The following is a 72,089-nucleotide window of genomic DNA, read 5'->3' as shown; positions in this document are numbered from 1 at the left end:
GACATTTGCTAGTTCTGGAAGGTTGATTATCCAGCATAATGTTCTTTAGTATATTTTGGCCTGCAGTTGTAGTATTTATAGTGCATTTTGCACGGCTGTAACTCAAACACTTCTATGAATGCTCAGTCTAAGTTTGGTTTCACAACAACTGTTGTATGACTTTGTTAGCCTAGTTTCTGCTCAGAATTAATATTAGTGTGTTGACTTGAATTATGTCCCCATATAATCACAATATGGCATGCAATATTGAATGTCATGTTTGTTTGACTCATGAGAAAGGGAAATAAAAAATTGCCTGGAGCATTATGAATGCAAATACATACTACCTCTTTGGCAGTGGTCATTTTATATTACATTATGACTATTTTATTGAAGGCATATTAAAACTGTTTTTCATAGAATTCCATGTTCTGAGACAAATGCTATTATTTTAAGTGGGTATTTTACTTGGGATAGCTGACAGACTTTTGGCGAGTGATGATGACAGAGAAAACTGATTGTGCAAACAAGCTTCAAAAAATCATTAGGCAAGAAAGTAATGAAACAAATTATAAAATGACAACTACGTCTTTGCTTTTGACCAGTGTCAAATATAATTTCTAATAGGGATTCTACTATTCCTTGAAATTCAGTTTTCAGATATTCAGTTTTGCAGCTCCATTTATTTAACCAAAGTTGTAAAGATTAAACCATATTTTGAAAATTGATAGATATTTTTGAATAAGTGATACTTTCAGCTACATAAGTTGAAAGATTTCATGATTGATTTTAAGGATATTAAAATGAATAAATCATGTAATATTTTGTTAACTTTATTCATTTTTGTTCATATTTTAAGTTAACATAAGAAATTCTATTTCTATTATTTCATAAATTTACACTGTTCAGGTATACTGTATACATTGAATACATATTTCTGAGTGTAGGTAGCTAATGTTGCTGTCAAATAATACAATTAAATTGCCCAGGCTTTTATGCAAAATTAATTTTTGTAATTTTTAAAAATACATTCAAATCACAAAAACAGTATTTATGTTGTTGTGATCAGTGTTGTTGTTCTGAAACCTTGCTAGGTTTCCTGGAAAATTGTGCTGCTGGTATGCCTGCCTAGTTATTAAAATCTTTATGAAATTACTAAGGTATTTCTAAATTGACAATCAGAATATATAGAAACAACAGATAATTTTTGAGTATATGTGGTGGTTTTACCGTGCTGGGCAGCTAAACCCCACAACCGCTCTCTCACTCCCCCTCCTTTAGATGAGGAGGGGGAGAAGTAAAGCAAAGAACAACTCATGGATTGAGATAAGGATAATTTAATTAAAGGGAAATATTAACAATTAAATAAAGACTACCATGAACTAAACAGTTTAACTAAGGGGAAATAAAAAGGGAAAGGGGAAAAGGGAGGGGAAAAGGAAAAATAAAAAAGAAGGGAGGGAAACAAACAAACAAAATAAATGAAGGCTATATGGAAGTGCAGAGGAAAGAAATTACTCTCTACTTCCCACAAATGAGCGATGATTGACCACGTCCTTGAAGCAAGGCCTCAACGCACGCAGCCGGTATTCGAGAGGAGGACTGACGTTTTCCCAATGAGAGCCCACCCCTCCCCTCTTCTTCCTGTTTCCACCTGTTAGTGCTGAGTGTGACACCACATGGTATGGAATATCCCTTTGGTTGGTTTAGGTCAGCTGCCCTGGTGATGTTTCTCTCCTCACTTTTTGCCCACCCCCTAGGAGGGTTAGGGAGAGGCCTGATGCTGTGCCAGCACTGCTCAGCAGCAGACACAACGCTGGTGTGATAACACTGCTGTTCCAGCTACAAGTGCAGAATACGGCACTGTATGGGCTGCTGCCGGGAAAGTTAACATTCCAGCCAGACCCAGTACAGTATATAACAATTCTAAGAGTATATGTCGTTTCCACAAGTCATGTCACAGGCAAGGTTATAATTGTAAGTATGATTGGGTGGAAAATAACAAACTACCTGGCCCAATTTTATCTATGTAACCCAAAGTATAGATTTCTTTAAGTTGTAGTTAAAAATTTTCAGTCAAAAACACCCATAGTTTCTGGGAGTCCTGTAACAGTATTTAATCTCTTAAAGAGTTGGGTAATTCTTAAGTTTTAAGCTGAATCTGTTTTGTAGATTAAGCTTCTATTTTTCTTACTTTCTTTTAATTATTTTTTTCTCCAACAGAAAATAATTGAGCACTCTACCTTTGGGATAATTTTCTCTGTAGTGCATTATCACAGCACACTAAACCTTGGAATTCTCAGTCATCAGCACAAATAAATGATGAAGAATAGCCATCAACTTTTCCTCAAAATATATATTTCCTAAACCTACACTTTAATCTCTCCAGTTTGTTTACCTCTTTCATATATAACAGTGTTTCAACGAGAACAAGCTCTCAAGCTGAGACCTCAAAGCATCTACTGTCTATGTCCTGTATAAAAGTTGGTAGTGCATCACGGAAATATGAGGAGCGGGGGAGTTGTGTATGCTGGTCCCTCTAGATCTTTTTCTATAGAACTACTAAATATTCTATGACTCCAGTTCTCTCTATGTACCAGCACTGACTCAATTTTAGAAAGTCTGTTATTTAATCCTTTTCTGTCTTCTCTTTTCTGAGCAAAATAATTCCAGTTCCGTAAGCCTTTACCCCTACACCTAGAGCTTCCTATCACCACTATTATCAGGGCCCTCCATAGGGTTCATCAGGGCTCTCCACTCTGCTGATCTTTATTTTTCATCAGAGAATGCACAAACGGAAACAGCTCCCCAGCTGTGGCATAGCAACTGCTGGATAGGGGAGCTTAACTCATTTGTTTCACCCGCTGGTTATATTGTAAAATAAATATTACACATCTGCTTAGCAATGGAAGGAGTAAAACCAGAAAAATAATACTAATTAGTTGGCAACATGACACTATTTTCAGAAGTTGAAACAGCAGTCGAGTAGGCAATGGAAACCATAGGCACACAGGAGATCATAAAGTAAAGCTCCAAAACTCCTCTTCATCAGCAATCTCAAAAAGGAAGATTATCTTAATTAAACAACAAAGAATAGGTACAGATACTAAATGCAGGATGATTTCACTTGCTTTCTAATATACAAAAAAAAAAAAAAAAAAGAAAAGAAAAAGAAAAAAGAGAGAGAGAAAGGGAAGGAGAGGGGAAGAGAGAGAGACTGGGAAAGAGAGAGGAAGAAAGGAAGGAAGAATAGAGGGAAAGAAGGAGGAAAGAGAGAGAGAGAAAGATAGAAAAAGAGAGAAAGGAAAGAAGAGAGAAAGGAAGGAAGAAATAGAGAAGGAGGAAGAGGAAAAGGAAAAGGAACGGGAAAGGGAAAGGGAAGGGGAAAGGGAGGGGAAGGGGAAGGGGAAGGAGAAGAGGAAGAGGAGGAAGAGGAAGAGGAAGAGGAAGAGGAAGAGGAAGAGGAAGAGGAAGAGGAAGAGGAAGAGGAAGAGGAAGAGGAAGAGGAAGAGGAAGAGGAAGAGGAAGAGGAAGAGGAAGAGGAAGAGGAAGAGGAAGAGGAGGAGGAGGAGGAGGAGGAAGAGGAAGAGGGGGAGAGAATGGGGAGAAAGAGGGAGAGAGAGGTAGAGAGGGAGAGAGGTGGAGATGAGAAGAGGAAGGGGGGAGAGGGAGGAAAAGGGGAGAGGTGGAAAGGGGGAGGGGAAGAGATGGAGAGGGGGAGGAAGGGAGGAGAGGGGTGAGATGGAGGGGTGAGGCTGAGGGGGGAAATGGGTGGGAGGGGGAAGGGGGAGAGGGAAAAGGAAAGGGAGAAATAAAAAAAGATAAAAGTTGTAGTTCTGAGCTCTGTGAAATTATTCTGTCTGACAGCACAGGAATGTTGTTCTGTGGCAACTTTAAACAATGCATCTGGCAACTTATAGCCCGTAATTCTCCCACTCTTGACAAGATACAGAAATATTTCGTACAACTTCTGGACAAGACACCTGCAAGCCCAGATTCAGGCTTTAGAGATCTAGTTGAAAAGTCAACTGGCTATCTGAGGCTCTTCAAGGAGCTTTTTGACTATACAGGGAAGTGCTACCAATAAAACAAAAACCAACAGTTTTTCATAGAAAATGGAAAAAAAATGTTATTCAACTTTTTAGAATTTCCGACTGATTTACAGTTCAATGTCTGTTTTGCTTCTAGTGTTTTGCAAACTATAAAAAAGTAAATACATTCAAAAGAATGGTATAAGGAAATTCAGTCTTGGAGCTAATACTACACAGTTGTCAAATAACTACCAGTGGAAAATAAAGTCAGACACTCCAAGCTTCTTCCGTCTGTTTTACCATAAATAATCTTGGCTGGACCCATCTTTTTCAAATGATGTGCATGAAACTCATGTTGACATACAGAACATCCATCAACTGAGTTTTTTCAACAATACAATTAGTTCTAAAAGCAGCAGTCACTTAGAGAATATGGTAGATCTGTCCTTTCATTATACATCTATACCATGACTTATTTAGACACTCTACTTACTATATGAAGGAGCAGTATATAAGATCTGTAATAGTGACACACTCTCAAATCTGTATCGCAACTTCAGAAACTATTGTAGCATGTTGCTAATTTTCTAAACATTCATGGTAATTGTTGAGTGAATCTCTAATTCATTTTTTAAAATAGGAGTAAATAAAACTAAAAAAAAAAAAATAAGTTTCAGAAATGATTTTTAAAGTATAATTTCTGTCTCACTTTGCCACTTTCTAGGAGCTGATTGATTCTAGAATGATTGCTCATAGTTCTTCTCTTCAAAAATATTTTTGTCTTCTCAAGTTTGAACAATTTCAGTCATTATTGCTTCTGAACTTGAACAGATTCCAAAGATATAATACTTTATACCTGAATAGTTAATTAAGACTGTTATTATTATTTCACTTTTCTTCTCAAATTGATAGTTACCTGCTTACTAAGATACTTAATGTCTAGTAAATATTAGCATTATTACAAAACAAAACAAAAAAGACTTTTTGAAAAGGTGAGACATTTACTGTTCTAAGGGAGTGATTTTTTTTTTCCTTTTTTTTCTGTTTGATATGTTCCTTTCTAGTCTAGAATTAGGATGAGAGAATTAGGAAGCCAAAAGTAATCAACATCCCAAAACAAAACAAAAACATAACCAAAACAGTTGTACCCCCAAAGCATTAACAAATATAGCTTTATTAGTGCATAATTAAGAGAATTAAGAACAAATGTTATCATAGGCAAACAAATGTCTACTTTTCATTTATATATAAGCTTACATAAGTACACTCCAAATCTTCAATTTAAAATTCCAAAAGAATATTTCCTCAGTTGATTTATTACATGCAGACACACAACTACACCAGTCTAGAAAACTACTGACAATGAAGTGGTCTGTCCCCCTTCAGGGGAAGCATAGCAGAAATAATTGTACTTAATCTAGTACAGTGTAATAAGAAGTTAAAATATCACACAAACAGCTTACTAGAGGGAAAAGAGTCCATTCATCTCCAGCCTGGGAAATGTCCTGTCTAGTGTATGTTTCTAAAAGCTCCGTCTCAATGTAGAGAGGATTATTGCTGATGACTAAGCAGTTGGGAAAGAGAAAACTTTCACATATCTGAAACATAAAAATAAAACCCTTGACTCTGAATTGCTATTGCTGTAAGGAAATTGATCTTTAAGAAGCACAATTCTTCCTACAAGTCTCATATCAGGCTGGAAACAAAATGATCTTCCTTCCCAGCTGCTATTTGTAGAGCACACTCCTCTGCCAATCTGGAACAAACTCCTGCAACTTTCTTTAATGTTTCCTTATGCTGAAAAACTGCCAAAAGATCATTTAAAAAAAAAAAAAAAAAAAAAAAAGTTTCAAAGTTTCATTCAAATTCTGGATCATTTTAATAGGTATTCAGGCTTGAAACCACCTAAAAGACAACAACTAGAAAAAGTAGTTGGGTGCTATTGGATAAGGAGAACCACAGACATTGTGCAGAAGCACTTTTTGTCTGAAAACAAATTAAAAAGCTAACACCCTGGACCTACTCTAATTTATGGACTAATATGTTTGCTAACTCCTTTGCTATTATTCCCCTCCAACATAGGTAATTTCCTCCTGTTATGTCCGTGTAACCATGCTTAGCTCCAGAGTGACTGTTAAAGCTCACTGTCTCTTTACAAGCCTTACCTTCTTTGCACTATTTCCATAGACATAATCTCGGCTGCAACCCTTGCCTCTCTTGTAAATTATCACTTCATCTTGACTACAGCCCTTTAGTTATAATCTTTTTGCAGAACCACACCTTGAGAACTCCAAAATGCTGAATGAGAGTGATTTAATGTTTCTGTTCTTAAAAACAAGCAAAGCAAAACCACCACCCCCAAAACAAGAACAACAAACTTTCTTATAGCTTGTGTCTACATAGAAAAGACTGTAGGATTTTCCTTCAATGTTCTTATGATACTGGTCTACCCTGCCAAGAGTGAAGTCTTACAGCCATGATGTAACTCCGTATGAAACTCTCCAGCATTGTACAGGCTGCAATGCAAGCGTTAGCAGGCAGCAAACCTGCTGCAAACTTTTGTTGTGAAAATATGGAAAGTTTGCACTGGTGTAGGTAATACTAATTGCAAGTGCAGACTTTCTGAGTACCTATCTTCCTGTCACACCTGAAAAGTCAATGATAAGTATCTCTAAGTTCTTTCTTTTTAGATACCTTAGACACCATATGAATTTATTTTCAATCCATTTTAATGTGAAAGAACGAGAACCAGAAACGATATACAGTTGTTTAAACTGACAAAAAATGAAATGGTATGTGACAGTAATAAGACAATTAAAACTTGTATCTGTTCATGTAGAATTCTAGGAAAGAGCAGAGAGAACACCTAATCTAGAAGGAGGTAATTGTTTAAATGTTCTTATTTTCAGGATCAATTTCTGAATAAAGACCAGTTTGGTTCATAAAATGAATTTTAGTAATTTATTACTCCTCAGATTGCAAATTTCTCCAAGACTAAAATATAACTGCTAATTACCATGGGGATAAATTTTATCAATTTGTTTACAAATTCAATAACATAAAATTAAGACCTTATAAAATATTCTTCCTCTTCCCCAGCAAAAATTAGTTCAACTTTCTCAATCTTTTGTTATATCATGAACCAAAGGAGGGATGATGACATGACAGATAAATGTATTCTTTGTGAGAAGCAGTGTACAGAGCTCTTTGTAGTATTTATTTTTTTTTTGGACCTCTACTTTTGTATATTCTCCAAGCAATATTCCTGGCTGTTTTCTTCATTGCAGCTGACAGTTTAATATCTTTTAATACAGCATTTTCCTCTACTTTCATTAAGATCTATTTCCTTATTGGTTTATTACCATATGTTACTATTTATTTCATATCTTGTAGTTCTTTACTACGGAATTTACTAATGTATTTCTATCTGCAGTGAACTCCATTTGCACTCTATTAGGCAGGTACCTAAATGACTTTAGTCATTATGAATCTGATTACATTTTACATTGTCCTTTATTATTTAATGAGACTTCCAGTTCGGTATCATCAAAAACCTTGCCTTTGACATTAGCTGCTGGAGCTTTGCTCTATTCTGCCTTTTTTGAGCAAATTGCTCAAACTAAATGTATTGTCAGGTTGAAAAACCTCCTGTCTTCCCAGAAACACTCTTTAGAAAAATAAATAAACAAAACAAGTAGAATCCAACCCTAAACTCAGAGACAAGTTTGCTTGATCCAACTTTCAAATGCTGGAAATTTTATATATTACAAAATATCCCGGAGTATTACAAAGGTTAATGTATCTTGGAAATGAGAAAACTGAATTCTGAAAATATAGGACCAGGTCAGATATTTCTAAAAAAACACTGTAAGTATACCCTTCTTTTTGCAGATATATAGAAGACCTAGAATTAAGAAGTATAGACCTGTCCACTTTATTTATAGCTGCCTTATCATTCGTCTGGTGATACTCATTGTCCTTATCCTCAGGGCTACTATCTTCATCTAAAATTTTGAGGTGGCAGGAAGATGAGAATGACAGAAATATAGAAAGGTATGTAGAGAAAAATGTGTTAGTCTTGAGGTATCAGGAATTTAAATAAAATTCAAATTCTAGCTATGTATTAAACATTTATGGAAATTACAATTTGATTGCATTTAAAAGGAAAACTGCCCCTATATTATTCAACAGTTTTGCAGTTCCTTCTTAACTTATCCAAAAAAAAGGTTTAGCTAGTTGGTGGGGTGAAATATCTAAAAAACTGTAGCAACAACAAGCCCCAATATAAGAGACATATTTGATCATGACATTGTCCATTGGCTCTGCAAAACGCTGATGCAATGCTGCATTTTATCAAATAGAACTGGGGAGCTCAATGCATGTAGGATAAATGAGTAATATACTGATTATCTAAATTGCTGAAACATGGTATATTTCATTTTTCCAATAATGACTGGGAAAAAAAAGTTTCCTGACCCCATTCTCGAACTTCCTCCCCCAGTAAAATATTGAAAAGAACCAGAAGTCATCACAACTAGAGTTAGAGAGATTCCTTCCATACTCTGCCAAAGGCAGCAGGAGCCCACCTGTATAAATAGTGAATGTATTCATTGGACTGCAGCAACTTTTTTTCTGAGAAACTCTTCTTGTGAGATTCCTGAGATAAATACATTTTGGGGGCAGTAGCACCCGATGGTAGTCACTGTGTTTTTTGTTTGTTTTTTTTTCATAACGTTTCCTGACTTGAAAATGAGAAATCCTAAAGGCAAGAATATTTGCACCTTCAAAAACAAAGTTCAGAGGAGAGGGGTATTGTTGGCTTCATACCCTGCTAGCCTGGATTTTTTTCTGGGAACTGGAATTGCTTTAATCGTATGAGCCAACACAAAACATGTCTGCCTCCCTCTTATTTCCTCTGTTCTTTTCAGTTGTTGAGTTCATCTGTGTGTGAATTGTAATTTTTTAAACTTTCCCTTCATCTCAAAATTACTGACATATGGAAAATTCTGCACTAGTGCATTTATAAATTAAAATGCATAACTTTAAATATAACATAACCAGGTGCAATATAGCACTACAAAGAAGGAGAACCCATGGCAAAGCTTTCTTAGTTTTCTTAGCTTTCTAAGCTTTCTTAGAGGTTGTTTATTATTATTATTATTATTATTATTATTATTATTATTATTATTATTATGTAGAAGACCTGGGTTCCAGTTTCTGTCTTCAAGAGGTTTAAACCAGCACTCTTTAGTAAATTGAAACTATGAGAAAGTATCTGGTTTGAGGAACTTTTTTTGAACTTTTTTTTTTCCCTCTTCACTTACAAATGGTCAAATGGCTAAGTGTCAAATGACTTAAGTGAGGAATATTAATTAACAAAGTTAAACACCTGCTCACATCCTATGGGCCTTAATGAAATTTAATTCTATGATTTAAGATAGGTATACTGTTGTTTTCATAAATATGTATGAAGTGAGCTATACTATTATTCTTACTGCTAAATTAAGAATATTCACAGCTCAAGGGAGAAAGGTCAGTCTGGATTTAACATCTTGTAACACTATTTTATTCTGGCAGCAGCAGAAACCCATAAACCCTTTTGAGGATGGACAGATAATTTTGCTAATATCATTGAAATCTAAATGCAGCTGCTATTATTTTTCTTGCATTTCCTCAAATCTATCATAATAGTATGAATTTTGAAATATTGTATATTTGAAAGTTGAAAAAAATCCTAAAATATTTTTTTAATTTATCCACTGAAATTATGGGAAGAATAAGTTGAATAGGTTGTATTTATTAATGTATCCTTGAAAAAATATAGGTACTGAAATATTAGTTATGTGATGAGTTAATTTCACACAGAAACTATCAAGTGATGCTTGAAAGTGAATTTTAACTACTTTACAAAGTTAAAACATAATTTTCTGAATTCTTAAATCAAAAGCATACAAGAGTAATAGTAGTCATAGAGTGCTGTCTTCTCATTCTCTTCTAGCAGGCATCTTAATTGAGCCAGCTGAATTATCTATAATTGTATTATTAGGCTAAAAAAACATACATAATTGTGGCCAATTCACACCTGTTCTAAAACTTACTTGTTTTGGTGTCAACTTGATCTGTGGGGAAAAGACACATGATTAGCACAAAACTATCTCTTGCTTAATCTAATTTTTACTTGATGGTTAACATCCCTCCATCTTTAATGTGTATAACATGCATAGTAATTTTTGTATTCATACATAATGCTGTAATGGCTGAACCAGAGGACGTGAATGCAGGTAGGTATCTGAGGCTGCTTCACCCATGTTCTGAGAGGGATCTTGTACATTTTCATTACAAATCAGAAGTGTAATACACAATAAACGTTTGTTCATTGTCTTTTGTATTATAAAAACAAGGAGTTCTGTTTGAGGAACGGGAGTTGTGAAAACTCCCTGCTGAAGTAAGGAGCTGTATAATGCTTGGCTAGACACTATGAAAATTCTTTTGCTTAATGTAACAAAAAAGAGAACCCCCCCCTCTTCTCTCCTTCTGCATCTCAGTTGCCTCTTTTGTTTAAAGACACTGCTGCAAAGCTCATGTAACCATCTCCTGATAAGTTGCTAACCTAGTGTATCAACATCCTGCCTTCCTGTCTCACGCTGCGCCAACATGATCAAATAAAAAAAAAGAAGTTGAACCACAACGCCGAGGAAGACTACGGCCTTCATCTTCACGACCACCAGAGGGACAGAGACGACCTCCTAGCAACAGCGCGCGCAGTCGCAGAATATACCAGGATGTGCTGCGTAATCCCGGAATTACCAAGATATAAAAAGGGACCCTGGGGGGGGTGAGGTGCGCGCCGTTGGTGGAGCCGAGACTCCCCGGCCACCCAGCGCTGTTTTGCTTGCTGTTGCTTACTCAATAAATTCCTTTCTATTATTAATGCAATGCTCTCTGAAAATTAATTAAGGGGGCAACTTATAACAAGAAGTAGGTGTCATCTGCCAACTGGACCAGCATACACACACTGCCTGCGCTGGCCAAGGAGCAGAAATAACCAGCTTCAGGTAATGACTTCTGGAGACAACCACAACACTGGTGTCAGTGGAAAGAGAAATAAAGAGGAACATTAATTCGCTTAATAATTGAAGATGATCAAACTGATGGTAAGCAAACGGAAGATAAGCTTGTGCTAACTGAGAGGAATTTCTGTCACCAAACATCTTGCCATCTGGGGTCTTCATGTGACAGTCAAGGTATAAGAGCACACCACGTCCTCTCCTCTGATGCGCTCCCTCATGTTTCAGGGAGACCCATGCCAAGCACAGTGACTATATTAAAATGAAATGGCAAAGATCTCAAACATGTTAAATGTGCAGTTAAGCAATGTGGCTAATGACATTTTCCTTTTTGCAGTTTCATCATACTTGAACTTTCCCCAAGTGCCCGGTGGAAAATAAATAAACAAATAAATATCAGAACTTTCTGGTTTCCGATGGGCAAGTTTCAGAGTCTTGGGGCAGTCACAATGAAATTTCTTGCAAACTATTCCTTATCTTTTTGCAGCAAGTAGCTTGCTAACTGTGACAACATTCTTTGCATCAAGAGCAGACAGAGGGAGGGATATGAACCTTGGATTCCCCTTAAAAACTGATACTGCTTAAGCAAATTGGAAATTTTCACATAAAGCCCATGTATGGCTTCAAAATAATTTTAAAATTTTAACTTTAATTTATGGTATCAAAACTTGAACAGGGGTTTCTCAAGTTCATTAGAAATAGGTATTGTTTCATATCTTGAAAGCAAATTAAGTTATCAAATCTTAGCGCCATTTAAAATATGTTTTAGCAAGAAATGGCTAAAGAACAATTCAATGAAATCTCCCAACAACTGCCTTCCTGTGGACAGGACCATACAAATAAATAAATCAATCAATAAATATTGAGTAAACAACACTTTCAAGTATCTAGATGAGAATTTATGCTGAACTATATAATGCACAAGGATATTGTCTGTGATATATGTTGGTAGTGGTACTGTTATCAAGCCTTCTGTCATTTTTCTTTCATTGTATTGACATGCTAATGTGATTTCAGTGGTGTTTTTGTTTGTTTGTTTGTTTGTTTGTATGCTTTTCCATCAAAACTATGGCTGGTTAAGGAAAGTGAATGCCAATATTCCTTTTCATTATGCACTTAGACATATAACATTTTTATGAACGTGTCCTCCAAGAAAATAGATCAGCTCTTTTTTGTACATTTGATAACCTGTTAGGTATTTTAACCATGAAATTTATGTGGGATAGACAAAGGTATTGCCAATGACAACTTATTTTGTAAAGAAGATTCCATAGAATACCTTTGAATAAAGAGCACTCACTTCTCTTGGTACAACATATTTATGTTTTACTGACTTTGATGTTCAACAACTCGCTAATGTCTTAAGGATATCCATACTGGCAGGGAACTTGGGTTTTGATTTCATTAGTAACCTGAAGTAACAGAAATCAATTATAGCCAACGTACATGCAATTAAATCGATTGCATTAGATGATAGCTTAAGCAACTGTCACTGTACCAAGATTTAAATCAAACTATATTGTAGCATTCATAGGTGCTATTTGTTTAAAGAAGAATCTTCTACATGCAGTAACATTTTGCATATTTGTATTTATTTATTTATTTTTCCAGTAGAGCTGTAAACTTGACTATAACAAAGTAAAGAATGGATGACAATGACCTTGAAATAGTATATGGACTCTAACAGCTCCCAGTATGTGATTTTTTGTTAAAATTTATGTAAGTCATTTGTAAGAGAGTTTAGCAACAGAGAAATCTCACAGAAACTTATAACAACTGTTATAAGCCTGTAAGTCAGCTGTTTATATAGTTTGCCATATGTACATGGTAAAAGAAACATGAATTCTTTCCATGTACAGTCCCTCCTATTTGTGCACTGGACCTCAGGCATGACAGGAATTGTTAAGTTGATGCTTACTACATGTATATTGCTGTCTCCAACCCCCACCCCACCCTGCTCCACTCCCTTGCTTATGATATTTTTTAATGTTGTGTGCCATCAGAGATGCTTGGCTGGTATTTAGAATCTGCACCTTGACCATGTGAGCTGAAAGCTGATAACAGAGACCATTAAGCACAGCCTCACAGAGCTCATACTGCTGCAGAACACAACTTTATGTGTGATTGGCATAGAGGTACATCTCATCCCACTTGACTTGTAATTACAGAAACAAGAAATTGCTTCTCATTAAAATTTTAAGGTTAACAATAAAAGAACATCAAGAAAACACAGCAAAATGAAACAAAACACATTTAATGGAATCTCACTGCTGGAGTTGAATAAAGCCTCATACAAGTCAACTCTATACTTAGGCATACTCTTCTTCACATGGTGTAGGTCTGTAATGCATTATCAATCTCCTTTTATCTGTTTTGATGTTTATGAAAAATGTTACCAATTTGTAACTGCCCAACAATGTGGCACTTTTCCAGAATCTTTTCTCAAATCATACTATACCATATTTTTTCCTTCTGTCAAAACAACAACAAAACCCATGAACTTCTCCCTTGCACAAACAGATGAGTTTCCTAATTTACTAATTACTAACTTATATTTTCTAATTTATTCAAACTTACTAATCCATGGCATTCTTATTCCTATATTCAAATAAAAATAACAAACTGTTCTATATATTGTTTTCCTTTCAAAAGGATCCCAAAACACGTTGCTTGATAAGATAATCAGATACTTCTTGCCAAGGTATTTCCGTTATAGAAGCTTTAAAAAGAGCACAAAAAAAGGAATGAACATTTATTTCCAGAAATGGAAAACAATATGATGTCAAATTGGCATAAGTGTAACAGAAGTTTATGTTTCAGTTTTGATTCTAAAGTAAAGACCAGTTGTTTCCTCTAGTACTGTAAATAAATATATATATAATAATAAAAATTAAAAAATAAAAAAGACAATGTGAGATTTTGAAGCTGAAATATTTTATCTAAAACATTCTGCATATGTTTGTAAGTTTGTTTGTTTATTTGTTTTAAAATGTTAACAAAGCAGTGAATGATAAATCTAAAAATTACTTGTCAATATATACTTCAGTTTTTAATGTAGTAACAAAAGATCAAATTGGATGAAGTTATGGAAGACAACAATAAAGAAAAAATGATGAGAACCTGAAGAATAATAATGTCTTCTTTTATTTTATACAATACTGAAGAAGCTACTCTTTTCTTTTTCCTTTCCTTAGTCACCATGCAGAGATCTACAAGAAAGCAAGGCACAATTATGCTATGCACACACCCTAACTGAGGAAGACTAATTTTTTTTCTTTCAAGAAATATATTTTCATTATACCATTCTATGTTGTGCTTTCTGGGGCTATGCAAAATGGAATTGTTCATGTGTTTATGGCCTCCTTAATGATTAATAACATTGGCTAAGCAGTCATTTAGGCACTACAGCTAACAGCAACAGTAGATGTCCAGATTTAGGGATTTAATTTATCAGTGTGAACAAGGTTTATATCAGCTCCTCCAAAAATGCTTTCTCTCTCTTGGAAAGTAGATGGTGGGATGAGAGAAGAAACATCTGCTGCATTTAAAAACAGCTTGTTGGCTGATGCCATCAGTGAAGCCAGCCCTGCAGTTAATCAGCTCTGCCCTCACCAACAGATGTCACTGCAAGCAAAAGGAATTAATTTGTGAGGTTATTGGGCTCAAGGAGTGACAGAACTCTCTGAAATTCAAACGTGAAAGAACCTCTCTTTCAGAGCATATGTTCATGTCTCAGTTCCTCTACCACAAGCTGAGAATTAGCAGCAGGCAGATTGGTAAAAATAACAAAATAAAAAAAAAAAATAAAAAAAGTGTTCAAACTTAAAGCCATATGAAACAACTGAAATACATCAAAGGAAAATGCAATACTCTGCTTTTAATTTTATGAATGATTTAACTGAGAAAACAAAATCTGTTCATTCATTGTGAGTATTTCCTCAAGGCACATTCAGGAAAGTAGACATTCCCAGCCACCTGATTCTGTTGGTAAAGATGGGAAATCAAAATTATTTCTGTAGCTGTTAATAATCAACTCTTTATTTTTTTCTGCTTGCGAATATAGTAAGACACACAAAACAGCACAAAAATAATTAAAACTGCAAAGTAAAGAAATTAAAAGATAAAGACTCTCACATTTAAGATTATTCATGTACAATCTTCATTTTCCATTTTGGGGATTTGTATGCATCTTTTTGTATAATCTTTAATTACACAATCATATTGATCTTATTATCGGTTTGTGTTTCAAAGACAGCCTTAGATAAGCATTTAGATTTTTAAAGAAATACAGACTGATGGGGTGGGGGGAGAGGAGAAGAAATAATGTCATCAGGAAGAATTATTTTGACTTCTGTGTCAGCAGTCTAAAATCCTTTAGATTAGATGCAAATCACAACTCCCTCTTCTGTTTGCACTAACACCAGTACTGGCAGCAAGTGTAACCTAGATCCCTGGAGGTTTGATACACATTTTCCATAACTACTTGAGAGCAGTACAAAAATAAATTTGTGGATTTTGGGAGCTTATCCAAAGCTTTAAGGATAGAAACCTCTGTTTGCACAAATTCTGCTCCAGCTCCTCACAGCTTGTTACCCTTGTCCTCCCCTTGCCTCCCTGCAATACCTCTTCTCAGGTCTCCAATTTCTTCCTCAGTCTGCTTTCATGTCATCCCATTTGTAGGATTTGCTTTCTCACTCTGTCCCGATTTGTGGTTTACCACTTATCTCTCCCACTCATTAGGAAGGAGGACCATGAACAATTTTTTCCTGCTCAGAATTAGCCAGTCTTGGCTGCCAGTTGGATGAATTGCAAAGTTGCCTTGCTAAGCCCTCAGTGCCCTACATTGGCACAGTTTTGCTGCAGGAGGAATCTGACAAATTTAGCTGCCAACATCTAACAAACCTCTGTTGAGCACTAGCAATTTGAGGTTTGTTATTTGCAAAGCCTTGCAACTCAGCTGACATTTAGCTTTTTTTTTTTTTTTTTTTCTTTCCCTCCCTCCTGTCTCCCCCCCCCCAAGAATAAAAAGCCACAAAATGTCCTTTTCTGATTTTTGTGATTTTTCATGAAAACAATAAAATAGTGAAGATTCACAGACAATTTTTTTACCTCTCATGTGATCTGATATTTGCTTCTTTATGGTGAAGGCTTTCAAAATACAAGAGTCTTCCATTATGGAAGACTTTGGTCCATGCTAAATAAAAAACATATAGAATATAGTATATATTATTATTATTACATATAGTATATTATATAGTGTGAAAATTATGTCAGTATGCATGCTAAATAGAATGTGCTAAAAAGGTCATTCTTAAAACTGGTAACCAAAATGCTTAGCGAACAGCTGGCTTTCAGAAATAAAAAAGGTTATATGAGCTCCCATTGCATTTATGACACTTTTTAAAACTTCTGTAGTTTTGAAAATATGATTACTACCAACAAATATTTAAGCACATTTCACTCAGAGGAACATTTTGTTTTAATGGGACTACCTATACACACAGACTAGTGTGTGAAGTTCTGCACCAGGTCCAGAGGCCATTTTTAAAAAATCTGACCTACCTACACAAACCACTTTCTTATGTGAATTTTCATGCACATTTTCTGTAATAATTGTTTTATATGGGATACAATAAAAGATCTTTTATTATTTACCAAATGGGTGTTTTGCATGTTGTGATATGAAAAAATAATTCAAAGGGAAGTGTATATATATATCATATATATATATATCAAAGAGTCTCTCCTCCCCCTTATAGAATAAGGAAGTGCATCTACAAGTAGTAGATGGAAATCAGTAATACAAACAAGCTTGTAGTTTTCCTAGAGTTCAAAGGAAATGATCATAATAAATATTCCAGCCACTTTGAAAGACCCATAAAAATATATAAGCAGTCAGGCACCAGCAGAGCTGTCGTCAATATCTTTGTTCTCCCATGGAGGTGGGGAAATTCTGCATTTGTTTCAACATTTTTGTTTTCCATTTACTGTGGGAAATCTGGCTGTTTTCCACAGAGGCAGGCATTTTCAAAGGTTTGGGGCTGACGCTAGTACTTTGGGTGGCTACGCATCTTTCGTCTTTGGTGATTGAATTTTTAGCCCTCTGGGTTGAGTACATTTTCAATGTGGCATGTTAGTGGTTGAAACTTATTTCCATTGCCTAATAAGACTGAGCTTCACTGGGTCAAAAAACCTCTCTTACTACTCTTCAGATCCTGTGCAGGTGCAACGAAGTGAGGAAGGGTATACTGCCTCAGCTCAGCATTAAACCACTATGCGCTTAAAAAAGAGATTAGACACTGTGGGGAAAATACAGCCCTAACGTTTATGGGTAGTATGGAAAAGAATGCAGTTGCTCAGAGTTCAAAACAGTATCAGTAATCCTAATAGAAACTATTTAACAGGCAGAGGGAAGGTAAAGTGATAAAAGTTATGTTCCACATACTACATTATTAATGAAGTTTTGCTATTCCAAACATTTACTTACATCCTTCATTTTAAGCAGTCACTCTGAAGTCAGATAGGACAGACCATTAAAGGTACAACTTGAAGAGTATGGGAGTTAACCAAGAACACTGATTTTCATTTTAATTTCACACAGCCATCAGTTTTTGTCTCATCAGGAGCACATATTAGCCAAGCACATATTGGCTTTGAATGCTGGTTTAGGCACTATTAGTACATATCACATGTGTTATTGGTTTTATATTTGGGGCACATTACATAAGTGCTATACAGTTTTTAAAAATAAAAGAATCTGAACTGGCAAGAAAGGTCATTTATTTTTACCAAATATATACCTTACCATAACTTAGATGGATTTTTTTTTTCTCTTTTCAGCACTAGGAAATTGATATACATGTATACTCTACGAGATTCACACAAATCCCTAAATCATAGTTATAACATTTAGATGACTGAAATGATCACATCAGACTTTTTTTTTTTTTTTTGGTTTGTTTTACTAAATAACATCTCACAACACATTATAGTTTACCAGAAAAGAAAAACAATACAGAATATATTAACCTTTATTCATATGAGAAACAGAGTTGAGTTTTCTGACCTCCATGAACAGAAAGAATTGCAAATGTCCATTTCCTTTATGTGAATTTACCATATCTAGTAACACCAGATGTTTGTGTCACTCTTTACATATCCAATACGTAGTGAAGGCTCCCTCCAAAAAAATCAATAACCATTATCATTGTTATTTACCATCATCATAATCCATCATCTGCTGTTGTTTCACACCACATTTTCCATGCCAAGTGTGGGTGTGCATTACCAGGTTGATGAATAGCTGAAAATTCCCATGACAGGATTGCTGAGTTTCAGCTGGCTGGCACAGTAAAATCTAGGATGATTTTTTACAGCAAGATGCATTAATAAGTACTGCAAAACTCAGCTCTTAATCAAGAGTTTCCAAATTTTGATGTGTTCTTGATGTACAACACCAGTATATATAGCCTGCAGATACAGTAAAAGAAGAGTTTATACTACTAATAACATTTTGGAATTGAGTAGCAACATCTTCCTGTGAGAAGGACAATGGTATTTATACTTTGGTTTGTTGACTACAACAAAAGACAGTAAGACAGAAAGATTATAAAAGGAAGTACCTCTAGACTGATTAAGGAGTGTACTGGGTCTGGCTGGAATGTTAACTTTCCCGGCAGCAGCCCATACAGTGCCGTATTCTGCACTTGTAGCTGGAACAGCAGTGTTATCACACCAGCGTTGTGTCTACTGCTGAGCAGTGCTGGCACAGCATCAGGCCTCTCCCTAACCCTCCTAGGGGGTGGGCAAAAAGTGAGGAGAGAAACATCACCAGGGCAGCTGACCTAAACCAACCAAAGGGATATTCCATACCATGTGGTGTCACACTCAGCACTAACAGGTGGAAACAGGAAGAAGAGGGGAGGGGTGGGCTCTCATTGGGAAAACGTCAGTCCTCCTCTCGAACACCGGCTGCGTGCGTTGAGGCCTTGCTTCAAGGACGTGGTCAATCATCGCTCATTTGTGGGAAGTAGAGAGTAATTTCTTTCCTCTGCACTTCCATATAGCCTTCATTTATTTTGTTTGTTTGTTTCCCTCCCTTCTTTTTTATTTTTCCTTTTCCCCTCCCTTTTCCCCTTTCCCTTTTTATTTCCCCTTAGTTAAACTGTTTAGTTCATGGTAGTCTTTATTTAATTGTTAATATTTCCCTTTAATTAAATTATCCTTATCTCAATCCATGAGTTGTTCTTTGCTTTACTTCTCCCCCTCCTCATCTAAAGGAGGGGGAGTGAGAGAGCGGTTGTGGGGTTTAGCTGCCCAGCACGGTTAAACCACCACAAGGAGGTCTTATCTTAACCATTCATTTGCATGGCTGCCATCTGGAATGATGTAGAATAATTCTACCAGCGTATGCCTATAACCAGGCCATCACTATGTTCCTTGCAAACCTCTTCTGTATGAAGGATCTTTCAGAGGTTTCTTATAGCTTGCTATTTCCTGATAGCTTGCTTTATGGGCTAGATGTGAAGGAAACTCATAAGAAAAACAACAGACATAATTTTTGTTGTTGTCTTATCTGATACTATTATATAAAATACATGTATTTAAGTTGTTTTTACGTATGTGTACTCAAAACTGGCATCTGAAAACCACCCAGGCAGACCTGCATTCCCCATTACCCAGGCTATCCTGAAAATGTTTGCTCATAGAAAATTAAAGTTGTTTAAACATTAATAGTTTCACCACTTGGCCTTCTACTTTTTTTTTACTTTTTTAAATATTTTTTTTCCCCACTAGCTTCAACAATTAAACACTCAGCCTTGCCTGTGCCTAGTTACAAGGTCTGTACTTGAATACAATTGATTTAGCTACTGCAGAGATCGATCAGACTGCCAAAATGATAAACCAACAAACCAGTCCAATTTTAACATATTCTTCTGGCAGAGGACAATGTCAATGTTTAAAGAAAATATGCCTTAGCGCAGTAGGTGTCTGTGTTCTGAAAATGTTATAATTAAGTTATAGGGTTGTATACCTGAAAAGCTGAGGGTCTGTTACACCTTCTCCTCATCATAAGAAGGTTCAGACTCCGTCTCCCACTTTTTGAGCTCCATCAGCACCATTCAGACTGCTGAAACCTGATCTGAACCCAAACCCTGAGCTGGGTGGAGAAATTGCTGGGGAGTCACTGTGTCAGTCACTGTGACTGCTGGATTGCACCTCCTATTCAGTTACTTACCTCTTCTCGTGCTATTCCCCTTTCTGGCATGTAAAAGTTCACCATAGCACCTCTGAAACTTGTAACTTCTCCATGCGCTATATAGGGCTATGGCACTTAACACTGAGATGTAGAGAAAATTCTGAGGAACACATAGATATTGTGTATACATACAGTGCAGGTGGGACGAGGTTGATAAGGAAGGAAGATTTCAAGTTGTGTAAACGCTGCTTCTGGTAAAAGAATAAATGCCTTAAAGCACACAAACTTATTTCAATTGAATGAGAACTGGAAGAAAATAACTTACTATGTTCTATACTTGTGCTTGAGGTTGCATAGGGGCTTAAATGTTTTCCCGATTAAGGACATAATTTTTACACTTAGATGTATAAAGGTATAAATGGAAAGTTGCAGCAAGAGTCCTAGCTCACCTAAACCTATAAATAAATAAGTAAAAATAAAAAATAAGATTCTAAGAAGAAAAATGTGGAATGATAGGGTAAGGACAATGACAGCAATATTTAGGTTTTAGCATGCTCACATTACAGTAACTATGACATTTTTTTAATACATAAAGCAGGCTACATTCAGGTGTTCAGGATTGTTTTCTGGGACATTCTAACTTTTTCAAAAACATTTGTGACTATGACTGTAGGTCCACAGACTAGCTTGAGTACTTAATATGTACTTTAAGAAAATAGTGTTGAAACTTAAAGTTGATCAGCAATCTTGTCATCATAAAAGGACTACAATAAGGCTAACTGACTAAGTATAAAAAATAAAACACAGTTTAATAACTATGATAATCTAGTCTATGGTAGTCAGTTGCTCACAACAGAGCAAGTACAGTGCAGCCCAAGTACATATTTTCCATCACTAGCAAAAGCATTGAATGAAGATGGGAATTTTTTCTGCTACTTAATATATACCATTAATATAAATTGTAGTAACATATTGAGATGAGAAAATAGATTTTTGTTTGTTGTTTTTAGGTAACAGATGCACTTGTGCTGAAAAATAATACTGTAACACAAGACACCAGGTGACCTATGCATCTCTGTCTCTCATCTTCTTCATTAAGATATCCAGATATGGAATTATAATGAAGTTTCAGTCAGAGGGCATATGAATTGGGAATAATAATTTGGATAATTAATTGAACCATAACCGTGAGTACAAAACCAGGATGCTTAAATCAGATCTGGGCTTTGGTTTGTGTTGTAAGATGGCATCGATTTCCACTAAGCCTCTAAACTCTTGTGCCACCTGCTTGGATTCAAACCCTTTTCCTCAGACCTCAGTGCCTACATGCAATCCCTGCCCATGTTTCTGTTCAAAAGAGATTGAGATAAAGAAAATAACAGATCCCAAAACCTTTGCCTAACAGATTGCCAGTGAGTGCCACCTGAGGCACCCTGAGGCCCGCTACAGCACATGCATGTACTCTGACTCACTGGGTAATATGGAGTCTGAGCAGGCTTGCTCCATGAGCAGTATGGGAGATCCTGATTCCCTTCCTTGTCGCACTTCTATACCAGCTCTGGTAACACCCTTCTCCGAAGATTTTCTCCAGGAATATCTGAGCTGTGCTTAGAACCTATTTGCCTTTTAACAGAAATGCAGGGTGTAACCAGTACTGGTCTTGAAGAGAAGTAGCACGCCACCAGTTGCACACTGCTTCTCTAGTGATTTCATCCAACTTTATTGACCTTTTATTGGTAAGGGCCTAAGTGGACTTCTAGTGTAGCTATTGACACAGGTCTTCTCTGAATAGGTGTCTGCTAGCTGAAACCTATATTCTGCCATTGTAATTTGGATCATGCATTACAAACGTGAACTGGATTCAGGAAAAAAAATAAAAATAATAATAAAAAAAAATCTAACTAGAAGAAAGAATGATACTTAAAGTCTTACCTATGATCAAATAAATACATAAATAAATAAAAATCTACAGTACAGTGATAACTTACAGAAGTATTGTAAATAACAAAAAAATCTGATTATATACTAAGTGGTATTTAGTATCTTAAATATTCTCAGATGTTGTTTATTGATAATTATTTTTCATGCATGGTCATGTAGCTCTTTGAACAAATTAAAATGTAGAAAGGTCTGCTGTATCTCAGACTGAAAGTTGAATGTGAAAAGCTTAAATATTTTTCCTAATCATAACTGACTGCTAGCTTAATGTAGTGAACTATCTCATTAATGGCTGAAAATTCATCAGCCTCTCTAGGGTTACTGTGTTTGTCCAAAGGGATGATTTTAATGCACTCATAGAAAAAGAATGTGCAATGTCTACCTAAATCTTCAGTATTTGTTTTTGAGGCCAGAAAATCTAATTTAGAAAGTGTATTTTACATTATTTTTACTTTTGCAGATTACACATTGTATTCAGTTTACTTACCTGTTTTTATGAAACAAAGTTTGTGAGATAATAGGAGAGGAAACAAAAGAAGACCATTCTGAAGGGAAAACTATACTTGTTAAGTATTCACATATGAAAGTTTAGAGAATATAGCACATTCTTTCTTTCTCTCTCTTTTTTTTTTTTTTTTCAGCTGAACAGCTCATCTTTTATAGACGGACAGAGAAAGGAAATCAGAAGATGCTGGCAACTTGAGAAATTAAGGTAAAGATAGCTTCCCTTGGAAAAGTGGCAGCATGGAGCATGGAAAATTTGCAATTATCAGTTTATCAGTAACTAAAATAATTGAGCTTCCCCTGAATGTTTTCCTTCATTCCTTCTTCAGACCTCCTGAAGCTCATTTTCCTTTCAGTCACAGTGAGAATTTTTAACTTCAGTACCATTGTGTTATGTTTCATAAAGTCTTCTATGCCCTTTATTCCAAACTTTCCACCAAGGTTACTGCATTGGATGTCTTCTTCATCAGTTACTATCAGCTACCTTTTTAAAAAAATTACATTTTTACTGCTTTATTTCTCATTAAAGTGAATATAAGTTTAGGGTTCTGTGTGTCTAGAAAACTCAGTTGCTTATTTCACAGAAAATAGAGGTTGTAAAAAATACTTTGTCCAAAAAATACAAAGGGTAGAGAAAGATAAAAACCAAACCAAAGAATAAATTATAGTTGTGGTTTCATCTGGAAGATAGGTAAGCACCATACAGCCACTTGTTTCCCTATAGCCTTCCCATACCCTGTGGTGGTTTTACCAGTAGGATACTAGTGGTTTTAACAGTAGGATACGGAGAAAATTAGGAAAACAAAAACAAAAAACAAACAAAACAAAAAAAAGTGAAACTTGTGAGTTGGAATAAAGACAGTTTAATAGGACAATAAATGAAGGAAGAATAATTAACTACATCATCATTAGCAACAACAACAACAACAACAATAATAATAATAATAATGAAATACACAAAACATGTGATTTACAATGCAATTGCTCACCATCTGTTCACTGATGTCCAGCCAGTACCTGAGCAGCACCCTCCTCTGGCTAAGTTCCCCCAAATTTCTTGCTGAGCATGATGCCACATGGTAATGGATATCCCTTTGGCCAGTTTGGGTCAACTGTCCCCTCCTAGCTTCTTGTGCAACTCCAGCCTTCTTTCTGGCAGGGCAACATGAGAAGCTTGGGTCTGTGTAAGCATTGTTTTGCAGCAATTACAACATCACTGTGTTATCAACATTATTCTTATCCTCAATATGCAAAAATAAGCATCATATCATCTCCTAGTTAGAAAATTAACTGTATCCCAGCTGAAACCAGGAAAACATCTACCATCTATGTCATGCTCAGGCCCCACACATTCTAATATATCCCAATTAATCTCTACCACCATTCCTGTCTTTACAAACACACACAGACACACACACACACACACACACACACACACACAGATATTATTCCCTTATTCCCTTAGTCTATGGGCCATACCTCTAAAATGTCTGTTAATTTAATCTGCCTTTGGGCTCTATCTGTCATAACAGTCCTACGGTCCTTCAGGGCAGGAGAGATGGTGTGTGGTGCTGGATTGTTGTGTGATGAAGCCAGTCTGGTTCCATCAACATTGTGGATGTCCGGTTCTATAAAAAAAAATAAAAATAAAAATAAAAATCATTAATCTGGGTAATTCATGATGTAGTATGATTGATATGGTATATAACAACCACATTAGTAATGACATACAATATTATATCATAAATAACATCATACAATTTAAATCTTTGGCTATTCTCACACAATATCCAAATTCACAGAGGTTGGAGCATGACAGAGAATGTGATATACCCACTTAATGCCATGCTCTTTGGCCCAGGTATCTATCAGGTTGTTTTGCAAATGCATCCCACTGTCTGACTCAAATCCTTATTGCCATGTCATCACAGGATTTGCTTTCCAAAACCCAGGATAGTGTTCCAGGTGGTGGTATGGGGCACAGGATATGTTTCCAGCCATCCAATTGTTGCTTTCACCACTGTAAGCACATGGCACTTGTTTTGGTGTGTTTGTGGGAGTGTGACATAACCAATCTTCCAGGCCTCCCCGTATTTATATTTCAGCCACAGTCCTCCATACAAAAGAGACTTTAACTGCTTGGATTCTTTAATTGCAGTGCATATTTCACAATCATGGATGACCTGTGCAATAGCATCCATGGTCAAGTCCATCCACTGGTCACAATCACATCTATATGTTGCATCTCTTCCTTGATGGCCTGAGGTGGCATTGGCCAACTGAGCTATAAATAATTCACCATTACGTTGCCAGTCCAGATCCACCTGAGCCACTTCAATCTTAGCATCCTGATCTACCTGATGGCTGTTTTGGTGTTCTTCAGTGGCCTGACTCCTGGGTCAGGCTTGACTCTTGGGTACCTGCATGGCATAATTTTACAATCACATTCTCTACCTGGACAGCAATATCTTGCCACAGTGTGGCAGCACAGATGGGCTTGCCTCTGAACTTCCAGTTCTGCTTCCATTGCTGTACCAACTCCATCCATGATTCAGTATAAAGATGGAACACTGGCAACTTGTACAGCAATTTTTGCATTCTAAGGCCAGCTGGATGGCCTTTACGTTTGAAAATTGGCTCAACTCACCTTCTCCTTCATCAGTTTCTGCAATTTGTTGTGAAGGGCTTCATACAGCAGCCTTCCCTCTGATGCTTTTCCACACTTCGACAGGACCCAGCAGTGAACAAGGCATATTGCTTCTCACTTTGGTAGTCTGTTATACAGAGGGACCTCTTCAACTTGTCAATTCCTCCTCTAGCAATATTCCAAATTTTTTACCTTCTGGCCAGTCCATGATAAAGTCCAAGACTCCTGGGCAACTGAGGTTTCCTATCTGAGCCCATTCTGTGATCAGTGTGACCCACTTACTCCACATAGCATCAACTATATGATGTGTAGATAGGACCCTCCCTTTGAACATCCAGCCTAGCATTGTCAATTGGGATGCCAAGAGAATCTGTACCAACAACTCCCAAACCAACTCAGTCCCCATCATGCGCTGCTGTAATCTCTTTTTTAGTTGGAGTACAGTGGGCCTTAGATCATATTTCCCATTCTAAAACCCTAGGTATCAACCTTGACTCTCCACTGGTGTTTTCTAATAGAGTCTTCAGGTTGGATCATTCTCCCCAGCTGCAGTGTAGAGCATATTTACTTCTTGTCCTCCCCAGATTAGCCCAAGGACTACTGCATGAACTATTTCATGTTTGATTTGCTCTAAGGGTTGCCATTGCTCAGGGCCCCATTTGAATTCCCTCCTCTTCTGGGTCACTTGATAGAGAGGGCTTACAGTCAGGCTGTAATTCCAAATACGCATCCTCCAAAAATCCACAATATCTAAGAAAGCTTGTGTTTTCTTTTTGCTAGTTGGTGGAGACATAGAAGTTATTTTGTTGATCACATCCATTGGGATCTGACAATGTCCATCTTGCCATTTTACCCCCAAGAACTGGATTTCCTGTGCAGGTCCCTCGACCTTATTTTGTTTTATGGCAAAACCAAATTTCAGAATTATTTGGGCAATTTTCTTCCCTTTCTCAAAATTTCTGCTGCTCTATTGCTCCATATGTCATCAATATATTGCAGGTGTTCAGAAGATTCACCCTGTTCTAGTGCAGTCTGGATCAGTCCATGGCAAATGGTAGAGCTGTTTGCAGCCTGGGGGAACTAGACAGCCCTACAAGTGAAAACAAACTGTGGAATTCAGTCTGTTGCCAAAGAGGCTGAGAGAAGTTCATTATCAGTGTAAGTTGCAGCAAACCACTTGGCTGCCTTTAACTCCTTTTCCTACTGAAATTCTAACATGTTCAACATGTTCAACATGGCATCAGTGTTGGCATTGCTTCATTCGGGCCACACCAGTCCATTGCTAGTCTCCATTCACCATTAGAATTTTGCACTGGCCATATATCGTGGTTCCACTCGAGTGGGCAGCTGAGCTCCACCACAGCCACTCTCTTACTCCCCCTCCTCAAAGAGGAATGGGGAGACAATATGATGAAAAGGGCTCAAAGGTTTAGACAAGGATGAGAAGATCACGCAGTAATTATTGTGATGGGTAAAACAGACTGCATAGGGAGATAGTAAGATTTATTGCTCATTACTAACAAGCTAGAGAAGTGAGAAACAAAGGAAAGAAACCAAAAACACCTTCCTCCCCATCTACCGTCTTCTACCTCCTCCCCCCCGAGTGGCGCAGGGGAACGGGGGAATGGGGGTTATGGCCAGTCTACAGCACTTCTTCTCTGCCGCTCCTTCTCGGTCACTCTCACCCCCTGTGCTGTGGGGTCCCACCCACGGGATGCAGTCCTTGATGATCTGATCTGTTGTGGGCTTCCCACAGGCAGCAGCTCTTCCAGAACTGCTCGAGATATGGGTCCATACCACGGGGTCCATCCCTCAGGAGCAAACTGCTCCAACCTGCGTCCCCCACGGGCAGCAGCTCCTGCCAGGTCACCTGCTCCTGCATGGGCTCCTCTCTACGGGCCACAGGTCTGGCTCGGAATCTGCTCCGGCAGGGGTCTTCCACAGGCGGCAGCCTCCGTCAGTGCAGAGCCACCTGCGCATAACTTTGCCACATAAACCCACTACACCTTATGAGACTATTAAAGTGTGAGCAAATCTTACTGATCATTCCTTAGCTCTCCAGCTGATGAATAAGATTGTGGACAGAAATCAGGGAGTGTCAGTGCAATATTGTGACATCTGCATCATCCAACTTTTAACCCTTCAGCTCTGGGGAACTGCCCACTGAAAACTGGAGCAGCCATTTTCCTGTAAGAACCTCCTTTTATGGTTGCTACTCCTTGCAAATCACATACCTGTGCCTCTAGAAATGGAGAAATCCTAGATTGGATCTTTTCTTAACAAAATTTTCAATTTCTGATATTAAAGAGCCACTATTAATTCAATTATTGCATAAAAGAACATTCCCATCTACTATGAATTAGAATATAATATTATATATATACATGTATATATATCTGTAATGAAAGAAATAATTGCAACAGATTTAGATTATGCATATTAATAAATAAACATTACCTTTATACAGTGTTAGCACAGAAATAGCAACTAATGACACAGAAATAGCTGAATTAATTTTTCAAGTTGTATGTAAAGGACTGATATTTTTTTTCTTTTTTTTAGTTTGAATTTGTTTCAAAAACAAATATGTAGATCAATTGAGAAATTGTATCCTACATATGTAACGCCTTGTACTATTAGAAAAGCCACTAATTATGAATGAGAACTGATATTTTTAAGTCCTAAGACCTTAAGATGGCCTACAGAAAAACTGGAGATGGACTCTTTGTGAGGGAGTGAAGTGATGGGAAAAGAAGTAATGGTATTAAACAAACAAACAAAAAGGTAGATATTGATTAGATATTAGGAAGAAATTCTTTACTATGAGGGTGGTGAAGCAGAGGAACAGGTTGCTCAGAGAAGCTGTGGATATCCCATCCCTGGAAGTTATTAAGAGCAGGTTGGGGCTTTGAGTAGCCTGATCTAGTACGAGGTGTCCCTATGCATGATGGGGAGTTTGGAAATAAATGCTCTTTAAGGTCCTTCTTCCAATCCAAACCATTCTATGATTCTATCATTCTAACAGTCTAACATTCTATCATTCTATCTTTAAGTCCACATATTACCAGTGATAGCCATAGTATTATCTGAATTTCTTCTCTCTTAAGGAAAATAGAGCTTAACAACAACTCTTAGAACAGCAACTCTCTTATTTTATTTATGTAACAAGAATAATAAATAATAGGATATGAATCATAGAATAATAGAATATCTGAGTTGTAAGAACCACCAAAAAATAAAAGTAATAATAAAAAAAATCATGTGGCTGAGAGCATTGTCAACGTTGTCAAAATAATTCCTGAACTCTGGCAGGCTTGGTGCCGTGACTGCCTGGGGAGCCTGTTCCAGTGCCCTACCACCCTCTTGGTGAAAAAACATTTCATGATATCCAACCTGAACATCCTGTGTTGCAGCCTCAGACCATTCCCACAGGTCCTATCACTAGCCACCAGAGAGAAGAGCTCAGCACCTGCCACTCTGCTCCCCATTGTGAGGAAGTTGTACACCACAATGAGGCCTCCCCTCAGTCTCCTCTTCTCTAGGCTGAACATTCCAAGTGACCTCAGCCACTCCTCATACATCTTCCCCTCTAGACCATTCATTATCTTTGTTGACCTCCTTTGGACACTCTCTAACAGTTTTATATCTCTCTTATACTGTGGTGCCTAAAACTTCACACAGTACTCAAGGTGAGGCTGCACCAGTACAGAGAAGAGTGGGACAATCATTTCCCTCGACCGACTAGCAATGCCGTTCTTGATGCACACCAGGATACAGTTGGTCCTCCTGGATGCCAAGGCACACTGCTGGCTCATGTTAAGCTTTCTTTCAATCAAAACCCCCAGATCCCTTTCTGAAGCGCTGCTGTCCAGCATCTCATCCCCCAGTCTGCATGTTTAACCAGGGTTGCCCCTTCCCAGGTGAAGAATCTGCCATACACTATTGTTAAACTTCATATTGTTGGTGATTGCCCAGCTCTCTAATTTCTCAAAATCTCTCTGCTAGGCCTCACCAACCTCAACAGAGTCAACAGTTGCACTCACTTTTGAATTATTCATGAACTTGCTCAAAAACCCAAGTCCTTCATCCAAATCATTTATGACAACATTAAAGAGGACTGGTTCTAAAATGGAGCCCTGGGTAACCCTAATAGTGACAGGTCACCAGCCTGAGGTAATCCCACTTACAAGAACCGTTAGGGCTCAACCCATCAGCCAGTTGTTCACCCTTCTTATGCTTTTATCTAACTGTATTCTTTCCAGAAGGATACTGTGAGATACAGTATCAAAAGCTTTACTGAAATCCAGAAAGATTACATCATCTGTTTTCCTTTGGTCAACTAGCTGGGTGATCTTTTCATAGAAGGAAATTAAGTTTGGTAGACATGACCTTCCCCTAGTAAACCGATATTGTTTCTGATCAATGACTGAGCTGTCCTTCATGTGTTTTTCAATAATTCCAAGAATCATAGAATAATAGAATGGCTTGGGCTTAAATGGACCTTAAAGGTCATCTAGTTCCCTTGCCCCTGCCATGGGCAGCGATGCCACCCACTAGATCAGGTTGCCCAGGGCATCATCTAACCTGGTCTTGAACACCTCCAGGGATGGGACATTCACAATATGTCTGGGCGACTTCTTCCAGTGCCTCATCACCCTCTGAGTGAACAGTGTCCTCCTAACCTCTAATCTAAATCTCCGCTCTTTTAGTTTAAAAACGTTCCTCCTTGTTCTGTCATTATCTGATTGAGCGAATAGTTGTTCATCTTTTTTATAAGCCCCCTGTAAGTATTGAAAAGCTGTAATGAGGTCTTCTCTTCTTCAGGCTGAACAGCTCCAGCTCTCTCAGCCTTTCTTTATAGGAGAAGTGTTCCAGTCCTGGATGATCAGGTGCTCTGATCATCTTCTCCATAATAATATATTATAATTATAAATGTAAAATATGGAGAATAATCTTCATAATTTTACCAGGCACTGAAGTGAAACTGACAGGTTTGTAATTGCCAGGATGTTCTTTCTTGCCCTTCTTGAGATTTGGGACCACATTTGCTGGCTTCCATTCAACTGGGACTTCTCCAGATTTCCAATACCAATTGAAAATAATTGAGATAGGTCTTGTGATGACATCAGCCAACTGTCTGAATACTCCAGTAAGAATCCCATCAGGCCCTATGGACTTGTATTCATTCAAGGAGAGCTGCAAATCCTGCACAAGTCCAGAGTTAACTGGGAATTTACCATTCCTGCAGTCACAGTCCTCCAACTCAGGGCACCTGGTGTCCTGGAACCCATCACTGGTTTTAAAGACAGAGGTAAAAAATTCATTAAACATCTCTGCTTTGTCTATGTCCCTGTTTGTGAGGTGACCATCCTTATCAAGTATCAGACCAATGTTTGCTCTGTTCCTCCTTTTCCCATTAATATACTTTAAAAAGCTTTTTTTTATTGTCCCCTACACTGTTGGCCAACTTTAATTGAGCTTTGGCCATCCAGATTCTCTCTCTACAAAGACAAACAGCATCCCTGTAGTCTTCATGTGTTGCCTGACCTTGCTTCCAACTGCAATACACTTTCTTTTTCCATACAAGCTCCTGAAGAAGAACACTACTCAGCCAAGCTGGACTTCTGCCCCTCCTGCTTGACTTCTGACTCTGAAATTGCCTGTTCCTGTGCTCTGAGGAGGTGGTGCTTAAAAACCAACCAGTGCTGATGGACTCCAATGTCTTTAAAAGCAGTTTCCCAGGGGACCTTACTATCTAGTTCCCTAAGCAGTCTGAAGTCTAGCCTCCCCAAATCTAGGGTTGAAGTTTTGGTGGTAGTTTTCCTCCTATCACCAACGATTTTAAATTTGAGTACTTCATAGTTGCTATGGCTAAGGCAGCCACTTATTACCACTTTACCCACTGGACCCTCCCTGCTTACAAGCAATAGGTCCAGAAAGGCACCTTTCCCAGTTGTCTCTCTTAGTACCTATACCAAGAAATTATCATCAAGGTGCTTCAGGAATCTCTTGGTCTCTCTTGTGTCAGCTGAGTGATATTCCCAGCTGACATCCAACAGGTTGAAGTCCCTCATAAGGTCAAGGGCAACTGATCTAGAAGTATCTCTCAGTTCTTTACAGAATAGTTCATCAGTGTTGTCATGATGGCTGTGAAGTCTATAGTAGACTCCCAAAACAACACACCCTTTATTTGCTTGTTCCTTGATCCTTACCCAGAGGCTCTCAACCGTGTTCTCACCAACTGCAAGCTCCATACAGTCCAGTGCCTCCATTACTTTGAGTGCCACACCCCATACACCTCATGTGCCCTTCCTGTCCCTACTGAAGAACCTGTAACTGTCCATCACAACACACGAGTTGCAGGCCTTTTCCCACCATGTTTCTCTTATGCCAATGATGTAGCTCTGTGGCTGATCCAATGCTTCTAGCTCCTCTTGCTTGTTTTGCAGGCTGCACCTATGCATAGAACTGTTTCAGATGTGTTTCATTGAAACCAGCCCCTAGTGGGGCAGACTGAAGGGTATCATTAGCATGCAGTCCCTCAATCACTGGCATACAGTCCCATAGCTTATCACTGGTGAGCCTGTTTTTGCCCCTTTTCCCCTTCAAATCTAGTTTAAAGCTCTATCAATCAGTCCTGCTAACTCCTGGGTAAAAATCCTTTTCCTCCTCTGAGAAAGGTGCTCTCCATAAGGAGACAGTAAGCCAAAAACCTGAGAGGTTACATAAAACCTTATGTAAGGTTTCCCATTATCAAGAAACCCCAAACTAAGTTGTTGGCACCATCCTTGAAGCCACATATTGGTCTGCTGTGTCTGCCTGTTCCTTTCAATATTGATCACCACTACTAGAATGATAAAGGAAACACTACCTGTGAACCTGATCCTTCAGCCAATTGCCCCAAAGCCTTTTGATAGCTCTTGGACTTCTCTTTGCTATCTCATCACTGCCAACGTGAAAACCCAATAAAGGGTGATAACCAGTGGGACATACCAGGCAAGTGCCTTTCCTAGCTCTATCTCTTATCCAAGCCCCAGGGAGACAACAGACTTCCCTATGGGTTGGGTCTGGATGGCAAATCAGGCCCTCCATTCCCTTCAGAAGGGAGTCCCTTAGGACAATAACCCTTCTTTTTTTTTTTTTTTTTTTTTTTTTCTTGGTGGGCGTTGTTGTGATGCAGGGCTTAGGTTGACTTGCCCTGGACAACTCCCCTAATGTTGATGGACCTTTGTCCACATTGTCATGTGCTTGTTGATCAAGTTCCAGATCCTCATACCTGTTGTGTAGGGACAGATGGGAGGGTGAGATATGCAGCAGGATGGTTTGCCTGCTGTGCCGAACCAGAATCTGCTTCTATTCTCTCCTCCCTCTTAGGTTCCCTCCCTCTACCTGTTGGTGAGGGAGTAGGGGAACCTATATTTCTCATCTGTCTCTGGGATGTCCTTCTCTGGCTCTCAGATGCTCCTCAGCCTGCCTACCTCCTCCTAAAGCTCTACCCCCAGATGAAGCAGTTCTTCAACCTGGGCACACCTCCCACAGTTATGCTCTCTACTGTCATGCTGCACTGGTGTAAGAGCAGGGCACACCTTGCAGCCTGACACCTGGGTGGCAGCATGTTCCCCCTGGAGCTCCATCTGGCAGGCTGCATCAGCTGCGGTGGGTTCTGAACTTTGTCGCACTCCAGGCCACATGCGCTTCCCAGGGTCTGCCTTGTTACAAGAAAGGGGGTATGCTTCTGATTCTGCCCAAACATCATCAGCTGCCCTCAAGAGGGCTGACAGGTCCTGGTGGCTCCTTCGGCTCCTGGGAGGGGCCTTGGTATAGGGAAACCCCTGCATGCCATGATCCCCTGCTCTGCTGCTGAATGCACATGCCCCAGAGAAGATCTCCTTGGCAATGAGGCAAAATGAAAGAAAACTTAAACCATATGAGAATAGTATGCTTTTTTAGAACACTATTGAATACTAAGTGCTCCATAATAAACACTTTTTTGTTCACAACAAGCTATGCAAATACATAAGCAATAGCCCTTGTCACTTTTATATCACTTTGGTGGCAACACATTACTGATATTGTTCTCTCTGTTTTTTTTTTTTTTGTTTTTTTTTTTTTTTATTAAAAAAAGAAAAATAATTACAAGATTACTTTTCTTGGTGTCAGTTTTTGGGCCCTCTAGTATTAATGTTCTGCCATTTATACAAACTATTCTACTAACAACAGAGCTTCACAAAAGCACAATGAAAGACTAGATAAAAGAGCAAGAGAGTGAGTAGAGGGACTTAGGTTTTTCTTTATTTTTTCATCTGAAAAGAATACAATTCCTGTCTATCAGCCTGACAGCTCAGCCTTGATTAGGGCACAATCTCTGTGAGAAAGCTCTGAGGCTTGAAACCTTCAGTTGCAGTTGTCACAAGCTGAAGTATGAGAAATGATTATTAATGCCTGAAAGTCACTGCATCTAACTAACCTAATAGGTCATTCATTTTATGAACTGTGTCATTTAGTCTCAACAGATGTCTCTTTTTCCATACAAGCATACAAGTACTTTTTCCATACAAGTACTGTATGCATTATATAAGTGGACAAATATGAATGTTGATTCATATCTTTTAAAAAGAATAAGATTATGTAGTCTGTTGCAAAAGATTTAGATCACTTGAGTGTCTAACCTGGAAGTGGATCGGAAATGTCAGTCAATCAGGCTGTGATAGATGAGGTGTCTGATAAGGGAGATTCTAAGGAGATATTACATGTCAAACACAAAAGAACTGCAATCTATTGATCCAGAAAGAAAAACAAAATTTATTTCTCAATTTGCCTTTAGTTCTCAGTCAAATGTGAAACTGTGATGATGTAGTGCTTTTTACCTTGCTGGGCAGCTGATCCCATCAGCGAGTCATCTTCAGCCACATCCTGGATAGCAGGGCCTCAATACATGCAACAGTTGTTTGGGAGGACAGCTGTTTTCATAATGAGAGCCCTCTCTCTCCTTTCCCTTTCACACTTTTTATTGCTGAGTGTGACATCATATGCTATGGAATATCCCTTTGATCAGTTTAGGTCAGCTGCTCTGGTGATGTCCCCTCCTGCTGGCTCAGTGGCGGGCATGGGGAAGGGGGTGGGGGAAAGGTGTGATATAGAATCCTGATGTGGTGCCAGTATTGTTCAGCAGCAGACACAACACTGGTGAGATACCAATACTGTTCCAGCTATGAGTGTAGAGCACAGCACTGCATGGGCTACTGCAAGGAAAGTTAACTCCATCCCAGCCAGACCTAGCACAATCTCCACCCGCTATATATTTGTGCCACACTCAGGTCCCACATACTTGAGTATACTTTAGTATGTAGGTATTCTCATCACCACTGTTCCTTGTTCATTAAAAGATTTATAGATGTGTACTTATTTTCAATCTATAGGCCTCTCCCAAAAAGTTCACTAGAACTGTTGATGATTTAAGCTTCATCTGCCAAAGTGTTCACTCAGAGCAAGCGGAGTTGGTTTTCTTGACGCCAACACCAGCTTAGCTCAAGTCGTCCCTGTACTTGCCCAGCTCCTTGCAAAGTTGACCTTTCATTGGTTCTGCAGTGTCTTCTTACAACGCAGAACTTAAATTACCGATTACTTTTCTCCCAAGGTTAAATCTTCTTGAGGCACGCACCTGATACCCCTATCCTTTTGCATGACCCACCAGGTGTACCCTCATCCTTGGGCAAAGACCAAGAATGCCTTTTCCCAAAGCCGGAGCAACCCATATCACTTTCCCCATCCACTTCCTTACATACACTATGGGGACTTTAGCTCCTCCCACAGTGTGTAGGGGTTTTGTTTCAGCAGGACCAAGATGGCTGTTAGACCCTCTGGTGTTAACTAGCCGAGTGGCTTCTGGTAGATTTATATCCCAGTGTTTCCCTGTCCCAGCATCCAACGCTCATAATGTAGTCTTTAACAGTCCATTGTACCTCTCAACCTTTCCAGAGGCTTGTGGGTGATTGGGGGTGTGATACACCCACTCCATGCCATGCCTCTTGGCCCAGGAAGTGACAGGATTGTTTCCAAAGTGATTCCCATTGTCAGACTCAATTCTCTCTGGTGTACCATGATCCCACAGCACCTGCCTTTCCAGGCCCAAGATAGTGTTTCAGGCAGTAGCATGGTTTCCTGGTTATATTTCCAGACACCCAATAGCTGTGTCTACCATGGTGAGTACGTACCATTTGCCTTGGTGGGTTTGTGGGAGTGGTCCTACATAGTCAATCTACCAGGCCTCACTGTATGGAAATCCAAGGCACCGTCCCCATTGCAGGGAGACTACCCTCACAGTTTGCTTGATCACAGCACAGGTTTTACACTCATGGGTGACCTATGTAATGTCCTCAGAGGTCATGTCTACTCCTTGATCACAAGTCCATCTGTATGTTGTATCCCTCCCCAGATGTCCTGATATTTCACGGGCCCATCAAGCTACAAATAGGTCACCCTTGCATCCCCAGTCCAGGTCCACCTGATCCACTTCAATTTTCAAATCACAATCCACCTCTTTGTTATTCTGATGTTCTTCAGTGGCATGACTCTTGGGCATGTGGACATTTACATAAGGTACCTTTACATTCAGGTTTTCTACGTGGGCATCAATATATTGCCACAGGGTAGCAGCCTAGATAGGTTTACCTCTGTGCTGCCAGTTGCTCTGTTTCCACTGCTGCAGCCACCCCCACAGAGCATTGCCACCATCCATGAATGAGTCAGTGTAGAGATACAGCACTGACCATTTTTCTCTTTTGGCAGTTTTTAAGGCCAGTCAGATGCCTTTAGCTTCTGCATATTGATTTGACTCATCTTCCCCTTCCATGGCCTCTGCTACTCATTGTGTGGGACTCAACAGCTTTCCACTTCCATGGCTCCCTACCACATGACAGGACAGCTTTCTGTCTTCTTGCAACTCATTATATGGTGGTGCCTCTTTGGCACGAGCTACTTCTTCTCTTGGTACTCTGAAATCTCTGCCTTCCATCCAGTCCATGATCTTTTCCAGGTTTCCTGGACAGTTGGGTATCTCTATTCGAGCCTGCTGCGTAATTAATGCAACCCACTCACTCCACATAGTGTTGGTTGCTTGGCGTGTAGCGTAAGGGATTTTCACTTTGAACATAGAATGTAAGACAGGTAGCTGTGGGACCAAGAGGAGCTGTGCTTCTGTACCAACAAATCCTGAGGCAGATTGAACCCCCTCATATGCTGTTAGTATCTCCTTTTCAGTTGAGGTGTAGTTGGTTTCTAGTCCTAGAAAGACCCACCAGCTCCAAAACCCCAGAAATCGACCTGGGGATTTCTGTTAGAGACTACAGGTGAGGCCATGCTCCCCAGCTGCAGTGTAAAGTATGTTTTGCACAGAAAGTTTTATTAGAGAAAGTTTTTGTGCATGCACTGAATGGCAAACAGTAAAGTAATTCTGAATTACACTGTAAAACATAGATTCTGATTTTGAAAGCAAGAACAGGAACAACAATAATATTGAAGAGATTAAAGCAAAGAGTTTGCTGGGATCAAACACAGCCAAAGAGGAAAGCAATACATATCTGAGCATGAGAAGAGAACAGGGTTGGGGACTTCCCAGGTTGACAGAGTATGGTACTAATGAAAAAAAATATATTTCTCTCAACTGACTCAATTTTAAATCCTCTTATGGTCAATGGAGATAAAATACTGATTTTGGAGCTACTTATATTCCGTGTCACTGGTCTCAATCAAGCATTGCTGTATGCTTGTAATGTGAAGTGTGTACTACCCAAAGAGATAAAGATTAAAAAATGAAGGGATAAAGTGTTTTCAGTTTCTGCGGGGGAGGTCCCAGTTGACTGGTGGCTAGCAAACGTGACGCCCATCTACAAGAAGGGCCAGAGGGCAGACCCGGGAAACTACAGGCCTGTCAGTTTGACCTCATTACCAGGGAAGCTCATGGAGCAGATCCTCTTGAGAGTCATCATGCAGCACTTGCAGGGCAAGCAGGCGATCAGGCCCACTCAGCATGGGTTTATGGAAGGCAGATCCTGCTTGACGAACCTGATCTCCTTCTATGACAAAGTGACGCGCTGGGTGAATGAGGGAAAGGCTGTAGATGTGGTCTACCTTGACTTCAGCAAGGCTTTTGACACCGTCTCCCACAGCATTCTCCTCAAGAAACTGGCTGCTCTTGGCTTGGACTGGCGCACACTTCGTTGGGTTAGAAACTGGCTGGATAGCCAGGCCCAAAGAGTCGTGGTAAATGGAGTCAAGTCCAGTTGGAGGCCAGTCACTAGTGGCGTTCCCCAGGGCTTGGTGCTGGGGCCGGTCCTCTTGAATATCTTTATCGATGATCTGGACGAGGGCATTGAGTGCACCCTCAGTAAGTTTGCAGATGACACCAAGCTAGGTGCATGTGTCGATCTGCTCAAGGATAGGAAGGCTCTGCAGGAGGATCTGGATAGGCTGCACCGATGGGCTGAGGTCAACTGCATGAAGTTCAACAAGACCAAGTGCCAGGTCCTGCACCTGGGGCGCAATAACCCCAAGCAGAGCTACAGGCTGGGAGATGAGTGGTTGGAGAGCCGCCAGGCAGAGAAGGACCTGGGAGTGATGGTTGATAGTCGGCTGAATACGAGCCAGCAGTGTGCTCAGGTGGCCAAGAAGGCCAACAGCATCCTGGCTTGTATCAGAAGCAGTGTGGCCAGCAGGGCTAGAGAGGTGATCGTCCCCCTGTACTCGGCTCTGGTGAGGCCGCACCTCGAGTACTGTGTTCAGTTTTGGGCCCTTCACTACAAGAAGGACATTGAGGTGCTTGAGCGGGTCCAGAGAAGGGCAACGAAGCTGATGAGGGGCCTGGAGAACAAGTCCTACAAGGATCGGCTGAGGGAGCTGGGCATGTTCAGCCTGGAGAAAAGGAGGCTCTGGGGCGACCTTATTGCTCTTTATGAGTACATTAAAGGAGGCTGTAGCGAGGTGGGGATTTGGTCTATTCTCCCACGCGCCGGGTGACAGGACGAGGGGGAATGGGTTTAAGTTGCACCAGGGGAGTTTTAGGCTGGATGTTAGGAAGAACTTCTTTACCAAAAGGGTAGTTAGACATTGGAAGAGGCTGCCCAGGGAAGTGGTGGAGTCACCATCCCTGGAAGTCTTTAAAAGACGTTTAGATGTAGAGCTTAGGGATATGGTTTAGTGGGGACTGTTAGCGTTAGGTCAGAGGTTGGACTCGATGATCTTGAGGTCTCTTCCAACCTATATATTCTGTGATTCTGTGATATTAATTCTTAAGATGAAAATAACCCTCTCTGTTGAGATAGAATCTGTATCAATATTATATTATGGTTCAGTAGTTTGTAGATGTGATTTTGCTGTTTTTTCTTTAAAAATATTTAGCCCTAGTTGGTCTTAGTTTGGTATAAAATTCTAGGAACATGTAAATAAATTAACATAAATAATAAACAAATAAATTAAAACAATGTTAAAACACTGTTAAATAATTGTTAAATAAAATAAATGTTAAAAAATAAATTAAAACAATATTATGTAATGAATGTACTGCTGTTTTACTGCTCTATTTTTAATCATAAACCACTGCATGAACTTTATTATATGATTTTTTATTGTATGATGTTATATGATTATTTTTTTCTTCAGTTCAACCTTTCTGGGTTGTTGTTGGTCTTTAATATCAGTTTAATCTTCACTGCAGGAAGCATGCTGATACCATAAATACTCCCAAGTGTACATTAGATTAAAAATAAATAAATAAATAAATAAATAATTGAGAAAGAGAGATTTAGATTCTTACCAAGAAGAGATTATACAGGTTATTCAGGTGGATATTTAACAGAAAATAAGAGCTTATTCTTAAATTTATAAGAATGAAAGTTTACTCTCCAGTTCATCTAGCTGGTTGTTTTTGTTTTTGTTTCCCTCCAAATAACTGAAATCCCGCCATCATTTCTTCTGTTCACAGTGATTAAGAAAATCATATTACAAGGTTTCACTTGTATCTAAATTACAAAAGAGAATTCTTTTTGTTTGTAAGCACCTCAAAGCCATAAGTTCTAGCTGAGTTCCAGACAAATGATTGCTTGAAAGTTTAGATAAATTTGAAGTGTTAGCTTTGTTGTCACAAACAAACAACAACAAAATCTCCAAAAAGATGCAGTTTCACGTAGTTGTGAAATATTGCCATACACTTCTATCCCAGCTTCTCAGATTCTTATTTCAAGTGAACGTTATGCAGCTAGTACCTTTTCTCAGAGCCATGTGAAATTTACATGAACATGGGCTTACAAAGTACAAACTTGACAAATTGTTTCCATGTACAAGAAAGAGCTCCATATAAAAATGTCAAAAATAAAAAGCAGTGGAAACTTTAATTAGGGGTTTCTGACAACTTACTCCTTAGGTTTAAAGTCTCCTCTCCTCTCCTCTCCTCTCCTCTCCTCTCCTCTCCTCTCCTCTCCTCTCCTCTCCTCTCCTCTCCTCTCCTCTCCTCTCCTCTCCTCTCCTCTCCTCTCCTCTCCTCTCCTCTCCTCTCCTCTCCTCTCCTCTCCTCTCCTCTCCTCTCCTCTCCTCTCCTCTCCTCTCCTCTCCTCTCCTCTCCTCTCCTCTCCTCTCCTCTCCTCTCCTCTCCTCTCCTCTCCTCTCCTCTCCTCTCCTCTCCTCTCCTCTCCTCTCCTCTCCTCTCCTCTCCTCTCCTCTCTACTTGGTGGTTAGATACATTTGAAGTCAATATCTCCTGAATAATCCTGCCCTTCAATACTGGCTTCTGTACATTTTGCCCACCCAAAACTGAAGTTCCTCACTGTGATGTGAGGTTGTTCTTCCAGGAAGGAAGGGGAAAGAAAGGGGAAGAACTGAAAGGGGAAGAATACTTTCCATCTCCTTCATATTAAGTGAGATAAAGCAGGTCAAACTATTTTGAAAGCCGGTTACAGCTGACAGGAACAAATCTGTGTGGTGGCTTCAGATTTTTAGATTTTGCACAAATTTTACAGGGAAAAAAAATAAATAAATAAATAAAATTAAGGAAGACAAAACTACTTTACCCTTTCTTCCATAGTTTCTCATAATTGATCATTTCCAGAGGAAAATAATGTAATGAAATATTTATTTCTTATAAGAGAAATCCTTCTCCTCATCAAAGGCTTTCATATTGATTCATTTTAAGGTTAAGAGAACATGGGCATAATTATTTATTTTTTTTTATATTTTCTTCAGCTTCTTCATATCAATACTGTTTCTCACTGCTCCAGAGTAGCATCAGTCTTAACATCTGCAAAACATTTGGCTTTGTCACACAGAAAAACAAACAAACAAACAAATAGATAAATAATATGTATACATCATATTCTAGTAAATTATGCAGAACTTAGTGAAGAAAAACAATGCTACATCTGCTTTGATTCAAATAAATTCCAACTTAAGGGTGTTAAATCTATAGTGTCCCACCAATGTTGCCTATGAATTGTCTGGAAACACATTTTTTATTCTCTGGTTCTCTCTACCCTGACTCACCACTCTTCATACAGCAAATATGAAAATCTACCTTTCTGTCTTCCTCTTCTAAACACATGAATAGAATCTGATCAGTTCATACTACATACAACTTGAAGAGTCAAATGGTGAAATACCAACAGGTAAAATGCATTGAATTATGTCTTATCATCAAAAGAATTTTATGAGATATTAAAAACAACCTCAAACATTTTGTACAGGATATAGATATTTTAATTTTTAATGAAGGGAAAAACCTACATCCTGTGCTTCTTGCAGCCTCTGAAATGTTTCTGGCATCACTGGAAAGATTTGCAGTAGTTGTAGTAGACTTCGGTCCTGGCTCACACATCACAAAGCTTATTTGTGGTGCTAAACAGGCAGTGCATAGCAGTCTGTATGTAAACACCATCACATATCCATAGCTATAATAATCACATAGTTTCTGTTTTCAATGCTTGGGACACACACATTCTCAAAAAGAAAATACCCTTTTTTCTTTTATATTTCTTCTTTTTCTCAAAAAGAGAATACCAGAACAGGGGGGATATAACTGCCTGCCTCTGGACATCCTTTTAACACTCAACCATGGCTAAGAATCTTTCCTGAACATTTTCTTTCCTGCTATCAGTTTAACATCAGTGTAAATAATAAAGAAATAATAAAGTGAATTTTACTTATTACTTGGCCAAAGTCTAAATGCTGTATCTTTCCATTGTCAACATTTCATGAAATTCTTCCAAAGTAGCAACTGAGACTCACTCAATTCATTGTATTTTTTTTAATGAAAAGCTCATCTCTGCTTTTACCTTTTTACTAGATGTGAAAAATATGAAGTAGATGAGTTTTCATGAATTAGATGTAATCTTCTTACTTTTGCAGCCCAAAAGGATGACAATAACCACCTCATACAGCAACATTTTTTTCTCTTGTTTCTTAGTGTATTCACCAAGAAATGGTAGAAGGAAAAGGCCTGTTAAAGTGATGAGCTGAACAGTCAGTCTAGTGGTGAAAACTTTGCCCAGAGTTACTAAACAATTCTCATTTTCCCAAAACAAAAAACAATCTTCTAAAACATTTTTAAAACAGTCTAAGGACCTTTTTTCTTAAATTATTATTATAAGTAAAAAACTAATGATAATAATAACTGGCAGACAAACTCAGTTTTTAAAGAGAGCCTTCACAGATGTGCTTTTTGTATTTTCTGCTCCTACTTCATCTGTCTCTATGCTATAAAAATAAATAAATAAATAAATAAATGCTGTAAATGTGCTAGCCCACTTATATATAAAATCTTAATGTCTGCTCATTATTTCATTAATTTTCACCACCACAACCCAGCCCCAAGTTTCACCATGGAAATTGATGGGAGACTTACATTAGCTTAAGAAGGATCATCGGAAATATGTGTTCCTTTGAAATAACCTGACATACTCGAGAAGTAGACAGACAATGAGAGATGTACATCTAAGAAGCCAGTAAACACATGATTGGGAATTAGACAGGTCTTGCTTCTCTGTCAGTTCCCTACAGAGCATAATGTTCCATCCCTGTGCAGATTGAAAATATAAATCTTTTCTATGTTTTGCTCATCTGTTTTTTTCCCCACCTCTTACACTTATGTTCATTTCCAAAAATGTTACCAATGTCTTAGTTTTGCTGTAAATTTTGCCAGCAGACTCAATCTTGTAAATATAATTAATAAATGAAGCAGATGGTAAGGCTAAGAAGGAGGGAATTGAATATCAGAAAATTCTTGTGTTATAGGTAATTGGTTGGGGGTTTACTTCCTTCCTGTCATGCTTCTTCAAGCTTCATTCATATTTGATTTTGTAAATGACAATGATCACCACCAAGCAACAGGCCTAAGTTACGTTCTGCTACTTGGCTGAAAAGTTCAATGTCTATAAATTACTACAAGGCAAAACAAAAACAAAACAAAACAAACAAACAAACAAAACATCAGACTAGTACAACATTCACAACATACAAATAATGGATTAAAATCTGACAAAAGTAGTTCTTGATTAAAGAATTAAGACAAGGCACATTTCTTTCTCAGAATCTTTGCTGAACCTAGATCCAAACCAACTTTTTCTGATTCATACTGAGGCATGCATGTTGTCTATGTTCTTGAAGCTCTTTTGTGTGTGTGTGTCAAGTGACTTCTCATTACAAATTTTTATTTATTTTCAGCAAATATATCTGACAAAAGTAAAATAAAATAGAACTGAAACATAAACTTTTTTTTTTTTTCTTTAACTTTTATAAGGAATTTTGAATGTAATGTCCTGGAATAGTGTGACTACTCCAGAAAATCCACTGGAAGTTAAAGCCCCATGCTTGGGTCTTGTGATTATTCTTTTTGTTTCTACATTTTTAAATGCAGCCATACAAACTTTATGACACATAACCCACAAGATTTTGATTAAACCATAGGTATAAACAGCTTGTATGTTATGAAGGAACATACAATGTTATTTTCATTGAAAAATTTAGACTTTGAGGTTAATTAAAATGCTGAAATACTTTGGAAAATGTTTTCTAAAACTCTACTTACATATCTGCCTGACTTTTAAAATTAAATTTTCAAGATTGGTAACATGACACCTGAATTAATTGCAGGAATGTTAAGAGGATTATAAATTTGGTTTGCCAGATTTAGAGTAGGCTTTTTTTGTTGTTATTGTTGTTTTCTTCTCCTTTCTGAATAGGTGTCTGATGATGGTAATACATTATTTTCAAACTTGTGTATGCTTTGAAATGCCATGCCAAATTTGTATGCAATTCAGACTGAGAACCTTATAAATCAGAATTTATTTATTTATTTATTTGTTACCAGTTGCAGGATAATGAATATTCCTTACATTATAACCCTTACCACAAGCAGCTACAAGTCTGATTAAAGCCAGATGGTTCTTGGTTCAGCCTTTCTGTCTTGCTAAGGGCATCATTTGGTGTTAAGTATGTTAGTACTTTGTGATACAGGATAGAACTGTACAATTTAATCTTGGATTCCTATTTGAACAAAACTCCTTTTTTAAGTCTGTTAGCTGGAAGGAGACTACATAACGTCACTCCTCATGATCTCACAGAACATGTAATATTTCCAAGCCTGTGCTTGTTCAGGTCTCACACGTAAGTTAATAATAATTTAAATGGTGTGATTGTGCTTCTCCTGGGAGAGGCTGATTTACCCTGTCAATACAGTGATTTAAGATTGATTAGAATAAATTTTGATTAAGATCCATGAAGATCTGTTTCAAAGATGTTAATTTCTCTTAGCATTGAGAAGTCTAATATGGGAAAAATAAATAAAGTTATATTTTATTTTATTTTCAGCATCTTTTCTTGTCCTAAAAGTATCTGGCAGTACTGAAAGGCAGTGAAAAGGACACACACACTGATAAAGTGATGAAAAGTATTAGTAACTTAACACATGCAGCTAATGCAGTTGTTATGGTATTTGTTAAAAGTAAAACTCTGCCTATCCTATACTCAGCACTACGTCCAGAGAATAAAGAAATATTATTTTAACATTTACTAACGAATAAAGTTGTTTGCATGTTCCTTTCACTTTTTTTTTCAGTGCCAATACATCTATAGCAGGTTTAATTTTCACAGAGCTCTTTACTTCCCAGAAACCTGTTTCATGTAACATGCAAGCCAAGTTTCCTTTATGATTCAGCCAGTGATTAAAAAAAAAAAAGCTTAATGCCCTGTAGAGGACAAGGACAAATCAACACTTTCTCATTGGTATTCTTAATACAGACTTCTTTTATGAAAGAAAAAAAAATTGAATTCCTTCCTTATCATGCATGAAAACTTTAAGAAAATTCTCAATTAATATAAAACTTTGATTTAAAGATAATCAAATAGATGTTTTTCATTAAAATACAACAAAGACACTTCTCAGCCCAATGTGATATAACTATTAAATGTGAAAAATTTAGAACAATTTTTTTTTCCATGCAATTTATTTTTTATACTTATCAAAGTTGCTAATGGTATTAAAAAAAAATCAGTTTTCTTTAGTATGTTTAAATTGACACATATATTGAAATCTTTGTGTGCTGAAAAGCCAACAAATGAGAATGGTTGAATGAAGAAAACAAAAAGAAATACTTTTCTGTCAAGTGTTATTTCCTGTGCAGTAAACACTTTTGAGAGAACATCATCAGAATAAATATTTTCCCACATGAATAGATTGAGTAATGATGATGCTGAATCAGAGTTCTCCTGAGTTCAAGGTTCCAAAACAAAAATCCTCCCCCTCTCCTTGACATTTTATGTTTATCACAGATTCTGAATTTTGTTGAATTCTTGACCTATATTTTCAACCCCCAAGCTCATAGCTTTCAGTGAAAGAAACAGCTGCCAACACCACTTACCCTTGAAGATGTTCAATGTTTCAGGTATATTAAAAGGCCTTTTTGTGATGTTTTGCATGAGCTGTTGCAAGCTTTTCACTTAGCACTTCAAAGTCTAATCAGGGGAAAAAAGAGATACTTGGCCTTCCTGCTTTTGAATGTACTTGACTATTAAGCTTTAAATAGTGTTCGTGGTATGCCAAGAGATGTGAATTATGTCTTTTTACTTCATTGAAATAATGCCTTTCAAAATTACGCTTATTTTGCAAAATGAATATAGGCTGTGATCAATGAAGCCAAACTTCAGCATTCTATCACTCCCAGTTTTGAAAGTCCAGCGGTTTCTGCAGGAAAATAAATAAATAAATAAAATAAAAATCTAAATTAAGAACAGAGAGCGGAGCAATAATTACATATTTTTTGGAGTGATTATGAGGCAGATGATCAGTTTAGCATGCAATTGCTAAATTTAACTGCCTCTATGAATGATGCTTTCTCTGTTCATTATAACATTTCAAATCCTTTACTGTTGCTGTCAGAGGGACCTAAGGTATTTGAAATGCCCATGATTTTCCATTTTCTCATCCTATAACATAAGGTTTTGGTGGCTTCTGTTTGTTGTTATTCATTTTTTTGTTGTTGTTGCTTGCTTGCTTTGTTGTTGTTGCTTTTGTTTTTGAGCAAAAGAATTATTTTTAGACTGCTTAAAAGGAGTTTGTGAGCTTGTGGTACTTGCAGGGAAAATTTCTGGAATACAGAAATGTTATTTATGGAAATTGATCCAGATGATACAAAATGTTTCTTAACACTGTAATTAGAGCACCTTGAATATTTGTTGCTCAGATTACATTATTGATAACAACACCAGTTAAGAAAAGAAACAAACAAACAAAAAAAAAAGGCAAGAAGACAAGAATTAGGAAATTTGTTTATGTGAACTAGCTCTTTCATATTCGGACAAAGTTGCTTTATTATTATTATTATTATTATTATTATTATTATTATTATTATTATTATTATTATTATTATTATTATTATTATTATTATTATTATTTAGAGCAAAACAGAAGATGTGATAACTGGAAGATACAACAGATGACTGTTTTGTAAATTATTCTGAAGTGGATTAGTATCAGTTATTGTACCAGTTCTGGTCCCGCAATCACAGAGATGATCAGACCAGGATCTCTTTCATTCATGTTACCCATATCACTCACCAATTTACCCAATTTTTCAGAAAATAGATGTGATGAAAAATGTCAATAGCCCAAAACTAATAAAAAATCATATTGTGACTTGGTATGTGCCTTATATCTGTCTTCTAGATAAACTAGCCTTCAGATAAAAGTAACATAGATGAAAACATGTTTTTTTTTTATTCCATTTTCTTCTAGGGACTTTGAAGCCAAAAGAGGTAGAACAGAGCAGGTGGTAACTGTATGCTTGTTCTCAACCCACAGCATGCCAAATAGCCTGGAGAAGGAAAGTCTCTGATTCACTAATAGAATGGGAGAGCAGTAAATTATGAACTTCCATAGACAAGGAGGGAGGACTGTAATTCCAAAACGGTGTCTGCCTCCAGGGGCTAATCTTAGTGCGGAGTAATCATCACTCTTACTCAGCACTGTTCCAAAAATTATCAGTACCTCTCAACTGTTTACTTAAAATTAATAAGTATAGTATTCTTAATTTCTTCTTACGTTTTCGTTCGTTTTTAATGTCAATCACTGCTACATGTATAATAAATTGTCAGAACTTATGCTTATTTTGTTAAATACATTCTATTTTCATTCTTCTAACACATTTGTTTTGTCTTGTTTCTAGATTTATATGCAAACTGCTTGAATCTGTCCATGTCATCTCTAATTTAGAATGATTTGGAATAACCTGTCAGTTGAAAAATTGCAACCAGTTTCAAATGCTTCAAGACTAGATGCACTTCTGTGCTTCTCAAGTGTTGCACAAAAGCATTTATGTCAGCATTTCATGATAATATGATCTTTGGCTTTGCAATTCTCTTCCAGTGAAGATCTTGTTTCCTCTATGTGCAATCTTGGTAGCCTCTAACCATGGCTCTGGTCAAACATACTACATACTGTATTAATATTTTATTTATTTATTTATTTATTACATAATATTTATATTTATTACATAATATTTATTTATCACATAACAAATTCATAGAATTTATATGTGTTTATACTTGTATATGCACCTGTAAGTCCTATTTAAATTAGTAACAGATTGAACAAATCTCTGTTTATACCTGCTAAAGAACTTTGTGTCTGTTTAAATTTTTTATTTATTGATCTTTCTAAATCACTTTTTTTTTTTTTTAATTCAAGAATTCATAGAGAGGTGCACAAAAATAAAATAAAATAAAAAATGTGTATACATCCTTGTTAGAAATCAGTGGAAAAGCAAAAATCATGTACAAAACAGAGAATAAAGCATGCAAATTTACAGTCACATAATTATTGTGACATTGTCTATTGTCTGTATTATTGACTATAGGTACACGAGCCATGTTGGTCATGTAGATAAGATGTAGATAAGAGCTATGACTGAGAAAAGCTATATACATGTGAAACAAAATTATAGGTTCTGTAGTTGCAGCATGATTTTTGCTTAACCTCTTACTGTACTTAGCAAGAAGGAGATTTACTACTGTGTGGTAGTCCACAAGCAGTTATTGTAACTCCTAAGCTCAGCTAAAATTAGTTACTCCTCTGTGACTTTTGCATTCTAATTAATCTGTGACTCTTTTCTCTATCCAGAATATTAAAATAAAGGAAATACCGAAGTAAAATGTATGTAACTGTAGAAAGTATACATGGTAGTTTTGGTAGTGGGTGGGGTGCAGGGGTGGCCTTTGTGAGCAGAGCCAAGCAGCTGCCCCATGTCAGAGCAGAGCAGAGCTGCTCCAAAAGGGACCTGCTGCTGGCCAGACTCAAGTCAGTGAGTGACGTTGCTTGGGTCTCTGGGAGAGCAGTGTTAAGGAAGGGAAAGAACTGCTGGGCAACAACAGCCAGGAGAGAGGGGGAAGAGCCAGCCCTGCAGATCCCAAGGTCAGTGCAAGAGGGCAAAAGGTGCTCCAGGCTCCAGAGAACGCTGTCCCCCTGAAACCCATGGATTCCATGGCAGAGCAGACCTCCATGCTGCAGCCTGTAGAGTAGCCCTTGGTGGGGAAGGGGAAGAGAGTGACCATGAAGAAAAGGTGGAGATGATGCATTATGGACTGGTCATAAAGCCCATTCTCTGTTCTCTTGTACTACTTGGGGGTGGGAGGAGAAAAGGGAGAAAGAAATAAAAGAAGTGGAGGTGAGGGGAAGGTGTTTTTAGTTTTCTTTTAGTTCTCACACTATTATACTCTTCTACACTATTATTGCTTAGCAATAAATTAAATTAATCTTACCCAAATGAAGACTATTTCAATCTTGAAGCTAATTGGTGAGTAATCTCCCCATCATTATTGCAACCCACAAGTTGTTTCATCATATTTTCTCCCTCACTGTGCCAAGGAGGGGGAGTGAGAAATCAGCTGGATGGGCACCTGGTGGCCAGGCAAGTTTAACCCCACAGTAACATTCTGAAATCAGTGTGGATGTTAGAAGAACAGGTTAATGCTGAACTTGGTCTGTTACTGTATTGGTATTGATCATCTGTACTGTATATTGATACTGTACTATACTGATTATCTATTATCAATGTGTAATTTTAAGCAATTTCTTTTATATTATAATGAATTGGAGGCAGGGTTAGATCTAACTGAAATAAGGAATGTTGCTGTGAAATGTTAACACGTTTTTCAGTCACCTTGCTTTACCTATGGATGCCCCCGACCATTTAAGTTGTCTTAAACTAGCAACTTATTTGTTGCTAATAACTCTCACATGGTAGACTGATCTTTGAAAAAAGAACCAGAACCTGTAGAGGAACTGAATAGATATATTTAGTTGAATTATTTTTTTCCCTCAAGATCAAATCACTTTTTTAGGCTGTATTTTTAACCTAACTAAAGAGCTAGGCTGCTAGTAACCAGAGAATTTTAAACCTTGTTTCCATTTAATCACACCAAATAAAATTTAAAGAATTGGTTTCATGGTTTCTGTAGTTCACATTGGCATTTCCAGAAAGGAAAACTTTTTTTTTTCTTTTTTTCTTTTTTTCTTTTTTTTCTTTTTTTCCCCTGAAATAATATCAGTAATATTCAACTATATTCTTAACCAGTAAATTACAAAATTGTGTTCTTCTGAAGGCCACCAATCTAGCATTACTCGAGAGCTTTTGTTCATAACAATCTGGCTGAGGTCCATGAGCAATATTTCTGTGTATGCATCTGCACCTCAGGACACACCTCATTAACAAAGCAGGCACTAGAACACGCCCATTAATGCTCCAGACTGCATGTAAAAGCCAGAGTTGGGATCAAGCTTCTGAGTCTCCAAGACTTTCCAGTTCAGTGGCCTGCTTTATATGGAACCTGAAAAAAGTGCTATGATATCATCTCTCGGTCTGCCAACCAAGGAGGGGTTGCTCCTTTCAGCTAGGGAAGAAAAAGAAAAAAAAAAAATAAAAATAATTAAAATAAAGTAGTGAAGGTAACTACTTTCAAAATCACATTCTCTCTCCTCTCATTACTCAAAAGCCTGCATTTTACAATGAAGAAGCCATCTAGGCTAAATCCTGTATCTGATGCTTTTACTGCAAATGCATGAAAAGTAGCATTCAGTAATGGGAAATAAATAAGTAAATACATATTCAGACAAACCAAAACCAACAACCTGATCAGACCTGAAATTAAAAGTCCGGTTAAAATTTCCTGTAAATTCAAGAACAGAGATCTCATGCATCTCTTCAATGACCTTCTCTCAGAAAAGCAAATGATATGTTGGGAAATTAAATCTTATGATATCTGTCTATTCTTGTCCAAAAAGATATAAAATCAACCAACCAACCAAACAAACAAACAATTCATCCTTTTCATCCTTTTAAAAGGTTGCCACTCTGTTGGCTTTTTTAAATTTTTTTAATCTACTGATCGTGTAAACCAAGAAACGGTATGTTGTTGGAGGAATACCAACCTTACAACCAATAAATTATTTCAGGCCTCTAATGTAACCTCTTCAAAGACCAGCAAACTATACCAAAAATGATGCCTGAAGATGAATGAAAAATTGAATGACAGAATAGGAAACAGGCATTTCACAGGAATTATTGGGCAACAGGTTACAATAATTTATGATTTTAAAAAAGTCATAGATGGAAAAAATTAAGTCCCAGAATTTCTAGACTTGAGAAAAACTTCGTTTTTCCACTAAAAAAAAACATCCTATAACAAATTATTTTTTCCTCTAGGAGTCTTCTTTATTTTTTTCCTCTCAGAATACATATATTAGAAGCTCTACTTACATTAGTTTTAGGATTTTTTTTTTCAACTTTTTCATTTCCAGAACTGCAGCTGAATGTTTTCCGCAAATGTTTTCCCAGTATTTCCATTAAATCTTCCTTCTTCCTCATATGCAGATCACTCTGGAACTGAGTATTACATAGATAAGTACTTTGTGGTCTACTGTAAAATTGGGAAATACTGTGCAAAAGCAAAAAATAATCTACAAAAACAATTTTCACACAGGTCATTTTGATGTTATTAGCCATAATGAAGAAAAGTTAAACGGTAACAGATGGTGACAAAGCAGAACTAGTCTCTACGATCAGTATAGTGATAGCAAGTCAGTAAAATTCAGTAGTTTCTGTTACCGGTGAAGTCAATAGCCAGAAGCATCCACCTCCACTATTTGTATATATTCAAGAGAGGATAAAATCCAACCATTATCATGACAACAGAGCAATGGTTTGGAGAGCTCATCGCTAGTTAGAATGTGAAGCAGGGTGATAAGTAGTGATTAACGACCATAAGCAAAACACATTTTTAATTTTAGTCCAACTTTTAAACTACAGATGTCCATTTCATAAAAACCATCTGCATAACTGGCACTAACGGAAATCCCAAGTGACATCTCCAACAAAGAGGTCAGTGATTTCCATGGACATAGGGGATTGTACCATTATGCTTAATCATAATAACTACTGTACTTTTATATGTAAATATAAAATGTACATGTTAACATGACTAGTCACAATATGTCTAGTTTTGCTCCCAGTACAATACAGATGTTTTTCAGTTTTATGAAACCTATTGATGTCAGTGCAGCTCCACAAGATAGAACACAGTATTGACGTAAACATGGAATAAATATTGTGTTTCATTTTAACAAAGAGAATTAATGCCTTATATGGAATGAAGTCACATGAATTAACACTGAAGTCTTAATATGATAATATAAATCAGATGGAATTAGTCATTTGTTACACTACCATGTTCAGTAAACAAGACAGTGTTGACATTATTTTCCTTCAATATGTGCAGAATGATCAAGCCGTTATTAATCCGCTGTAGATTCACCAGCTGATTGGACTTGTCCCTATCCCTACCTTCAGGAACTGAAGGAACCTTAAGGTATGCACTTACCATCAAGATTTCATTCAGCAGATGCTGCACAGGCTTATTTTAAATAAATAATTTCAATCATTTTTTCCTTTCTCATTAATTTTAATATCTGCTTAAAAACACTGTTATCATCACTTGCGTACACCAATATCTACTGATCCTCCAGCAATGAAAAAATTGTTTGGTTCTGCAGTTTCAGGTTCCACTTAAGCTGGTAACGTTATCAGTATTCTCACTGTAACTTCAATAATAAGATTTGTCATGAATATGTTCATACTTTCCTATTTGGTCTTCTGCAACAGTAAAATAATTACTGTATTTTATGGAGGAGATAAATAATTTTTATTTTATCACCCATCATTCTGATACTAGTGTCAGTGATAGATGCCCAGAGCCTAGAGAAGTGTCACGGGTCAGCAGGAGAGCAGCTGAAGAGCAGCACAAAGGAATTCCAGCTGCTCCAGCTAGTCAGTCAGTTTCATCAGGGGCCCAACTCAAACACATGTAGCATGGGGAAAGAACACAAGGAGACAGAGGTGTACACATGCTTGCAGGGCTATGACATCATTGATATTATGGTGGGATGGCTCCCATGGCTTGAGTGTTGGAATGGAAGGATAAAGGCTCTTCAGGAAGGATAGGCAAGGGGGACGAGGAGGAGGCACTCACCCTCTATGACAGTGAGCTGCTAGAGTTCATATATCTCTGCTTGCAGATGGATGAAGAGCTGAGAGAGAGTTTATGGGTCAGAATTAAAGGAAGAGCAGGGGTAGGTGATGTTAGAGCTGGGGGTCTGTTACAGGTCCCTTCATCAGAAAGACCAAGAGGGTGACGATAGACAGTCCCCTCTATAGACAGATAGAAGCAGCCTCACATTCTCAACCTCTGATCCACATGGGGGACTTTCAGCACTTCAATATCTGTTAGAGAGACAGCACAGGAGGGCACAGGCTATCCAGGAGGTTCCTGGAATACACCAGTGATAACTTCCCCCAAGTGATAGAGGAGACAACAAGGACAGGTGTTATGCTGGACCTCATTCTCAACAACAAAGAGGGACTGGTAAGGAACATGAAGCCAAAGGGCATCTTTGGATGCAGTGCCCATGAAATGGCAGAGTTTAGGATCCTGGGAGCAGCAAGGAGGGAGCACAGCAACCTCACTACCTTGGATTTTGAGAGAACAGACTTTGGCCTCTTCAGGGATCTGCTTGTTAGAGCACCACAAGACAAAGCCTTGAAGGGGAGAGGGACTCACAATTACTAGGGTAATTGTGGGCATTCTTCTGAATGAAACAGCAGACGTGGGTACTTGGGATATGGAAAAGGTTGAAGTACTTGATAATTTTTTTGCCTCAGTTTTCTCTGCTAGGAACTCTAGCCACATAGCTCAGGTTACAGAAAGCAGGGACTGGGAAAATGATGAACTGCCCAGTGTACAAGTGTGAGACAATCTTAAGCAACCTAAATATGAATACATTCATGGAACCTGATGAGATGCACCCAAGGGTCCTGGGGAACTGGCAGATTAAGTTGTGAAGCCATTGTCCACCATATTTGAGAAATCATGGCAGTCTGAAAAAGTTGGCATTTCCTGGAAGAGGGGAAACATAACCCTCATTTCTAAAAAGGGGAAAAAAAAAGAAGGTCTTTGGAAGTACAGGCCAGTCAGTCTATATGCCCAGGAATATGATGGAACAGATCCTCCTGGAAACTCTACTGAGGCACACAGAAAATAAGGAAAATTTGTCTCTACAATAGAAAGATATGGATTTGAGAGATGCACCACTCAGTGTGTAAGCAATTGGTTGCAAGGTTGCAATCAAAGAGTTGCAATGAATGGCTGAATGTCCAAGAGGAGATCTGTTACAAATGGCATTTCTCAGGAGCTGGTATTTGGACCAGTGCTGTTTAACATCTTTGTTGGTGACACAGGCATTGGGAGCACACTCTCAGAAGGTTTGGTAAGGTTGGCTGGTGCAGCCCTTACGAAGTTCAACAAAAACAAGTGCAAGGTCTTGCACCTGAGTCAGGGGAATCCTAAGTATAAATACAGGCTCAGTGAAGAATGGATTGAGAGTAGTTCTGCAGAGAAGGACCTGGGGACATTGGTTGATGAGAAGCTCAGCATGAGCCAACAGTGTGCACACTTGGAGCCAGAAAGCCAATCATATCCTGGGCTCCATCAAAAGAAGCATGGCCAGGAGGTCAACGGAGATAATTCTCCCTCCCTACTCTGCTCTCTGAGACCCCATCTTGAGTACTGCATTCAGTTCTGGGAGCCTGTATAATAAAGACATGGATGTGTAAGAACAAGTCCAGGTGAAGGCCATGAGGATAATTAGGGGCTGGAACACCTCTCCTGTGAAGGCAGTCTGAGGGAGCTGGGGTTGTTCAGCCTGGAGAAGAGGAGACCTTATAGTGTCCTTCCTGTAGGCCCAAAAGGGCCTACAGGAAATATGGGGAAAGACGCTTTGTCAGGGAGTGTAGTGACATGAAGGGGTAACAGTTTTTAGAAAGAAATTCTTTACTCTGAGGATGGTGAGGCACTGGTACAGGTTGCCCAGGGAAACTGTGGATGTTCCCTCCTTGGAAGTGTTCAAAGCTGGGCTGGGTGTAGCTTTGATCAACCTGATCTAGTGGAATGTGTCCCTACCCATGGCAAGGGTGTTGTAATTAGGAGATCCTTTCCAACACAAATCATTCTGTGATTTGATGATACTATGATCCTGTGAAAACAGCTGAAACTATTTCACATGGGTATTATTGCAATCACTCAGTTTTTATTTCATTCTACATTGTTTCTACTTTCTCATAATCTTCCAAATTTAGCAAAAGTTGTTCAAAAGAATTTCAGGTCTGAGGTAGTTTAATGACAGACTTATTAGTTGAACATGAAGCAGTAGTTTGTTTGTGAGTCTGAAGGAATTGTCAGGATTCATTAATAAAGAGGAGAGGATCATTCGTAGTAGATCGAACACTCCCTGGCAAGAATGGAATATGGTAACTTGTTTGTTTCTTGTTGTTTTATTTTTCAACAAAGGAGAGAATGAAAGCCATGTGTTCTTATTCAAAACTGGATTTCACCTTGGTCAGTCTTTCCTTATTGGCAGACTAATCTAATTTACATTAACAAAATATTTTATTTTAATGAAATTATGAATGAATCTTAAATAATCCACATCTGTAAAATATAATCATGAACAGAAAAAGCAAGAAATACCATCTAATGATTTTCCACAACTAGTAATAATCTCTCACTGTTAAATACATATTGGAATGGACCAAAACTAGCCAGAAACATGCAAGGCTTGTTTTCTAAACCTCATACCACAAAAAACAACTTGTAGTTGCTGTACCCTAACTGCACAAAAGATTAAATTAACTTAGAACACAAAGTTCACATTTACTTGATATTGTGCAAATCTAGTAAATTATTAGGCTATAAGGTGTTGTACAGTGGAATATATATATTTTGGTGCTGCTGCTTCATATGGTGTTAATAACTTCAGCTCTCACTAGGACATCTGCATCTTCATCCAGGAGGTCAGTGAGGGCAGAGTTTTAGAATATTGTGACTGCCTTACATATACATAAAAAAGAGGTCATGGCTCTCGTAGTTGTATCCCTAAACTGACAAATAAAACAGAAATTTATGATCACTGAACAGATGACCAAATCTATCTTCTCTGCACGCAGGATGGTTATCTGAAATCATTTACCTCATTTGGACTGCCACTGTGGACACTCAGGACTATAACACTGACTTTATTAACCAATTCCTACTTCCAAGTAGCATAAAATTATTACCACTGTTATGCAGCCTGCTCCAGTTCCAGAGCAAGAAGTACACTTGGGGAAAAAATAAAAATTAAAAAATAAATAAAAATAAATAAAAAGCTTTTTTCAGTAGCATCTTTATCCTGCATTGGATTTACATGACAAAATTTTTGTAGTAGGTAGGCTTCAGGGGTGGTCTCTGTGAGCAGAGCCCAGTAGCTGCCCCATCAGATCAGAGAGTTCCCAAAAGGGATCTGCTGCTGGCCAGAGCCAAGTCAGTGAGGGATGTTTCTTGGTTCTCTGGGAGAGCAGAGTTAAGGAAGGGAAAGAACTGCTGGGCAACAGCAGCTGGGAGAGAGGGGTGAGATCCAGCCCTGCAGCCCCCAAGAGCAGTGCAGCAGGAGGGCAGGAGGTACTCCAGGCACACAACATTAGTTTAGTGGGGACTGTTCGTGTTAGGTTAGAGGTTGGACTCGATGATCTTGAGGTCTCTTCCAACCTAGAAATTCTGTGATTCTGTGATTCTGTGAACATAAGTTCCACTGCGGCCTATACAGACGCCCCTGGTGGAGCAGGCTGTCCCCCAACAGCCCATGGAGTACCACAGCAGAGCAGATCTTCACGCTGCAGCCCATGGAGAAGCCCCCGGTGGAGCAGGTGGATGTGGCCTGGAGGAGGTTACGGCCTGTGGAGAGCCCCCACAGGAGCAAGCCCCAGGCTGGAGCTGCAGCTTGTGGACAGTAGCCTATGCAGGAGCAGGCAACCTAGGGAGAACTGCCATCCATGGGGGACCCATTGTGGTGCAATTTGCTCCTGAAGGAAGGACCCTGTAGTACAGACCTACAGTTGAACAGTTCTTGAAGAGCTGCTGCCTGTGGAGAGAAGCCCACACAGGAGAAGGTGATCTGGCAGGACCTGCCACCTGTGGGGGACACATGTTGGAGCAGTTTGCTCTGTAGGATGACCCCATGACATAGACCCATATTTGGAGCAGTTATTGAAGATCTGTTGTCTGTGGAAAGTCCATGTATGATCAGTTCAGGAAGGACAGCAGCCCATGAGAGGGACTCCAAGCAGGGGCAGAGAGTGATAGTGAAGGAGCGTCAGAGACAAAGTTTCCTGGGCTGACCACAAACCCTATTCCTCATTCCTCTGAGCTGTTCAGGGGAGGAAGTAGAAGAGGTTTGAATGGGGGAGAAGGCATTTTTAAATTGCTTTTAGTTCCTCTCTATTCTACTCTGCTAGTAATAGGCAATACATTATATTTTTCTCCTTATTATTATTATTATATTTTATTATATTATTATTATTATATTTTTCTCCTTTGCCCATGATGATAATCGGTGCGTGATCTCCCCATCCTTATCTCAACCCTTGAAACCTTTACAGCATATTTTCTCCCCCTTTCCCTTTGAGAAAAGGAAATGAGAGTGTGCTTGTAGTGGAATTCAGCTGTGTAGCAATGTGAAACCACCACACATCCTCACCAGCCTGAATATTCTGAAAGTTTGTACAGATGCTGATACTTGGCTGAAGCCACATTTTCAGTAATTCAAGCTATAATTATCATCCAAATATTAACCTCAAAACAATTTTAAATATTAACTCATTGTCAAGGTACTCTTTTTCCATACATTATTTAGTATCAGGTAGCTTTTTATTTTTACCCTTTAACAACTTAATTCAGCTACTGAAAGTAATAAAAGTATTAGATTTTATTATCACACTCATTAGACAAAAATATATTAGAATTAATTTTTATATATATTAGAATTATTTTATTTTATTTTATTTTATTTTATTTTATTTTATTTTATTTTTAATTTAACAATTTAATGGAACTGAGAGCTTGTTACGTTCATAGTTGCTGAGAAAAACCTGACACACCAAGAAAATATGACCGTGGAAGAACATGGCAGATAAGAAGTCAAATCTATTTTCTGTTCACCATTGAAACAAAACAAATATGTTTCTCTCTTAGTTACTAGGAGGTACCAGTGGATATAAATTGTTAAGGCGTATGTGTGTATAGGATGCTTTGGTGAGTTTACTTTATTAAAAAGCTAAATGCCCACTCAGCTGCTCAATCACTCTTCTCAGTAGGACAGAGCGAAAAACAATGTGAGAAGTTTTGTGGGTCAAATTCAAGACAAGAAGAAAACTAACCAATTTTGTCTTGGACAAAACAGAATAAAATTGGGAAAAAATAGGTTAATTTTATTTTCAAATAAAATTGATTTGTTTTGCTGGAAACAAAAACACAGACATTAAAACAATGCTTTGCCTCCCATCCTTTCCCAGGCTTTACTCCATCACTCACAACCTCTTTACCAAAGTTTATTGATGCAAATGGGGTATAGATAATGAAGGATTATGGACAGTATATAACAGGGTTTCTAAGCGCTACCCCTTCCTTTTCATACCTTCCCTGTGCTCCTGCAAGGGCTCTTCACAGGTTGCAGTTCCTTCAGGAAATATACAGGTACTCCATCATGGGAGTTCTCCACAGTCTGCTGCATGGATATCTGTTCCACCATGGAGCACCTCCATACCTGCAGGCTCCCAGTACCAACAATTTGACACCTAAACCCACTACACATTCACTCACTTGCATTTTCTGTTGTGTAGCATTTCAGTGTGTGTTGTAGTTCTATTTAAACCCTGTTCTAAAACTTTGTTCAATGGTAGATGTAAGTGGGGTTTCTACAAAATATGCAGTGCATTTTTGGTATACAGAAAACAAATCTAAATTCTAAACTGATACAGGAAGTTTTCAAGATCCACCTCATGGAGTAACACCTTAATCTCACTGCTGTCACTTCCAGTTGTGCCATGGGAGTGAGCAGGCAGTGAAGCAGCAAAGGATTTCAAATAAGGGATGCAGATGCAGCACTTGGGGGACACATACTGAAACAGCACTGAAAGACATAACAAAGTCAAAATTTAATCATTAATCAATACTACATTTTCTGTGGTATGTTTCAAAACTCTTGTTCCAGCTTCTCAACACCATTTTTTGCCTCTGCTGTCCTTTTATTTTGGAAAATACTACAGACTATAAATGATATATTTCTTGTAATATGATTGATTGTAAGAGGTAGCTCTAGATCATCTGCAGCCACCTATAACATTGGGAAAATGCAACTGTATGCCCTTTTCCATCTCAATAACTCTTTTACATCAGCAGGCGGTTTATATAAATAGTATGTTAATGAGGCATCAGATTAAAGGATTTATTCTATAGATGAAGTTCATTGTGAAAGCATGATTCTCTTACGAGAAGGTGTTTAGTTTCTAAGCCACATTCTAAGCACTACTGCGCAGATGGATCAATAGGAGATGTGACAGGGAGGCAGAGAGGGAGAATAATCCAAGAAACATTCTTAAAAATTCTTTTATAGCATATGTAGCATATGTCAAAAATATGAGAGGACTAAGGTCTTTCTCAGGAAAGAAAGGACTAAGGTCTAAGGTCTTTCTCAGCACTCTTCATCAGCCTGGGATACTACATCTATCACAAAACCACAGGAACATAATTAGATGTTTTATTACCCATCAAGTTTTTTTTTTTTTCTAACTCCTTTCTGCCAGTGTGTACATCAAAATTTATGGATGAATAGTGTCTTTCTGTGTACTGTGATTCATGTACATAATTTTTATTCAATAAGATCAGACAGAAATCAAGAACGTAACACTCAAAGTTTGTGCTAATTCATCCTTCTAAAACCATTATTGGAGATCAAAGGAGAACAGGAAATTGATGGCATATTTGTCAGGCCATCTGAAAGTCTGATCTAAGAAAGTGATTATCAAAGTGTCAAGATGAATTATTTCTTACATTTTTAAGAAGCATTTTATATTTTTCATTTTAATAAGAAGCTTTAAGATTCCTTATTGTTTCAGTAATATGATTGTTTTTCATTGACATGTTTTATCTTTCTGCTGATAGTTGACTAGTGTCAAGAAGAGATTATTTTGACTAGATTAAGACACAAAGTAAAATACTGAAAATGAGTCTTCAAGCCTCTGGCATTATAGCAAGAAGAATCACTTCTCTAAATCACTGACTGCCTATAAGTAGGTTATTCTAGCTCCTTCACAGATACTCATACATATGGCATTAACTTTGCCATCCAAATCTAAATTCAAGATGATTATGTTAAGTATGATTAATTTTTAATGCAACAACAAAGCAGAAACTGTGGGAGAGTAAGGAAAAAATAAATAAATAAAAAATAGATTATATAGCTTGACCAAATACTTTGGGTAATATGCTATTCTTTCAAAGAAAAATAGAATCCTAAAATGTGCTAAAGAAGAATTTGTCATACCACTTTTAGAATAATTTTTTTTTAATGGAAAGTGTTTGTATAGAAAAGGCAGAAAGCACTTTAGGTATTAAGGGATATTAATTTAAGGGGTATATTAAAACTGAGGTCTGTTTGACTGTTAGTTGGTGACATTTATCTCCTTCCTGTTTCTCTTTCTTATAGAAAGGAAGTAACAAATTTACCTACAAAAACAAAATATATCTTTCCTACCTACCTTTCTAAATGATCCTATCACCATCATACCTGAGGACATTCTTTTTATTGTTATTTTTTTAACATGTCCGTGTTAAGATGCAGAGACATAATAGTTTGGCCTGGTATGACCAGACAATTTTCACAGACAGACATAAATCAAATCCATATCTTGGACAATCAGGGCAACTTCCTGAGCATATAGCCTCTTCCTCATAACTGAAATAATAGCAAGAAATTTTATCCAGCTTCTGATTCAGACTTAAAGAAAAGCATATTCTAATGCTAAAGAAGACCTAAAGAAATCCATATTCTTAGGGATGAGAAAATAAAATTAGTTTTCCCTTCAAACCATTGCTTGTGAAGAAAACTGTTCTCCTTTTTCAGTGTGGGTTTCACCATGTATCGTTTTCTCCAGCATAAAGTAATGCAATGGACTCTGCATTTACCACTATGGCGTATATATACTACTGTTCAAAACCTTGAATTTCTTTATTAGAATAAAGAAATAAAGCTCAAGAAAAAAAAAAAAAAAAAAAATATATATATATATATATATATATATATATATATATATATATATATCCATGTTTTCATAAAAGTTTATTTGATCAAAAAGACAGAAATCTGTCCAAAACTTAGAGGAAAAACAAAAACAGCAAGAGCAACAAAACACACAGAATAAACAAACAACAAACAAATATATAAATAAATATATTCTTAAAAATACACAAAAGCAAACAAACAATCCTTTCTCTGTACTTTCTGCATCTTTTACATTTTCTTATCTTGACTTTTCCAAACTTGCCAAATAATTGTGTTTTCTCCCTTTGGAAGAAGTTAAAGTAGAAAACATGGAAATATCAGGCTGAATTACAGAGTGACAGAAGCTGTAGTAGCTGAAATGTTATCATGATACAGAATACTTGGTGAGACATGGAGCAGACTTGCCCTTGCTCTAAATCCAATCCCACCTTTTATGTATGAGGAAAAAGCAACTGAAAATAAGGGAATGTACTTCCTCATGCCATAATCAGAATAAAAAGACAGTGTGGAGCTACAGTACATTTGCCAGTTTGTTGGTGCTCCTGCCATTGCCGTTTGCTTTGCTTTCCTCAACAGCACTTTGGGCTCCAATGCACATGTGCAAAGCTGATGCAGGAGAACAGTGGCTTGGCTAGAAGGTGCATCCTCTGCCTCACACTGTCATTGCCTTGTAGCCTCACAGAAACCTTGAGCAGGCTGTGTGGTAGAAAGCACTGACTTGATTGAATCACTTTATGTGGTATAAGATGAATTTATGATCATATTGCACAGAGTGTACACAAAAGACTGGATCTGGAGAGAGTGAGTACGAATATGCACAAGTTCCTCAGAACAGTCATATTTGTGCCTTTCTTGTGGTGAAGCACAGCTGGACTGAATTAATTCACAGTATAAGGATTATTTAGAAAACAAGTGCCTCAGAAATGGTTTGGTTCTTCCTTATGTCATGCACTTGGTACCTCGTCAAAGCAATAACTGTAAAACTACAAGTGTTCTAGCTGTCTTTTCAAAATATTGCAGTGTTGGCTGCCCATATAATTGTCAATTGAAGGCTATATTGATTTAGAATTGGTAACATGAAAGCAAGACAGAATGTAAATTTCCTCTATAAAGGAATGATTGATCTTGTTTGTGTATTACCCAGATAAATTTTAGAAGGTTTGATTAGCTTGATATAATCTTGTGAGTTTAATTTGCATAATGATGCTTCTTATGATGCTTCAGCATCCTTCCTTTTATGACTTTTTTTGCTTCTGTACATAACACCTAATTCATTATTTTTATCCTTTCTATAGGTCTATCCTTTTTGGTAGTGCTGAAACCTCTATATTGCTAGTTTTTTTCAAACCTGTACCCACTCTTTGAATCAGTGCATTTTATACTACCCATTATACATCTGCCTATGTAGAAAATCATCAGGCACACAGTTATTTATGGCTGTTCAGAAATATAGGCTCAATGCCTTAAAATAAAAAGTATTTTATCAGTATAAACTTTGAAGAAAGTCCAGCTCTTACCAAGAATATTTTCTCTCATTTCAGTATGTGAATGAGACTACCATGCATTAGATCTGAACTTAAGTTATGTTAAGTAAGCAGTAAATTTATGTTAAAAATGAGCATTATTAGGGTGGTCAGGTCTCTTCTTTATGCCGTGAACAACTACAAAATAATTAAATATCAGTACATAAAGGTGATCTATTTTAAAATCTTCTTTGGCAATTTTTGAAGTATATGCTGTGATCATTTACACTTTCAGATATATTCAGACACCTGAGATTCCACTAAAAAAAATAAATAAATAATACAAGGAAGTTCTAAGTGAAAAGAATTTTCCACGGGTCCCTTAGCCCAGATAAAATGGCATTTCCAGACTGATTTTTCAGTCATTCAGGACCATTTCAGTGTAATGAACACACTTCTAATGCCTGTGATGCACAGATGAGTTTCCATCATCATATCGAACAGCCTCTTTTTTGTACTAATTCTTAGGTGTGAACATGAATGAAATTTAAATAAAAGGAAAGGTCAACTGGTGGAAATTGACGAGATCAACAAAACAAGGGAGAAAGAAGAACAGATCTAGCATGTTGAAGAAACATAAAGAAAAATAATAATAATAATAATAATAATAATAATAATAATAATAATAATAATAATAATAATAATAATAATAATAATAATAATAATAATAAAAAGTAAAAAATCTTAAGTTACTTTGTGAAGGGACTTTGTACCTTCTGATCATTCAAGAACTCTTAATCTGTTTGGTCCCTACAGGAAATTTGTTCTTCGGATTGTTTTCCTATAAATACAGGATTCAAACTCTTTTGCCTATTTCTTGGAAGCAAGGTCTGTATCCATCTGACTTTATATTTTTAATCTCTTAACACTGCTTTTGTAACCTATTTGTAACTCTGCTACTTATTTTCCAGTGAAAGGTGGTGTGCAATAAGAAATGGTAAGCATACAGGACTCAAACCTGACCAGAAACAGTGTACCGCTGGTATATTAATTACTCAGTTGATTAACACTTGAGTACTTTTTCCTTCTAAATAGTGCTCCATACCTGTCCTTTCATTACAATAAAAGATACACTATATCTATCTATCTATCTATCTATAAATTGCAGATAGAGAAGGATGGGTAGGCAGACTTTTATCTTAAATCTATTTATTAATTAATCTATTGATTATCTCTAAAATGAACAAGAAATAACCCATGAATGGCTTTCAATGTTGTCCCCTATTGATTCCTGCAAAAATAGTTCAGATTTCTTATACTTACTAAGATTAAAAATTAAAGAAGAGTTTTGGGTTGAATTGGTCAATTCATGTTTTTATTTATTTTCTTTGTTTCATTTTTGACCTTTTTCTCTTCAAACTATTCTTTCTATCCTATCAATGACTTATTGTGCCTCAAGAGAATTGAATTTTGTTTCAATTTGAACTTTTTGACATAGAAAAATGTTAGAACATGAAAGTTATGGGAAAAAAAAAAAAAAACAAAAACAAACAAACAAACAAAAAAACTACCTTAAAAATTGCATTCCAAAACACAGTATCAGAATTTGTTGATGGAAAAATAAAGTAATAGAAAACTCTTAAAAAGTTGCTATATCATGTCGTTATTGTTATTGTTATTGTTATTGTTATTTTGTTATTATTATTATTATTATTATTATTATTATTATTATTATTATTATTATTATTATTATTATTATTATTATTATGTATTATATCTGTTGGAGGGGCAGCACAGGCAATCCAGGCAATCCAGGAGGTTCTTGGAATACACCAATGATAACTTCCCCCAAGTGATAGAGGAGACAACAAGGACAGGTGTTATGCTGGACCTCATTCTCAACAACAAAGAGGGACTGGTAAGGAACATGAAGCCAAAGGGCATCTTTGGATGCAGTGCCCATGAAATGGCAGAGTTTAGGATCCTGGGAGCAGCAAGGAGGGAGCACAGCAACCTCGCTACCTTGGATTTTGAGAGAACAGACTTTGGCCTCTTCAGGGATCTGCTTGTTAGAGCACCACAAGACAAAGCCCTGAAGGGAAGAGGGACCCAAGAAAGCTAGTTAATATTCAAGATTCACCTACTCTAAGTGATGCATGGCAATAAAGAGGAAGTCAGGCAAAATCACAAGAAGGTCTGCATGGATGAACAAGGAACTCCTGGCCAAACTGTTACAAACAAGCCAAGCCAAACCAAACCAAACCAACCAAACCAGACCAGACCAAACCAGACCAAACCAAAACAAATATACAGATCCTTCAGAGGAAAGCAAGGACAGAGAGCCTGGGAGGAATACAGAGACATTGTTAAAACATCTAGGGTTCAGGTTAGGAAAATTAAAGCCCTATTAAATTTAGCCAGAGAAGTCAAGGGCAACAAGAAGGGCTTCTAGAACATGAGTGGGAACATGAAGAATAGGGAAAAAGCAGTTCCTTTGCTGAAATGACAGACCTGGGTACTAAAACATGGAGAAGTCTGAGACATTCAGCAACTTTTTAATATTGGTCTTCACCAGCTGAAGTCACAAAAACTGAAGACAGTCACAAGGAGAATGAAGTACCACCCACTACAGGAGAAGATCAGATTCATGACCTTCAAAGACACTTGAATGAACACAAGTCACAAAATCACACAGAATCACAGAATTTCTAGGTTGGAAGAAACCTCAAGATCATCGAGTCCAACCTCTGACCTAACGCTAACAGTCCCCACTAAACCATATCCCTAAGCTCTACATCTAAACATCTTTTAAAGACTTCCAGGGATGGTGACTCCACCACTTCCCTGGGCAGCCTGTTCCAGTGTCTAACCTCCCTTTCGGTAAAGAAGTTCTTCCTAACATCTAACCTAAAACTCCCCTGGCGCAACTTAAGCCCATTCCCCCTCGTCCTGTCACCAGGCATGTGGGAGAACAGGCCATCCCCCACCTCGCTACAGCCTCCTTTAAGGTATCTGTAAAGAGCAATAAGGTCGCCCCTGAGCCTCCTTTTCTCCAGGCTGAACAAGCCCAGCTCCTTCAGCCGCTCCTTGTAGGACTTGTTCTCCAGGCCCCTTACCAGCTTCGTTGCCCTTCTCTGGACCCGCTCAAGCACCTCGATGTCCTTCTTGTAGCGAGGGGCCCAAAACTGAACACAGTACTCGAGGTGCGGCCTCACCAGAGCCGAGTACAGGGGGACGATCACCTCCCTAGCCCTGCTGGTCACACTGTTTCTGATACAAGCCAGGATGCCGTTGGCCTTCTTGGCCACCTGAGCACACTGCTGGCTCATATTTAGCCGACTATCCAGCAATACTCCCAGGTCCTTCTCTGCCTGGCAGCTCTCCAACCACTCATCTCCCAGCCTGTAGCTCTGCTTGGGGTTATTGCGCCCCAGGTGCAGGACCCGACACTTGGCCTTGTTGAACTTCATGCAGTTAACCTCAGCCCATCAGTGCAGCCTATCCAGATCCTCCTGCAGAGCTTTCCTACCCTTGAGCAGATCGACACATGCACCTAACTTGGTGTCATCTGCAAACTTACTGAGGGTGCACTCAATGCCCTCGTCCAGATCATTGATGAAGATATTCAAGAGGACCGGCCCCAGCACCGAGCCCTGGGGAACGCCACTAGTGACCGGCCTCCAACTGGATTTGACTCCATTCACCACGACTCTTTGGTCCCAGCTATCCAGCCAGTTTCTAACCCAATGAAACGTGCGCCAGTCCAAGCCATGAGCAGCCAGTTTCTTGAGGAGAATGCTGTGGGAGACGGTGTCAAAAGCCTTGCTGAAGTCAAGGTAGACCACATCCACAGCCTTTCCCTCATCCACCCGGCGCGTCTCTTTGTCATAGAATGAGATCAGGTTTGTCAAGCAGGACCTGCCTTTCATAAACCCATGCTGACTGGGCCTGATCGCCTGCTTGCCCTGCAAGTGCCGCATGATGACACATAAGAGGATCTGCTCCATGAGCTTCCCTGGTATATCATATATCACACATTACTTGTGTTGTAAATGTACAACTAGTTGTTATATATAAAATTATGAAAATGAAGGCAGTGTTTATCTGCATAGCTTTAGGACATTCACAGTATTTCAGTGTAAACAAAATGAAACTTTTTTTTTTTTTTTTTTTTTTCTGCCAGAATGCATTTTTCCCAGTTTCTAGACTTGCTCTGTGGTAACTGAATGTATTTATTATACTTTTACTAAAAAAAAAAAATACAATCCCAGATTAATAAAAAAATAGCCATCAACATCCATTGATTTGAGTGTTATCATTTTCTCACTGTTTATCAGGAATAAATCATTCAAACCATACCTCCCTACAGTTCAGGCTGTCACACTTCTGTGTATCTTGTGACTGATGCAATCACCATGCAATCAATGGGGTCTCCCTGGCAATTATCAAACCCTCTGGGGCACTCTATAGAATTGTGTTGTGAAACAGTTTAAGTGTCCCTCTTTCTAAATGACATTTAAAGTCCCCATAGTATCTCTGAGAACTGACAACATATATTTCCTGTCATGGATCTTCCCAGGCTCAGCTAAGACATGTACAGAAAGATCACATTTTAATCAACACTCATTACATACTTAAAGGCTCAAACATTCCCAATTCTTACACTGTACAGCTTAAAGGATGTTTTCTGTCAGATATATTGTAGAGAAGCCTTACTTACATTATATCTGTGTTGCAAGTGTTGATTCCTTACAGCTGTTTTTAATAACAGATACAGATCAATAATTTTTGTCTATTTTTTTAAGTGAGGCAATAAACCACTTAACACAGCTGTTGCTGTGCCTGGGATTACAGTGTTTATCCAAAGAAAGAATGTAGTTACCTTATGTTTTGGGGTTTATCCCAGTTGACAGTGAAGCACTACCACCACCAAAAATAAATAAATAAATAAATTAATATTAAAAAAGTTTTTATTGTATCCTTGAAGGTCCCTTTCTCCAGAAAGAGAAATTGTTCTAGATATATGTTATCTGAAGGCAAACCTTATAAAATGAACAAATACCTGATCCAGTGGAGACACTAACAAAATCCTCCTGTCTGCATAACACTGGACACTATCTTCAGTTAAATAATGTACTTGCAAAGTAGGTCCAGAGTCAGTGGCACCAGTTTCTGGCATCCCAGCCGCCAAGGAAGAACTGTTACTGCTCCAAAATTCTGTCATAAATTCACCTAATACTCAAATCTTCATTATACTAAACAAAACACCTGGTGGCTTGGTAGTGAACAAGTATTCTCATCCTTTTTTTTGTTTGTTTGTTTCTGTAAGGGTTTTTTTTCAAAACACTTTTCCTGTCACCAGGCACATGGGAGAACAGGCCAACCCCCACCTCACTACAGCCTCCTTTAAGGTATCTGTAAAGAGCAATAAGGTCACCCCTGAGCCTCCTTTTCTCCAGGCTGAACAAGTCCAGCTCCCTCAGCGGATCTTTGTAGGACTTGTTCTCCAGGCCCCTCACCAGCTTTGTTGCCCTTCTCTGGACCCACTCAAGCACCTCGATGTCCTTCTTGTAGCGAGGGGCCCAAAACTGAACACAGTACTCGAGGTGCGGCCTCACCAGAGCCGAGTACAGGGGGACGATCACCTCCCTAGCCCTGCTGGTCACACTGTTTCTGATACAAGCCAGGATGCCGTTGGCCTTCTTGGCCACCTGAGCACACTGCTGGCTCATATTCAGCCGACTATCCAGCAATACTCCCAGGTCCTTCTCTGCCTGGCAGCTCTCCAACCACTCCTCTCCCAGCCTGTAGCTCTGCTTGGGGTTATTGCGCCCCAGGTGCAGGACCCGACACTTGGCCTTGTTGAACTTCATGCAGTTGACCTCAGCCCATCAGTGCAGCCTATCCAGATCCTCCTGCAGAGCTTTCCTACCCTTGAGCAGATCGACACACGCACCTAACTTGGTGTCATCTGCAAACTTACTGAGGGTGCACTCAATGCCCTCGTCCAGATCATTGATGAAGATATTCAAGAGGACCGGCCCCAGCACCGAGCCCTGGGGAACGCCACTAGTGACCGGCCTCCAACTGGATTTGACTCCATTCACCACGACTCTTTGGTCCCAGCTATCCAGCCAGTTTCTAACCCAATGAAACATGCACCAGTCCAAGCCATGAGCAGCCAGTTTCTTGAGGAGAATGCTGTGGGAGACGGTGTCAAAAGCCTTGCTGAAGTCAAGGTAGACCACATCCACAGCCTTTCCCTCATCCACCCGGCGCGTCTCTTTGTCATAGAATGAGATCAGGTTTGTCAAGCAGGACCTGCCTTTCATAAACCCATGCTGACTGGGCCTGATTGCCTGCTTGCCCTGCAAGTTCTGTGTGATGACTCTCAAGATAATTTGCTCTATTAGCTTCCCTGGCACTGAGGTCAAACTGACGGGACTGTAGTTTCCCGGGTCAGTCCTCCGGCCCTTCTTATAGATGGGCATCACGTTTGCTAGCCGCCAGTCAACTGGAACCTCCCCCAATAGACAGGACTGTTGATAAATGATGGTAAGTGCCTTGGCCAGCTCCTCTGCCATTTCTCTCAGTACCCTCGGGTGGATCCCATCCAGCCCCATCAATTTGTGCACATCCAAGTGCCCTAGTAGGTCACCAACCATTTATTCATGGATGATGAGGGCCACATCCTGCTCCCCATCCCCTTCCACCAGCTCAGGGTACTGGGTATCCAGAGAACAACCAGTATTGCCGCTAAAGACTGAGGCGAAGAAGGCATTAAGCACCTGCGCCTTTTCCTCATCTCTTGTAACTAAGTTTCCCCCCGCATCCAGTAAAGGATGGAGATTCTCCTTAGTCCTCCTTTTTGCGCTGATGTATTTATAAAAACATTTTTTGTTATCTTTAACGGCAGTAGCCAGATTGAGCTCCAGGTGAGCTTTGGCCTTTCTAATTTTGTCCCTGCACAGCCTCACAACATCCTTATAGTCCTCCCTAGTGGCCTGCCCTCTTTTCCAAAGATTATAAATCCTTTTTTCTCTCCTAAACTCAAGCTACAATTCTCTGTTCAGCCAGGCTGGTCTTCTTCCCCGCCAGCTCGTCTTTGGGCATGTGGGGACAGACCATTCCTGCGCCATTAAGATTTCCCTCTTGAGGAGCGCCCAGCCTTCCTGGACTCCTCTGCCCTTCAGAACCACCCCCCAAGGGACTCTACCAACCAGTGTCCTCAGCAGCACAAAGTCAGCCCTCCGGAAGTCCAATACAGCGGTTTTACTGGTCCCCTTCCTGGCCTTGACAAGAATAGAGAACTCCACCATTTCGTGGTCACTCTGCCCAAGACAGCTCCTGACAACCACGTCCTCCACCAGTCCTTCTCTGTTTGTAAAGAGAAGGTGTAGTGGGGCGCCACCCCTGGTAGGCTCACTAACCAGCTGCGTCAGGAAGCTATCTTCCACGCTCTCCAGAAACCTCCTAGACTGCTTTCTCTGGGCTATGTTGTGCTTCCAGGATATGTCAGGGAAGTTGAAGTCCCCCACGAGAACAAGCGCTGAAGATTTCACAACTTTAGTCAGCTGCCTGTAGAACTCCTCATCCGTCTCCTCATCCTGGTTTGGCGGTCTATAACAGACCCCGACCAGGACGCTAGCCTTGTTGGCCCCACCGATCCTAACCCAAAGAGGCTCAACCTTGTCATTCCCAGCCCTGAGTTCTACAACATCGAAAGACTCTAATATAGAGAGCCACACCACCAACCCTTCTGTACTGCCTGTCCATTCTGAAGAGCTTATAGCCAGTCATTGCAGCACTCCAGTCATGAGACTGGTCCCGCCACGTCTCTGTGATGGCAACCAAGTCATAGCCTGCCTGCTGCACAATGGCTTCCAGCTCCTCCTGTTTGTTACCCATGCTGCATGCATTGGTGTAGATGCACTTCAGCTGAGCCATTGCCTTATCCCCTGGCCTTGCTATTGTTCCCCCTGGCACAGCTCCAACAATCCTTGCTTTAGCCCCATCCCCCTTCTTACATAGTTTAAAGCCCTCTCCATGAGCCCTGCCAGCTCCTGGCCCAGGATCCGTTTTCCCCTAAAAGATAGGGACCCGTCTGCGGCTATCAGGCCGGGTGCCGAGTAAAGTTCCCCGTGGTCGAAAAACCCAAGATTTCTCTGTTGGCACCAGCCCCTGAGCCACGTGTTTAACAGGTGGGCTTTCCGTGTCCTCTCTATGCCCCTCCCTGCCACCACAGGGATGGACGAAAACACCACCTGCACTCCTGCTCCGTCCACTAACCGTCCCAGGCCCCTAAAGTCTCATTTGATAGCCTTCAGGCTTCTCTCTTCAATGTCATCACTACCTGCCTGGACTATCAAAAGAGGATAATAGTTAGAGGGGCAAACCAGGTTGGGAAGCTTCCTGGCAAGGAAGCTTCTTCTACTTCTGGTAGACCTGACCCATTGGGTCTCATGTTAAATTTTACATTGCTTAATTATCTTCACTTTTAAACACAATTTCAGATCTATACTGTATTTGTTCAAGTCCACCTTTCCAATTATTGGATCATGTTATAACTTTGCTGGTCTGACTGACACACCAATAAATGGAATGAAATTGGGAATTGCTATAATGAGAAATCTGGGACCAAACTTTTTTTTTTTTCTTTCCCTTTCTTCCTTTCCCCAGAAAACAATTAAAAATTCTGATTTGCACTTGCTTAAAGAAATAAAGAGAAGAGCTATCTTAACAGTAAGTCAGTAGTAGGTAGGCAGTAAAATGTATTTTGTACACTAATTCTTCAGATGATTTGCCGCAATTTCATGAAGATTTTTTTTTTTTTTAATTTTAATATGGGCAGCTGATTAACTAATAACCTATGATTACATTGAACAGTATGGAACACTAGGAACATACTTTTATTTTTCATAAACACCAGTGTGGATGAATCCAGTGCAGAGTCAAGCAACCTGTTCTGCCTTCTCTCTGTTTTCATTCCCAAAGGAACTGCCTTAAGGACTGCCACACCTGGAATCAAAGACTTCTGAAGCAGCAATGAGTAGGAGCGTTAAACTGTAACAGAGAAAATATCCAGTTATCTAGTCAATAAACCTTTCATTTTATACCTCAAAATGAGGACGAAGATTTATTTTGCTTTGCAATTTGTGGTGAACGTATCAGAAAAAATAAATAAATAAATAAATATCTTAGGAGAAAGAATAAAATTAATAGAAGATATTAATATTACATCAAGATAATACATTTCAGGGTAGTTTATCTTGAAAAGCTGGCTTTATACATCTGATAAATATAGGCAATTAAAGAAGACCTAGTTAATTGGCCATAGGTTGTTAATTTCCCTATATCTTTTACTCATAATAATGCACAGCTTCCTGCAGACTGCTACAATCAGAGAGACAGACGAGAATACAAAGTGCAAATGTGCAAGCAAAAGGAGAAGGGCCATTGAGACAGATCCTATACAAGGACCTGTCACACTTTGGAAAAAGCGGGCACTTCAAGTTTGTTGTCTTAAGATGAAAGTTTTAGAAGAATTTTCTGTGATGTCTTTTTCTGCTCTTCTACCTGTGAAGCAGGCTGCCTTCACAGTGAAATGCAAAAATCTGCAGCAAGTAAATTCCTCATGTGGACTGCTCTTCTATGATCACACCTTTTTTTTGAATTTGTAATAAACTCAGAAGTACATCTATGAAGAAACCATTTCTCTGCCACTATGAAACTATTTTCGGCCTTTAAAACACAACTGAGTGTGAGAAACTCAATAGGCTGACTGTAATTCTAAATGTAACACACATGTTCACCATTATTTTGACTGAACTTATAGCTTTCAAAATTTTCAGCCCTCATTTAAACCTCAAAGAAAGTACTGTTGAGGTATGCATTCTCCTTGGGTTTTCCCCAAATGGAAAGCCAGAAAACCTTAGTTCACCTGTCCCTAAGCATATTCTGCAAACTAACTTTCCTGATGGAATTAAAACAAAGGCAGCATTTAGAAGACATCTGTAGAAGATATC

The 72,089-nt window shown here is 38.4% G+C and overlaps 1 long non-coding RNA gene across 2 annotated transcripts; it reads left to right on the top strand.

The window, feature by feature from the left end:
- Positions 1-18,994: 18,994 nt before the first annotated feature.
- Positions 18,995-63,720, top strand: LOC137848419 (uncharacterized). 2 transcript variants are annotated; one of them, XR_011091336.1, is made up of 4 exons: positions 18,995-22,926; positions 51,204-51,275; positions 62,881-62,952; positions 63,036-63,720. It is a non-coding gene; the product is annotated as an uncharacterized lncRNA (long non-coding RNA). The 2 variants fall into 2 exon arrangements; XR_011091335.1 differs by having other exon boundaries at positions 62,881-63,720.
- The last annotated feature ends 8,369 nt before the right edge of the window (positions 63,721-72,089 follow it).

This window comes from Anas acuta, chromosome Z (assembly GCF_963932015.1).
Source record: "Anas acuta chromosome Z, bAnaAcu1.1, whole genome shotgun sequence".
Taxonomy (NCBI): domain Eukaryota; kingdom Metazoa; phylum Chordata; class Aves; order Anseriformes; family Anatidae; genus Anas; species Anas acuta.
This window is presented reverse-complemented; position numbering and strand designations above follow the sequence as displayed.